General features: G+C 37.7%; 3 protein-coding genes across 9 annotated transcripts in view; all 3 read right to left on the bottom strand.

Moving 5' to 3' along the window:
- Nucleotides 1-5,811, bottom strand: part of LOC116422382 — a 7,402-nt gene extending 1,591 nt beyond the window's left edge. The window contains exons 1-2 of the mRNA XM_031959754.1: nucleotides 5,420-5,811; nucleotides 1-2,836 (exon numbers count right to left, since the gene is read on the bottom strand). The exon at nucleotides 1-2,836 is cut by the window's left edge and continues 1,591 nt beyond it. Coding sequence (XP_031815614.1) covers nucleotides 1-2,836; nucleotides 5,420-5,450 — 2,867 coding nt within the window. The 5' untranslated portion in view covers nucleotides 5,451-5,811. The remainder of the gene's footprint in view (nucleotides 2,837-5,419) is intronic.
- A 22,480-nt stretch (nucleotides 5,812-28,291) lies between these two features.
- LOC100920017 lies at nucleotides 28,292-41,047 on the bottom strand. Its single transcript, XM_023499096.2, has 4 exons — nucleotides 40,856-41,047; nucleotides 35,394-35,495; nucleotides 32,761-32,813; nucleotides 28,292-32,243 (listed from the first exon to the last, which is right to left on the bottom strand). The coding sequence occupies exons 3-4, from the start codon at nucleotides 32,792-32,794 to the stop codon at nucleotides 28,312-28,314; spliced, it is 3,966 nt and encodes a 1,321-aa protein (XP_023354864.1). The 5' UTR covers nucleotides 32,795-32,813; nucleotides 35,394-35,495; nucleotides 40,856-41,047; the 3' UTR covers nucleotides 28,292-28,311.
- Nucleotides 41,048-46,577: 5,530 nt separating this feature from the next.
- Nucleotides 46,578-57,180, bottom strand: LOC116422381. 7 transcript variants are annotated; one of them, XM_031959746.1, is made up of 5 exons: nucleotides 56,861-57,179; nucleotides 54,760-54,809; nucleotides 51,689-51,728; nucleotides 51,531-51,607; nucleotides 46,578-51,380 (listed from the first exon to the last, which is right to left on the bottom strand). In XM_031959746.1, the coding sequence occupies exons 4-5, from the start codon at nucleotides 51,547-51,549 to the stop codon at nucleotides 46,594-46,596; spliced, it is 4,806 nt and encodes a 1,601-aa protein (XP_031815606.1). In that variant the 5' UTR covers nucleotides 51,550-51,607; nucleotides 51,689-51,728; nucleotides 54,760-54,809; nucleotides 56,861-57,179; the 3' UTR covers nucleotides 46,578-46,593. The 7 variants fall into 7 exon arrangements, with proteins under 7 accessions (XP_031815606.1, XP_031815603.1, XP_031815605.1 ...); XM_031959743.1 differs by lacking the exon at nucleotides 51,689-51,728 and having other exon boundaries at nucleotides 56,846-57,179; XM_031959745.1 differs by lacking the exon at nucleotides 51,689-51,728.
- Nucleotides 57,181-64,684: the final 7,504 nt, after the last annotated feature.

Raw genomic sequence — 64,684 nt, 5'->3', positions numbered from 1 at the left:
AGGGGAATTGCCCTTTTATGCTGGCTTGTTTGAGTTGTAGCCTGATGAGTTCTTGGATGCCTCATTGCCCAGTGCTCTGGTTCAGTTGAAGTTGAGGAATGATTAAAAACAACTTGTGTATCTTTCTTCTGTTTGTTGGGACTAGATGGAAGTATGGCCTCAGGCATAGAGTCAAATGGGATTGAATACTGGGGTTCTAATGACAGGGTGGGTATTGATGGGTGATTCTGGACTTCTGAGTCTATGTCCTGCTGGGCTATCATTGTTTCTGGATGTTGCTGTTCAATTTGTAACAAGATATGGGCAATAGGATCAGCTGGATTTTCAGAGCTCATGGAAGATATGCTTTGGTAGTTGAGGTCAGATAAAATATTATCCTTCTGATCCAAGTCCGCTGGAGGTCTTGCATAACCTTGATTTGACAGTGTTTTGTCCTGGTCATCATTTTTAAATCGTGTAATTTCCCAGGATTCTTGTTCCACTTGAAGGGACACATAACTAATGGGATCTGATATATTCTCAGCCCAGTGCTCAAGGTTGGTGAAGACGGACAAAGGAGAAGTGGTTGCCCTATGATCAACATTTGACGATGTTATAGCTTTATGGTCACTTCCCTGTGGTAACGTTTCCCAACATTCTTCTGTTTGAGGAGCGGTGATAGTATTAGAATCTGATCTATTTGCAGTTTGATGGTCAGGATGGGGTGGAGGTATGTCCCAACAATTAGAGTCAATTAGGGTCTCTTGATTGCTTATGATGGGGGAAAGAGGTGATTCCCAGAAATCCCAATCAACTGGCTCCATAAGTTGCTGGTCTTTTACCTGTGATATTGTTTCCTGGGAGTTTATTTCCACTGGAAATAAAACATGAGCATTGTGCTCTAGTATGTTGTCCTCCTGGTGGTCAGGATTTGCTGGAGCTGAGGACTTGTTTTCAGGGCCAGAGGTAATGCTGTCTTGACTGTCTAAGCCCGCCACAGGTATCCCATTGTCCAAGACTGTCAAAATTGTATCTTGGCTATGTGGTTTTGGTGGCATTTTTCCCAGTTTTTCTTGGTCTGTTTTCTTGAACTGAATTGAGAAATGTACAGTGGAACCTGGTGTTTCCTGCTCAACCTTATGGTCCATTCTGAGGTGCAGGGTGTCCAGCAGGTCAGGGGCAGTTTGAATGTTGTCCTCCTGGTCTAAGCCCAGAGAAAATCTTGCTCCAGGTTCCTGGTTTGTTAAAATTATAGTCTGGTGGTCTGTTTTTGGTGACTTTGCTTCCTGGTCTGCTAAAATTATAGTCTGATGATCTATTTCAGGTGATTTTGCTTCCTGGTTTGTTAAAATTATGGTTTGCTGGTCTGTTTTTGGTGACTCTTTTTCCCAAGACTCTTGTTCTCTGAAGTCTTGTGTTTCCCCAGCTTGCTGGTCAGATCCAGGCAGTGATGTGGACACACAATCCAGACTACTGAGAGATTTTTCCTGCTGGTCTAATCTCAGTGGAGGTGTTGCCTTGTGATCCTGGCCTGTTACGGTCATATCCTGCTTGTCAGTTGTGTATGTCACTTTTTCATCATGGCTTAGTTCTGCTGGACATGTTTGGATGTTTACATTTGGAATATCCTCAGCTTCAGCTTGGTCCAGGCCAGTGATGAATGGAGGAGTCACGTGGTCATCAGAACCAGGTAGAATTGTTTTCTTGGTGTCTAAGTCCAGGGGAGTTAGGGCAGCTCCCTGATCTGGGTTTAATAAAACCATGGTCTGGTAGTCTGTTGATGTTGACATTATTTCCTCCTGTCTTTTTTCTGCTTGAATTGAGCCTTGGATATTGGACCTGTATCTCTTCTCAGATTGACTTGCAGTCTTGCATCTTGTTCTCTGATTTAGCTGGTATGAAGACATAGTCATGGAGGCTCTGGACTGGCGCTCAGGTAATCGAAGCAAGGACATCACTATTGTGGATCTAAGATGGGTCCGGGATTCCTTTGAGGCTTTGCCCACAGGGACTGATGATTTCAAAGCTGTGGCCCTTGAGAGATAGTCATCAGGAAAAGATGATGATGGTGCAGCTGTAGCCTTGGGCTCATGGTTGTATAATCTTGCCAGGGAACTTGAGGTCTTGACTTGGCGTTTGGACTTTGGTGAAGTTTTAGCTTGTTTACAGGGACTCATTGGCACAAATGTGGTAACTGCCTGAGAGCCAGGACATGTTTGGGATTCAGCATCAGCCTTGGACCTATGTGCATTACTTGGTGGAATTTTAACCTGAGGACTGGAGATTGATCGAGATGGAAGCTTCTGATGGAAATGTATTAGATCCTCCATTGAATGGTCAGTACTTGGAAAAATCTTGGGAAGGTGGTCAGGATTTAGGGGATCCCCTGGACTCAGTGGGTCAGGGTTCAAACGAGACTGTGGTTGATGTTTGGAGCTAGGTGGAAGTATAAGTCTGTGTTTGGTGGCTCTTAAGGATTTCTCAGTTTTCTTGGCCCTAACTTTAGGCCTAGGTAAGGTCATGACTGAGATCCCGGCACTCTTTTTAATGTGTAGTGTTGATTTAGCTCTGGCCTGTTGTTGAAGATAGGGCAATGGCACAGACAGTGCCATGTGGTTTGTGTGGGGGTGGTGTGGAGATCTGATTAGGTGTTTGATCCATGGTTCAGGTTTTGATTCAGTCCACTTGGAAGGATGAAATGATGACTGGGTGGTTCTAGCTTGGTGGCTAAAGTGGGATGTGTGATCTATAGACCTTTGGCCTTGTTTCCATTTCAGTGCAATCCGATGTTGGGGGCGTGATAAAATTATTGATGAGGTCCATGGATAGAGGCCTTTTCGAGGGCACAGGATCAATTCTGCTAATGAAGAAGACATTGCATGAGGTAATCAAATAAAAGTATCTATACTGTGTATGTAAAAGGCATCTGTGGAGTGGTAAGCAGTGGAAGGATGGCTAGAACTTAGTCATCCTGATATTTATTATAGAAAAAAATCTGACCATTATTATAGAAATTCGACAGTTCAGATTGGCCAGAATGACAGGGAAAGATAATGCGGAATGTTGGAGGGGATGTGGGAAAACTGGGACATTGATGGATTGTTGGTGGAGTTGTGAACGAATCCAACCATTCTGGAGAGCAATTTGGAACTATGATCAAAAAGTTATCAAACTGTGCATACCCTTTGAACCCAGTAGTGTTTCTACTGGGCTTATATCCCAAAGAGATCATAAAGAAGGGAAAGGGACCTGTATGTGCAAGAATGTTTGTGGCAGCCCTCTTTGTAGTGGCCAGAAACTGGAAACTGAGTGGATGCCCATCAATTGGAGAATGGCTGAATAAATTGTGGTATATGAATGTTATGGAATATTATTGTTCTGTAAGAAATGACCAACAGGATGATTGCAGAAAGGCCTGGAGAGGCTTAACATGAACTGATGCTGAATGAAATAAGCAGGACCACAAGATCATTACATACTTCAACAACAACACTATATGATGATCAATTCTGATGGACATGGCCCTCTTCAGCAATGAGATGAACCAAATCAGTTCCAATAGAGCAGTAATAAACTGAACCAGCTACATCTGTGAAAGAACTCTGGGAAATGACTATGAACCACTATGTAGAATTCCCAATCCCTCTATTTATGTCTGCCTGCATTTTTGATTTCCTTCACAGGCTAATTGTACACTATTTCAAACTCCGATTCTTTTTGCACAGCAAAATAACTGTTTGGACATGTATAATTATATTGTATTTAACTTATACTTTAACATATTTAACATGTATTGGTCAACCTACCATCTGAGGGAGGGGGGATAGGGGGAAGGAGGGGAAAAATTGGAACAAAAGGTTTGGCAATTGTCAGTGCTGTAAAATTACCCATGCATATAACTTGTAAATAAAAAGCTATAATAATAATTTAAAAAAAAAAATTTGACAGTTTTCAAAGCACTTTTACATATATATTGATACTTATTAGATCCATGCAGAAAGTTCATATTCTGGCACTTTAAGCAGATATCATTCTCCTCATTTGACAGGTGAGGAAAGAAAAATCATATTTAAAATATATTTGTATATATTAATATATGTATATGTATATATTTGTATGCATGAATATATATTTTTCCATCTCCCTTTTATTTCAGTATTAATTTTTGTATTATCATTATTCATCATCTTTTTTTTGGAGGCACTCTGAGTTAAGTAACTTGCCTAGGATCACACAACTAGTGTTTGAAATTAGATTTAAATCTTCCTGTCTTCAGAGCCAGTGTTCTCTCCACTTAGCCACCTATCTAACCCCATTCATCTGATTTAAAAACATTTATTATCTCTTCATCCCCATTCCCCTTTTTCAATTAAACAATAAAGCAGAAAAAGAAAATCTTTAGAATAGATAAGCATAATCCAGTGAAACAAATTTCCAGTCATGTCAAAAAAATGCGTTGTCTCATTCTGTATTTTAAATCCATCATTTTACTGGCAGGAAGTGGGTGCCAGCAGGAAATCACACTCATATAATGCTTTCTTGTCTCTTTCCAAAGCACTTTGTGTTCTTCCAAGAAACTTTGAGAGGCAAGACATGCAAACACTTTTATTGCCATTTCATAGATGGGGAAATGGTCAGAGAGAAAGATTCCTTAATCTTGCTTAGACTTGCTTTAAATAATATGGTTGATAAAATGGTCAAGGTTTTAAACTAAGGAACCAAAATTCAGGGCACTTGAGCAACTTGCCAAAGCCAAAGAGTTATTTAAATGTCAGAAGCAAGACTAAAAGTTATGTCTTCTGACTTTAAGATTACAGTTATCACTTCCGAACTGTGGATGTTAGAGTTGCAGTGCCCTAGTGATATATATTACTATATGGTGATAGTGAATTTTTGACCCTCCTTTCTCATCAGAGAAGTCTGAATTTTTTTTCTTTTTCTTTTATGGGGTATTTACAGTAGTTTATTATAAAATTTGGGTTAAATATTTGCTAATAGGTTATGTGTAGGTCAATGTTAAGTAAAAATACTAGCCTTTGTGTAGTGTCTGCTGGCCTTTGCATTCTTTCTGGCATTTAAAGATAAAATATGTTAATATTATCCAATACTATAGCTATATTTTATGCATTTCTGTGTCTCTTAACTTTTGAGTTTTCTATGCAATTTACTGGTCTTTGCATGTCATCTGTGGCTTCTGCAAAACTCCCACTAAATCACCATTTAATTTCTAGGCCAACCCACAATATATTGCAACTACAATGGGGAAAGTCACACTATAGAAGAGATAGAGATAGCTGTAAATAATTTTTCCACTATACCAAGTTTATTCTGGAACTTATAATAGGAATGGGATTAGCACCACCAAATAATGATTAAAGAAATTGGAAGGGGAGATCATTCAAGATGATTGCAAAAAACCCTCAAAAAACTAAGTACTCACCTTTGGGAAGTATTCTGGTTTTTTTCTCCATTCCTTTTTACAATTTTCAAGGTTTTCTTTGGGAAAAAGAAGCTTAAAAAAGGGATATGAAGAACTCTGATGAGAGTTCACCAGTTTTCTCACTAGTTAAGAAGTTAAAGAACAGGAAGATCAGATAGTCCAAAGGTCCTGGAGTCTTAGTTAGCCCTTTCCTGCTTTTGCTTCTTGGTAGCTGCAAGTGTCCTCCAAGAAAGGGAGGCTGAAGAGGTTGACAGTCCCCATTAAAAATAAAATAACTCAAAGTGAAATCAGTATTCTCAGAAAAATTGTATTGTACTCTCTCCTGAAAAGACTGAGTTTTAGGATGTTTGAGAAAACTGTATGTGCTTCCTCAGATATTTGCTCTAACAAGACTGAACCTTTGAGCATTTAAACCCAGGGAGGGGTATTGAGGTGGTCCTAACCATCATAAAGCATCAGTTGTCCTTTGTTCACTTGTAACCAGAGCTGGCACATCTCTAGGGGCACAGTCAGAGTTAATAGGGGCACTCAGAAAATGATATTTTGTTATTATTCAGTCATTTTAGTAACATCTGATTCTTTGTAACCCTACAAAGTTTTCTTGGCAGAGATACTAGAATGGTTTGCTATTTCATTCTTCAACTTATTTTACAGATGAGAAAACTGAGGGAAACAGGATCAAGTGACTTGCTCAGGGTCATACAGTAAATGTCTGAAGCCATATTTGAACTTGAGTCCTCCTGACTCCATTCTATCCATGATCCCATCTAGCTTTCTAGAGAGTAATAGTGATTCTTAATTTTTTTGTTGCTCAATATAAGCATTTCTTCCTTGGTGTTACATTAGGCACTCATTTGTTGTTGGTTCTCTCCCTCTCCTACTCTTGGATAGGTCCTTTGGACAGAAGACTCAATATTTCTTAGCAAGGCCAAAATAACTGAGCTTTTAATCATAGTCTCTGTCTTTAGTCTTAGAGAGGAAACATTTATATTCAGGTCATGGGTAGGTCAAGGGAATTTTATAGGCTGTTTCTTGGAGCTTTGGAATATGTGTGAGTTATAAAAGAAAAAGCTGATCTGAGGACAAGTGTGGTTTCTTCTCTTGGTAGGACATTGCATTATTACCATCCTTGTTCCTTATTTATTACTATCCATTTGGAACTAATGGAACAGACCCTGAAAATTTTCCTCCTCTCCACTCCTCTTTGTGGCAGCTAGGTGGTTCAGTGGATAGCATGGTAGGCCCTAGAGTCAGAAAAATTCATTTTACTGAGTTTAAATTTGGCTTCACATATTTACCAGTTAAATAACCCTAGGTGAGTTACTTTACTGTGTTTGCCTCGATTTCTGTAAACTGATCTGTAAAATGAGCTGAAGAAGAAAATGGCAAACTCCAGTATCTTTGCCAAGAAAACCCCAGATGGGGTCACAAAGAGTTGGACACAAGTAAAATGACTGAACAACGATAAAAAAAAAAATCGGTTCTCCATCACCTTCTCCTCCGCTCTCCCTCATAACTCTACCTTTTGTCTTCTTCCAAGATCCCTAAGCCTGACTTGCCCTAATTAGAAAATTATTTATCACTGCCTGAATCTCAGCCAACAGAAATTTAAATGCTAATCACAATTTCCTGAGAAGCATTAGAAAAAACACAATCTTTTATTGGGACCTTCCTTTGTATCCTGATGTTAGCAGATCTTATAGATGTCTGGACTTCTTGGTCCTAGAGTCACAGGCAAAGTAATACTTCCATTAATCATCACAAGATCTAGTTTACAATTAATGTTTGTTAATTCTGTATAATTCTGGCTTCTCTGGAAAGACCCGAAGGATTTCTTTAATCTTTCTTTCTGTTTTATTAACAGAGCTGGTCATTCCCCTATATTTTTTCAAGTTTTTCCTTTCTAATCATAATGTAACCTTGAAATACACCTTGCCTTATTATCAGTTTTTCATTCATGCTTTATTGCCTTTCCAATTTCCTCTATTATTAGTCCCCACTTCTAAATGATAGGTTATTTAATTGGCAGAAAAACCACCAGGTTTGATGGCAACTGATTAGGAACCTATACCTACAAATCTAGTGCTTACCCATTTAAGCACTTATTTTATGCCTGATGCCATGAATATAAATATAAATAATGAAATAATTACTACTCTCAAGGAGCTTAGATTCTTTTTTTTTTTAAAATTTTCTAGTATCTCCCCCCCAATTACCTGTAACAATAGTTTTTAACATTCATTTTTGTAAGATTTTGAACAGAAATTTTTCTCTCTTCCTCCCTCCCCTACTTCTTTCCCAAGACCACAAGCAATCTGACATAGATTATACATGTACAATCACATTATATATATTTCTACATTAGTTATGTTGTAAAAGAAGACAGAACGAAAAGGAAAATCACAAGAAAGAAAAACAACAACAAAAGTGAAAATAGTATTTTTTGACCTGAATTCAGACTTTATAGTTCTTTCTCTGGATGTGGTCAGCATTTTCTACCATGAGTCATTTGGAACTGTCTTGGATCATTGCATTGTTAAGAAAAGCTAAATGTACCATAGTTGATCATTGCACAACATTGCACAAAATCTCCTAATTCTACTTACTTCATTCAGCATCATGTGAGTCTCCAGGTTTTTCTGAAATCTGTGTGCTCATCGTTTCTTATAGAACAATAGTATTCCATTTCATTTATCTACACAACATGCTCAACCATTCTTGCCTTAATTATCAATTTTTTTGTCACTGCAAAAAGTCCTGCTATAAATATTTTTGTATATGTGGGTCGTTTCCCTTTTTTATGATTTGTTTGGGATACAGACCCAGTAAAGACATTGCTGGATCAAAGGGTATGCACAGTTTGTTAGCCCTTTGGGCATGAAATTTACATTCTAATGGAAAAGACAATCAATACATATACAGAAACATGCACAAAATAAACATAAAAATAATAAATGAAAATAAATGCAAGGTTTCTTGGGAGAGAGAGCATTAGTCATTAGGGGTACCAGGAAAGATGTCATATAGAAGGTGGAGTCCACACATGAACAATTTCTCCCCTTTCCCCCCCATCTCCTATTTCCTTTTCTCTTCCCTTCCTTGCCTTCTTGTCCTCTTCCCTCCCCCTCCTCTTCCCCTTCTCTTCCTGGAATCACAAGTGGGACAGCTGTGATTTTGTGAAACCAGAGGGGGGCCACTGGTAAGTCTGTACTGTGTCCAGTGCTTACCTCAAAAAAAGGAGAAGTGCTTAAGCTATTATCTTGTAACAACATTCTTTCAAAGAAAGGAGAGGAGAGAAGAGATAAGGAAAGAAAGGGGAAGAGATGAAAGGGGAGGGGAAGGAAGAAGAAGAGACATAAAGTGTGTACAGTGTAAATGTTTATTCTTTTCCCTTCACTTCTAACAGCCTTAGAATAAGCAGATGGTGAGTGAAAAAGCTTGGGATTGGCTTGAATCCATTGGCTCGGGATGAAGACCTCTTTTTTCTACTTCTTCATGAGTATTTCTGGGAATAATGCTCCTAAGTTATCTTATCAAATTTAAATATAACATTAAAAAATAAAATATTTAGTGAATTAGATCTATTTAAATTTTAAAATAAAGTATGGCGTTCCAATTCCAAATGCTAGTCATCATCACAAATTTCAGATGTTAAGTCAAGTCAAATCAATAAGTATTTATTCAGTGCTTACTAGATGTCAGGAACTGTGTTAAGCACTGGAAATACAAATACAAACCGTTTCTGCTCTCAAGGAGCTTGCATCCTAGTATGGAATATGACACATAAAATGACCCTAAATTGGAAATAGGTTAAATGTCCAATAAAGTGTTAGTCGATAACATTTGTGGAGTAAGGGGTGGAATCTGGAGAAGAACAAAAACATAGCTTATTAGGGTACTTTCTTAATGAGGAGTTTTTTCTAGTCAGTTAAAGAAAGGAACCATAGGATTTTACTTTTAGTGTGACCAATGATGGAGTGAATAGGCAGTAAGAGAAGTCTCTGGGGCATGGTAGAGAAAATCTGTTGAGTCTGAAATAGGAAGGTATCTTATCCTTCAATAATCCTCTCCCATCATTCACAGTTCTCTTTTATGAGCATCACTATTTTAGTAAGTCCTGGACAGAAATAGAGGGATATAGTAATCAAGTTCTAGATATCTTATTATTTATAACTGGGGAGAACCTTTTTCAAAGTAAAAAATATAGATTAACAAATGTTACAAGAGAGAGGTGTATGACATAGTAGATAAAGGAATGGCTTTGGAGTTAGATCTTTATTCAATTCTCATCTCTGACTGACTGTGTGACCTTTCAGTACTGAAAGTCAGTAATGTCAAACTCAAATAGAAGGGCATCCCTACCAGTTATAGCTTGACTTAGAAAACTCCAAATGAACATTATCTCTGTTGTATTGTAGTTTGGTTTAATTTATTAAACTTAATTTGAATGTAAATAGCAATCATTTCTGCTTTGACCAGAAACCCTGGATCCAGATGCCTCTGGAGGGGAAAGTGAGGCAGGTGACCTTGCACAGCCCTCTCTCACTTAAATTCAACTCACTTGCATGTCATGGCATCAACTCTCTGATGTCATGGTCTTCTTTGAGAATGAAGAACAAAAAAATAACCTTGAGAGTAAAGCTGGCCCACACAATTGCTCAATTCTTTCTTTCCTTCCTTCCTTCCATGTGGAAAAGGTGAAGAACTTACAGATTAAGCCCATATCGATTAGAGAGTGTTAGCTAAGTTGATTGAAACCTTAAGGCCTCAGATTTGGCCTCTGTGGAATCACATGATTTTAGATAAGGCTTGGACTTTATTCCATTGTCCAAAGAAGGGATTAAAAAAGTATGTGTGGTCAAGAAGCTGTACATCACCTTCTCTACTGCATTCCACTGACCAAATAGGGGAATAGAGACTTATGTGACCAATCACAACATATAGAGGGTTGGATTTTGGGGGTTCTTTGTCTGAAATGTATAAAAACTGTGAAAATTCAAGGGAGTGGCTCTCTTCTGTTGTGAAATTCGGCTCACAGACCAGGATGAAGTCAGCTTCTTGAGATTCTAAAAAATAATTCTGCTTTCTATGAGTGATCTGAGTAGTCAATTTGGGTAAGTCTCTTTTTGTCCCACACTCACTCCCTCCCTCTCTCCCTCTCTCCCTCTTTCCTTCCCTCCCTCCCTCCCTATCTTCCTTCCTTCCTTCCTTCCTTCCTTCCTTCCTTCCTTCCTTCCTTCCTTCCTTCCTTTCCTCCCTCCTTCTTTCCTCCTCCCTTTCCTTTCCCTGTCCACATAGAGTATCATACCCTTACCTACTGATACTCTTTAAAGCTTTTCTTTTCTTTTGTTTTGTACCTCTGAACACTCCCAAGATATTTTGGGGTTTACAGGCTAGATTTCTTTCTTAAGGACTATGCCTTAAGCCAAAACCAATTTGATTCTTTTTGGCCACTAATAGGCCTTAGGCCAAACCCCATTTGATCATTGTTTGGATTCTGATTGACTCAGATTGAATGTAAATAGCAGTAATTTCTGATTTGACCAGAAACCCCCGAGAGTCTTCCCCTTCCAGATTCATTTATTTAAATTTTTTTTTTTTGGACTAGTTGAAAGAGGAGATTCTTTGCCTCAATGAGTGTGGCCTCTGTCAAACTGAAACCTGTTTAAGACCTAAGCTTAAAAAGGCCAAGGTTTCCCACTGCATTCTGGGCCATCTGGTCATCTTGATCTGTATCTGGATGGCTCTGGAGGGGAAAGTGAGGCAGGGAACCTCTTTCACCTAAATCCAACTCATTTGCATGCTATGGCATGACATCATGGTTTTCTTTGGGAACAAAGGACAAACAATAACAACTTTGTTAAACACTCCCCCTACATTTGTATCTGGTTCTTGCTGCATTGGAAGTTTCACGCATTTGTTCTAAGCAACTCTTTCAGATTAAATTACAGATTTGTGGGATGGGGACTAGACCCCTTTCCCAAGCTGACTACTCAGAGGCACCTTCAAGTACAAACAGGAAGCATTTATTTGGTCCTTGCAAGGAGAGGCCCAAGCACACCTGAGCAGACCCATGGCCTCTCAGCCCCCATCTCCCAGCCCGGTGTCTGGTAATGAGCCAGAAAGAGTGAATTGGTTAAATAGCAAAAGACTTGGGTTCATTGGATGGACTGAAAAGTAATGCTATTTCCTGTGGGTCATGTGACTTCTTGAAACTTAGGCCTAAGGTCTGACCCACTCCATCTCATAGACTTTTTGAGAATCCTTCCCCTGGTCCCATTCAGTTCCTCCTCTTTTCCCATGTTTGAAGATTTCTCACAACAATCCTGGCACATTTCTTCCACTAAGACATCTCTGTGACCTGGGCCTTCAGCCTGTCCCTCGTCAGTATTGCCCAGAACCCTCCCTCTACCATTCAGAACCAACAGCTGCACATCAGTGGAAGCTTTCTTGAAGCTAGCTTTAGCTAAGAAATCTTGAACTACACTAATGATTACATGCATAAGCAAGCAGGTGATAGGACATTGCTGCTTAAAGCAACAAGCAGGGATCAGAGACCGACCCCTTCCACCAGCTCCCACCATTTGTCGTCACAGATCAACAGATTGCCATCTGGCAGTCATAGAACTACAGCACTGGGGAGGCCTCAGGGCCATTGTCACATCCTTCCCACCTCAATCAGTCTGGACCCAGACTCACTGGGACAGAGGGAGGAAGGTCTCATCTTCTGGGGCTGCTTCAGGCTGACAAGGGGCGCAGAGCAGGTCCTGCCCAGTGGGATACGGACTGAAGGGGGGAAATGAGTGACTTGTAGGTGGTGGCAGCAGTGTCCGGTGCTGAGGGTCAGAATCCAGTCACAGGTGATTTCAGGTTGGCCAACTGGTTGGAATTTCATGGCTTCGAATCTGGAAGAGAAAATTCTCACAAGTAGATTAAAAATGCAAGGACTAAATATAAGTAAAAAAGAAAAAGAATAAACAAAAGTAGAGTTATTTTGGGGGTTACTGAGAGTAACCAGGAACCCCACCAGAGGAAGATTGGGGGGGAAGATAAGGCTATCATGAATGTCTCTCATCCCAGCTTTTCCTGGGATAAATATCAAAAAATATATTTCCCCACATTCCTGCTTTTGTTTCCTCAAAGGAGATGGGGCAGTGGGTGCAACTGTGGCCTTAAGTAAGTATGATCTCCTTTAGCAAAACCCTTAGAGACTTTTCAATCTTACAAGGAAAGGCTTTTGCCCAATTAGTACAAGTGTTAACAAAAGCCCAAAGCAGTTTCAAGCCCCTGCCAGAGGGCATATGTGTAAACACCACCTGCCAGTTCTACCTTAAGTATGTACCCCTCCTCCAGAGGGATAGGCCTTTTTAACAATCCTTTCAGAATTTACTTGCCTGGGAGGTATGAGGGAATGCAGGAGTCTGGAGCTGAGCAATTAAAAGTGCCATGGTCAGGGGCAAGCAGGCAGCAGCATGGGCAGCTGAATTTGCAAACCTGTTTCCCTTGGCCTGAAGTAAATCTGCTTCTTTTATGAAACAACAGAAACCTTGCTAGGTCCATGGATAGCTTGTGGTAATTGTTTCCCTGTCTACCTAATGGGGGAATGTTTGGCTGTCAAAAATTTTCTTTCTTTCCATATAGCCCCCATGAGCATGCAAAATATGAAAGGCAAATTTGAAGTCAGTATAGATATTCACTCTCATTCCTTTCTCCAATTCTAAAGGTCTCCAATTGGAAGGACTGTGGAAACCACTGCTCTAAGGCCTTGGGAGGGTCACCCCAAGGACACCAAGTTTCTTTGAGAAGTAAACAAACAGTCTGGGATCAAGGAGTTGGCCCTGTCTTTCATCAAAGTCTTTACAGAATAAAAGTCTTTAGTTAGGGCTAAAGTGGAGGAGAGATCAGTTTAGCTTCCAAGGTCTTAAAAGTTTTGGTCTGATCAGGGAGTGATAGGATTACCTAATTCCTCTCCACAGTGAGCAAAAGGATGGTGGGAAGTGGCCCAAATACCTAACAGACTGATAGGCCAAGGAGGCCTTCAGACAAAGAAATTCTTAAGTCAGGAAGCAAAAAAGTTAAGGGTTTTATGGCAGCAGCCAGAAAAGCCTCCAGGGCTGGGTTACAGATCAAGATATCATCTCCATACTTGTATTGGACCACTTGCTCTGATTAAAGAAATTTGCTATAAGAGGAAAAAGAAGGGACATAATTATAATATATAATCAGTCAAAATTGATTCTTCAGGGCTTCAACCTGAGAGCACATACATGACAGAATAAAGCATCCTTAGCTCTGTTTGACAAGCAATCATCAGTAACCTTTCCACCTTATAGCCAGACTAAGGAATAATCAGGTAGAAAACAATGTAACTGAACTGGGAAACTGAGTCAGAAGGATCCCACCTTAAGCAGAGGCCAAAGTTGTCCACCCAGCACTTGCCTAGATAAGACATCTATCAACAGGAAGGCATCCTTTCGAGTAACTTATGGCATTCTTCCCAAATGGAGGATTATTGACTTAATGATCCATCAGGCAATCATATCTCTTCTAACTTCACTATGCTTCCCAACCTCAATTCTTCTACTTAGAGTTAACTTTTTTAGGCTGCCAAGTCCTTTTCAAGATGTAGTCTGCCAACTAAGGACACAACACCTTCATGAGGTGTTTATTTTCTCCTGGGAAATGGCAAGTTCCTTTCACTAAAGAACTTGCCATTTTTTCCATTCTGCACCTCTCTGTGCCCTCACATCTCCTCTCTGTCTCTGTTTGTCTGTCTCTCTCTCTTACACATATACATATACAAACAATCTATCAAATCAATAATCACAGTCTTAATCAATAATAACATCTTAACAGTTTTAGGTTTCAATATTATGGCAATAACTGCTACTTTAATTGGCAATAACTGCTACTTTAATTAGCAATTTTACAATTTTCATAAGTGATAGCCAAATGTCACAAAAATGTATTGTAATCTCATGTAATTTACAGTCTTTTCCAATTTTAACATATGCATCAATTAAAAAAGTTATTTTAAAAATCAGTACTTTGTGATGTTCTAACTAGATGTTCCATTCAAACTAACAATTGCTTTTCCAAATCTTTCTTGTCCCTTGTTTTTTAAAATCATCTCTTTTTTTCCTCTAAACTTTAAGATTCACAATATAGTTATATCTAAATAACTTTGGACCAAATTTCATAAAGTTTATACACATGTCCAGCAGAGCTGATAAAATTTTAAAGCATAGCTCATGATTTTTACACATTACCCAATACACATTTTAGAAAGTACTATACTTCATCTAATTAGGGTCACATGTTTATATGACCTCCTAAGGTAAGCTATCAGAACTTTGTTTTAATAACCTATTTTTAACTTCAAATCAAATACAGATTTAAATTTCCAGTAGTAATGTTTCAATATTTGGATACAAATTTCTAAGATCTTGTGCTTAAAGTAAACAAATTCACAATTCTAACACATACCATTTAATAGTGATCACTTCATATATTTGTAATAGTAAGAGATTCGTCATATAAAGTTTACAAATCATCTTGATATCTAAAGAGGTGACCTTAAGCTCAACATTCCTGATGTAAAAGTCAGTCATAAAAATCCTACTTAACAAAGTTGTAGATTATCAGTAAACTTATTCCTTTATTGGGACCTCCGTAACTCAAACAAATTATTTCTTAGGGATAATAACTTTATTTACAAGATAGTTTTAAGTATGTGCACGAATGTTTGTGGCAGCCCTCTTTGTAGTGCCTAGAAACTGGAAACTGAGTGGATGCCCATCATTTGGAGAATGGCTGAATAAATTGTGGTATATGAATATTATGGAATATTATTGTTCTGTAAGAAATGACCAACAGGATGATTTCAGAAAGGCCTGGAGAGATTTACATGAACTGATGCTGAGTGAAATGAGCAGGACCAGGAGATCATTATATACTTCAACAACAATACTATATGATGACTAGTTCTGATGGACCTGGCCATCCTCAGCAATGAGATCAACCAAATCATTTCCAATGGAGTAGTAATGAACTGAACCAGCTACGGCCAGAGAAAGAACTCTGGGAGATGACTAAAAACCATTACATTGAATTCCCAGTCCCCATATTTATGCCCACCTGCATTTTTGATTTCCTTCACAAGCTAATTGTACAATATTTCAGAGTCTGATTCTTTTTATACAGCAAAATAACAGTTTGGTCATATATACTTATTGTGTATCTAATTTATATATTAATATATTTAACATCTACTGGTCATCCTGCCATCTGGGGGAGGGGGTGGGGGTAAGAGGTGAAAAATTGGAACAAGAGGTTTGGCAATTGTTAATGCTATAAAGTTACCCATACATATAACCTGTAAATAAAAGGCTATTAAATAAAATAAAATGAAAAAAAAAAGAAAAAAAAATAACTGGGTTCATTTAAAAAAAACAAACAAAAAAACAAGATAGTTTTAAGAAGCTTAAAAATTTACAATTTAAAAGGAATTCCAGAAAAAGACTTCTTTTCACTTCCTTTCTACTTTTTTTATATCAGCTTTCTTTGTCCCTCTTTTAACAGCCCCTCCTCCCCATTCAGAGCTGTACTTTTATGTCTTCAGCTTTTAAAGTGCAAACCTGATCCAGATAAAGTTTTTTTTTTCTTCTGTGCATCATAAAAGGACTAGGTTGTTTGCTGTTGTTTTAAAGCAGGCGAGTGCTTTTCTGTTTTTCCCAAAGTTCCCAAACTCTTAAATTCTGTTAACAGTCAATGCAGAGATTACAATTTACATAAAACTGCTTTTACTACATATCTCAACTAACACATTTCACTGAACAGATTGAGCATATTTTTTCTCTTCCTCACATCTAAAAATCTATATAAAGTTATCAAATAGGAAGCAATAAAATCCAATAAAGTCAATGCTCATATATCATTTGTTTAATGCTAAGCATTTTTGCAATTTTGAAATGACCAGTCACCAAACTCACTAATTATTTGGCCCATTAAATTGTTTTGTTCATTGCATTTTTTCCCCTTTCACAAATTCTGTTTTTCAACAAATTGATATGTTTTTCATATCTATTTTGTAAGGAATTATATGCTTTTTTCCATTTCATCAAATATATTTTGTAGGGAGTTATATGCTTTTCCCATTTCATCAAATCTATTTTTAAGGAGTTATTTTTAGATAATTTCTGTTTTTCCTTTTGAAAAGATCTCATTTCCTTTCCCCATATTTCTTCTCTCTTTTAAGATCTTTTTTGAGAGCTTCCAAGAAAGCCTTGTGAAAGCTCATCTCTCCCTTTGGGGCTTCATCTGGAGTTGATTTGCCTTTAGGAGTCTCAGGGTGTGGTCTATTCTCTCTCTCCATAAAAAGTTTTTGCTTTTTTCATTTTCTAAGACTTGAGATCTGCTCTCAAGGCAAAGGGATGATAGTTGCTTTAGGTTGCCCTGGGGCCAGTGTTTCTGACTGACTTCTGGTGCTCAAAAATAGTGACTAGGTCCTGTGTTCTTCCATTCTTCCTGTCTTAATGGCTTTCAATTTGCTTTTTGTATTTGCTTTTGGGGGTTTTACATCAAACCACCTGGTTGCAACCAGGACAGAGTGGCCTTAGAGCCTCACAGAAAATTCTCTACACTACAATGCTCTGATTGCTGCCCCAGTTCCTTGCCCCAGTTCCCTACACTAAGATCTATGTTGGGCAGCCTCTCCCCCACCCCCAATTGAAATAGATTTTTTTCTGAAGTTCTTCCAAAGTATTTTCTTCTAGAAATGTGTTGTACTCTATGTGAAGCCACGATGGTGGAGAGGACACACGCGTCATTCTAAGGTCCCCTTCTACTCTTACTACTAATTACCAAATTCAACCTCAGAAATAGTGCTTGACTAGTAAAATCCATGAATATTGGGAGTACAACAAATTACCAGCCAAAGATAATCTGGAAGATCTCCAAAAAAGGTTTGTCCTGATCAGGCAGGAGGAGGCCAGCACAGGTAGGGAGGCAGAACACAAAAGCTAGCACACTGAGCAGATTGGGGGCAGGGGCAGTCTCCTCAGGCGGAGAATTTGCAGGGAGGACTGTACCATAGGTTGGCTGCTCTACTTTGGTTGCAAAGCAGTAGATCATCAGAGAAGTTACACAAACACCAAAGATAGAATATACCTCCAAACCCTGGAGTTTAACAAGACCTGGCTACACCCACCCAGCATCGGAAGTGACTCAGCATGGACCACAGCACAGCTGTGCAGCCACATTCTGCAGCTTAGGGCTTTTGCCCAGGGCAGCCACACTTCTGCACAGCAGGGGGGCTCTGCCAAGGGCAGCCATACTTCTGCACAGCAAGGGGGTTCTGCCAGGGGCAGTCATACTTCTGAGGGCTTTACCCACAGCAGTGGAACTTCTGCAGTGTAGCCGTACTTCCCAGGGCAGTGACATTTCTGTTGCAGGGCTGTTCCCAGGGCACTTCCGCAGCTCAGCCACTCTTTGCAGCCCATTTGCAGGACAGCTACTGTCCATCTATCCTTGTTCTGTAGAGGAAGCTGGTAACCATCTTGCCCTGAAGGCAGACCCTAAGGGCTTTAAAAAAAAATGAATAAAAAAGCCAAGTGAAGTCTAACTATTGATAGCTTTTATACGGAAAGAGAGAAGGTTTTCAACCCTGGGGAGATTAATACTAGAGTCTCTAGACAAAACCCCAAAGGGGGATGTCACCTGGTCCCCATCATACAAGGCTCTCCTAGAAGAAATTATAAAAGATCTTAAAAGAGAGATAGAACAAAAATGGAGAAAGGAAAAAGAAACTCCGCAAGAGAGTATGGAAAAGGCATATAACTCACTAAAAGAAAAATTTGATAAAGTGGAAAAAAAAAAACTTCCTGAAATGTGAACTGGAAAAAGTAAAGAACTCCTAGGGAAACAGAATTTTTAAATTGGAAAAAAAAAAAAAAGAATTCCTAGGAAAGTAGGATTTATGAATTGGAAAAAGAAAACTCAGTAAAAAAAAAATTAGTGAAATGGAAAAATATTCCATAGATCCAAAACAACTCATTTAAAAACTCAATTTGATAAATACAAAAAGAAGTTAAAAAAACTAATGAAAAAATAACTCATTAAAAATTAGAACTGAACAAATAGAAATGAATGATTGGTTGAGACATCAAGAATCAGTCAAGCAAAACCAAAAAAACTTAAAAGTAAGAAAAAATGTTAAATATATACTTGGAAAAACAATAGACCTGGAAAATAGATCTAGGAGAGATAATCTGAGGATTATTGGATTTCCTAAAAATTATGATGAAAAAAAAGAGCCTAGACACTATTTTACAGGAAATAATCAAAGAGAACTGCCCAGCTGTAATAGAATCAGAAGGTAAAATAGGCATTGAAAGAATTCTTTGAACACCTTCTGAAAGAGACCCTAAAATAAAAACTCCAAGGAATATTGTGGCTAAATTTCAGAATTATCAGACTAAGGAAAAAAATATTACAAGCAGCCAGAAAAAAAAATTCAAATACTGAGAGGCCACAATAAGGATCATTCAGGATCTAGTTGCTTCCACATTAAAGAATCAAAGGGCCTGGAATCTGATATTCCAAAAGACAAAAGAACTTGGAATGCAGCCAAGAATAAACTACCCAGCTAAGCTGAGCATTTTCTTCCAGGGAAGAAGATGGACATTTAATGAAACAAGTGAATTCCATTTATTTCTAATGAAAAAACCATAGCTAAACAAAAAATTTGACCTCCAACTATAGGACATAAGAGAACCAGTAAAAGGTAAAAATAACTCTTGAGAACTGTATTTCTGTCATGGATACATAAAGAGTGCATGTATAATTTGATTTTACTGATATAATATAAAAAAGGGAAGTAGAAGTGGAAAGGGAATAGTATCAGGAAAAAGGGAAAAGGGGAGATAAAAAGAGGGAAATTATATCCCATGAAGCAGCAAAGGAAATCTATCATATCTGAGGGGATTTATAGAGGAGGAGGAACTTTGTGTGAATCTTACTCTCATCAGATTTGGCTCAAAGAGAAAATAATAGATATATTTGATTTACAGAGAAACTTCTCTCAGCTCATTAAAAAGTGGGAGAGGAAAAGGGAAAAGGAAAAGAGTAATAATGGAAAATAAGTATAAGAAAAGGGAAGGGGCTCAAAAGGAGTGGGAGGGATTGGGGAGTGTTTCATACTGGGGAAGGAGAGAAAGAAAAAGAAAAGCATAATCTGGGGATAATAAGATGGCAGGAAATATAGAATTAGTAATTTTAATCATAAATGTGAATAGGATGAACTCTCCCATAAAGCAGAGGCGGATAGCAGATTAGATCAAAAGCCAGAATCCTACAATATGTTGTTTATAGGAAACACATTTGAAGCAGGGTGATACATACAGAGTAAAGATAAAAGGCTGGAGCAGAATCTATTATGCATCAGGTAAGGTCAAAAAAGCAGGGTAGCCATCCTTATCTCAGATCAAGCAAAAGCAAAAATTGATCTAATTAAAAGAGATAAGGAAGGAAACTATATCTTGCTAGCTAAAGGGTAGCACAGACAATGAAGCAATATCAATACTAAACATATATGCACCAAGTGGTATAACATCTAATTTCCTAAAGGATAAGTTAAGAGAGTTGCAAGAAGAAACAGAAAACAAAACTATAATAGTGGGAGATCTCAACCTAATCTCAGAATTAGATAAATCAAACCACAAAACAAATAAGAAAGAAGTTAAAGAGATAAATAGAATATTAGAGAAGTTAGGTATGATAGATCTTTGGAGAAAACTGAATGGAAACAGAAAGGAGTACACTTTCTTCTCAGCAGTTCATAGAACCTATACAAAAACTGACCATACATTAGGACATAAAGACCTCAAAATTAAATGTAGAAAGGCGGAAATAGTAAATGCATTCTTTTCAGATCACGATGCAATAAAAACTACATTCAACAAACCCTAGGAGTAAATAGACCAAAAAGTAATTGGAAACTAAATAATCTTATCCTAAAGAACAAATGGGTGAAACAGCAAATCATAGACACAATAATTTTACCCAAGAGAATGACAACAATGAGACAATATACCAAAATTTGTGGAATGCAGCCAAAGCAGTAATAAGGGGAAATTTTATATCTTTAGAGGCTTACTTGAATAAAATAGAGACAGAGAAGAGACAGAGAATTGGACTTGCAACTTAAAAAGTTAGAAAAAGAGCAAATTAAAAAACCCCAATCAAATACTAAACTTGGATTCTAAAATTAAAAGGAGAAATTGATAAAATTGAAAAGAAAAAAATTAATGAATTAATAAATAAACTTAAAGGTTTGGCAATTGTTAATGCTGTAAAATTACCCATGTATATATCATGTAAATAAAAGGCTATTAAATAAAATAAATAAATAAATTCTTTTTCCATTTAAAAAAAAATAAATAAACTTAAGAGTTGGTTTTATGAAAAAACCAACAAAATAGATAAACCTTTGGTAAATCTGATTAGAAAAAGGAAAGAGGAAAATCAAATTGTTAGTCTTAAAAATGAAAAGGGAGAACTTTCCACCAATAAAGAGGAAATTACAGCAATAATTAGGAGTTAATTTATGCCAATAAATTTGATAACTTAAGTGAAATGGATGACTACCTTCAAAAATATAGGATTCCCAGATTAACAGAGGAGGAAGTAAATAGCTTAAATAGTCCCATTTTAGAAAAAGAAATAGAACAAGCTATTAATCAACTCCCTAAGAAAAAAATCCCCAGGTTTACATGTGAATTCTACCAAACATTTAAAGAACAATTAACTCCAAGGTTATATAAACTATTTGAAAAAATAGAAAATGAAGGACTTCTATCAAATTCCTTTTATGACATAGACATGGTACCAGGTAGGTTGAAAACAGAGAAAGAAAATTATAGACCAATCTCCCTAATGAATATTGATGCAAAAATCTTAAACAAAACATTAGCAAAAAGATTACAGAAAATCATCCCTAGGATAATACACCATGACCAAGTAGGATTTATACCAGGAATGCAGGAATGGTTCAATATTATGAATACTATTAGCATAATTGACTATATCAATAATCAAATTAACAAAAACCATATGATCATCTCATTAGATGCAGAAAAAGCATTTGATAAAATCCAACATCCATTCCAAAAAACAGTTGAGAGTATAAGAATAAATGGACTTTTCCTTAAAATAGTCAATAGCATCTATTTAAAACCATCAGTAAGCATCATATGTAATGGGGATAAACTGGAACCATTCCCAATAAGATCAGGAATGAAGGTTGCCCACTATCACCATAACTATTCAATATTGTATTAGAAATGCTAACTTTGGCAATAAGAGTTGAGAAAGAGATGCAAGGAATTAGAATAGGTAATGAGGAAACCAAATTATCACTCTTTGCAGATGATATGATGGTATATTTAGAGAACACCAGAGATTCTACTAAAAAGCTATTAGCAATAATCCACAACTTTAGTTAAGTTGCAGGATACGAAATAAACCCACATAAATCATCAGCATTCTTATATGTCACTAACAACATCCAACAGTTAGTGATACAAAGAGAAATTCTATTTAAAGTAACTGCCGGTAGTATAAACTATTTGGGAATCTATCTGCCAAGGGAAAGTCAGGAACTATATGAGCAAAACCACAAAACACTTTCCACACAAATACAGAGCTAACCAATTGGAAAAATATTAAGTGCTCTTGGATAGGTTGAGCAAATAAAGATGACAGTACTACCTAACCTAATCTATTTATTTAGTGCTATACCAATCAGACTCCCAAAAAACTATTTTAATGACCTAGAAAAAATAACAACAAAATTCATCTGGAAGAACAAAAGGTCAAGACTTTCAAGGGAATTAATGAAAAAAAAAATCAAATGAAGGTGGCCTAGATGTACCAGATCTATAACTATATTATAAAGCAGTGGTTTCCAAAACCATTTAGTATTGGCTAAGAAATAGACTAGTTGATCAGTGGAACAGGTTAGGTTCACAGGACAAAATAGCCAATAACTTTAATAATCTAGTGTTTGACAAATCCAAAGACTCCAGCTTTTGGGACAAGAATTCAGTTTTGACAAAAACTGCTGGGAAAACTGGAAATTAGTATGGCAGAAACTAGGCATTGACCCACACTTAATAAAATAAGGTTAAAATGGGTTCGTGATCTAGGCATAAAGAATGAGATTATAAATAGATTAGAAGAACATAGGCTAGTTTACCTCTCAGACCTGTGAAGGAGGAAGGAATTTGTGACCAAAGAAGAACTAGAGATCATTATTGATCACAAAATAGAAAATTTTGATTATATCAAATTGAAAAGCTTTTGTACAAACAAAACCAATGCAGACAAAATTAGAAGGGAAACAATAAACTGTGAAAACATTTTTACAGTCAAAGGTTCTGATAAAGGCCTCATTTCCAAACTATATAGAGAATTAACTCTAACTTATAAGAAATCAAACCATTCTCCAATTGATAAATGATCAAAGGATATGAACTGACAATTTTCAAATGAAAAAATTGAAACTATTTCTAGCCATATGAAAAGATGCTCCAAGTCATTATTAATCAGAGAAATGCAAATTAAGACAACTCTGAGATACCACTACACACCTGTTAGATTGGCTAAGATGATAGGAAAAAATAATGACGAATGTTGGAGGGGATGCGGGAAAACTGGGACACTGATGCATTCTTGGTGGAATTGTGAACGAATCCAACCATTCTGGAGAGCAATCGGGAATTATGCCCAAAAAGTTATCAAACTGTGCATACCCTTTGATCAAGCAGTGCTACTACTGGGCTTATACCCCAAAGAGATACTAAAGAAGGGAAAGGGACCTCTATGTGCCAAAATGTTTGTGGCAGCCCTGTTTGTAGTGGTTAGAAACTGGAAAATGAATGGATGCCCATCAATTGGAGAATGATTGGGTAAATTGTGGTATATGAATGTTATGGAATATTATTGTTGTGTAAGAAATGACCAGCAGGAAGATTTCATAAAGGTCTGGAGAGACTTACATGAACTGAGTGAAATGAGCAGGACCAAGAGATCATTATATACTTCAACAACAATACCATATGATGTTCAATTCTGATGGATGTGACTCTCATCAACAATGAGATGAACCAAATCAATTCCATTTGTTCAATAATGAATAGAACCAGTTACACCCAGCGGAGGAACTCTGGGAAATGAGTGTGAACCCCTACATAGCATTTCCAATCTCTCTGTTTTTGTCTGCTTGCATTTTTGATTTCCTTCTCAGGTTAATTTTACTTTATTTCAAAGTCCAATTCTTCTTGTGCAGCAAAATAACTGTATGGATATATATACATATATTTTATTTAACATATTCTTTAACATATTTAACATGTATTGGTCTACCTGCCATCTTGGGGAGGAGGCAGGGGAAGGAAAGGAAAAGTTGGAACAGAAGGTTTTCCAAGGATCAATGCTAAAAAATTACTCATGCATATATCTTGTAAATAAAAAGGTACATATAAAAAAGAAATGTGTTGTACTCCAAATATTTATAGGTTCTGTGACTGCAAAGCCAGTTCAGAGGCTTAATCTGCTGTTGGTTTGAGAAAAGGTCAGAGGACATTACAGAAAACCATGTCGGCTCTCTGCCATTTTGGCTCTGCCCCTTCAAGTCCCCAATCATTGCTCTCAAAAATTAGCTAACTTCATTTCTATAGCCCCTAGCTCGGCCAGAGTTGGGGCCCACAGGAAAAAGTCAGAATTTTTTTTTCCTTCTAAAGTAGAAGTCAAGGGTGTTAAAAAATCTTTCCTAGTATTCTAACTGCACTATAAAAGTTTCTCTTCTTGATGGCTGCATTTCAAATCTTTCCAAGTAACAAAATTCAGCTGACAGAAAATACATGATACAGACATTCTGCACAAAGACATAAACACAGACAGACAAAAATGACATGGGAGAGAACCATCCCTTTCTTATACAAAACAGCAATATCTCATCAAGTGTACTCTTTAATGGTATTTTAGATTTTTGCTCTGAAGATTTGGATTTGTACTGCTCTTTTCCCTTTCCCTTCTGAGGAAAGAAGCTCCAATCTCATGGCTTGAGATCTTGAAATGTACTGAGCCTTTTGACTTGGATCCCCAAGCCTGGAGGGGTCATCCCCATCCAGTAGTCACCCAGAGTACCCCTACTCAGTGCCATTTATCAGGACTTCCTTCTGGCTTACTAGATACCATCCCCTTACCTCGGATTACCAAGCCTTTGATACCAAGGTTCCCTTTAGCCTAAGGACAGCCCAAGGACACAGACAGTGCTCTTCCCTCTGGATTATGTGCATTAAGTTACCTGACTGGCCACTTGCTCTCAGGCTTCTTCAGAGACGTGTGCTTCTGTTCGTTCGGGCCCATATTTCCCAGAGAGAGAGGCTGAGGGTCTGATCTCAAAGACAATCAGAGAAAACACAATCTGGCTCCTGCCTTCTTCAGGACCCCAGCCATCTCTCTGGGAAGTCACAGATCCCAGAGGAGCCCCCACAAACTGTGTGGAATGGGAGTTAGACCCCTTACCCAAAATGACTACTTAGAGGCACTTAAGATACAAAGAAGAAGCATTTATTTGGTCCTTGCAAGGAGAGGTCCAAGCACACCTGAGCAGCTCAGCATGGTGTGTGGCCCTGGGCTTGAAATGGTGAACTGATTAAATAGCAAAATACGAGTTCATTGGATGGACTGAAAAGGAAGTAACCATTGGCCAACGGGTTGGCAATGCTGTTTACTTCCTGTAGGTCATATGACTTTCTGAAGTTTAGATCTGAGGTCTGACTTTTTTTTGCCCTACAGTTCTCTGAGAATAGGGATCACATGACTTCCTGAAGCTTAGGCCTAATTCTGACCCACTCTATCTCATAGACTTTGAGAAATCATCTGGTCCCATTCAAAGAGAAGATTCCTACTTACATGGATAAGAGAATTTCCTCTCTCAATAGTTCCCTATGCAATTAAGTGATCATGTCTCATTTTATTGTACTTTGCAGATATTGTTCTGGTTTTGTTTGTCTATTTTTTTTTTTTGTTTTGTTTTGTTTTGTTTTGTTTTGTTTTTACAAATTGAAGGTTTGCAGCAACCTTGGGTCAAGCAAGTCTGTTTGGTGTCATTTTCCCAGCAGAATGTGCCTACATTGTGTCTCTGTATCACATTTTGGTAATTCTCACAATCTTTTTCATTATTATTATATCTCTTATGGTGATTTGTGACAATGATGTTGATATTATTGTAATTTGTTTTGGGGTGCTATGAACAGTGCCCCTATAAGACATGAACTTAATTGATAAATGCCGTGTGTGTTTGGACTGCTTCACCACTGGACATTTCCAATTTCTCTTCCCCTCTTCAAACCTCCCTATTTCCTGAAACATAGCAATATTTAAATTAAGCCAATTAACAACCCTACAATGGCTTCTATGTGTTCAGGTACGTGAACATGGACTCTGTAATGCTTGCATTAACCAATTAAATATGTTAGAGCTTCCCTTTTTCATAGGGAATAAGACAATGGAGCAGCACAACAATGAACCAATCAGGAGAACTTCTGAAGTCTGGAGCTGCTTGACATATCAATGACCCTTTACATTAACTGAATTCAAGAGATGCCTTCAACTGGTAAAATCAGTCTTGACTCACTCAGAGAAAAAAGCAGACAAATTTCTTTTTTTACTTATCTAAAGAGCAGCAATCCTCCTGCTTTCTGATTTATTGCATTTACAAATATCTTGTCCCTAGACCCCCCACTCACCTGCTTCCCAATGTATTGTTTTCCACTTGACATAGCCATAAAACTTCAAAAAGTCCTAAATGCTTCAAATATGTATAAATATATCACTCTTACCCCACTTTGAACAGTGTTTCACTTTTCCAGCTTGCAAGCTTTTTCTGTTCAGATAATAAAAGCAATTATAATCTTTGTAAACTGTGATTGGACTCTAGTACATTCTGAATCCTCCTTTTGGACCTGGGGTTTCTTCTGTTTTAGCAATTCACAGGGTTTTTGTTTGTTTTTAACAAGTGGAAGAAAGAGTCAATCACAGTGGTAAATTTCATTGTTGTCCTACTTTGAGAAATTGCCATAGCCACTCCAACCTTCAGTAATCATCACCCTGATTAGTCAAAACCCATCAACATCAAGATCTCCCATCAACATCAAGACCTTCCATCAAACAAAAAGATTGCAAGTCATTGAAGGCTTAGATGATTTGGGGCATTTATTTTTAGCAAGAAAATATTTTTAAATTAAGTTATATACATTGTATTTTTTTAGACAGAATCCTACTGCACACTTAGGATATAGTAGAATGTAAACACAACTTTTATGTGTTCTGGGAAACCAAATAATTCGCGTGACTCAATTTATTGTGCTAATTCACTTTATTATGGTGCTCTGAGATATGCCTGTAACACTATTTATCAGATACTGTGCTAGGCACAAAAATTATATTATATGGCATCTATTAACTTTACATGGAGTAACATAGTGGGCACATAGATGTTTTTGAAAAAGAAAATGAGAAAAAGAAAATTATTGATTGGGGGGAAGTAGAGAAGGATATTCCAAAAGGCCTCAAGTAGAGTTTGAGATTTAAACTGAGTTTTGAAGGGAGTTAAGAGATTCCCAGAGTTGGGAAAGAAGAACATTCCAGTTGTCTCCCACATTTGCAGAATCTTTCAGGCTAGAAGCTTCCAGGATACCAATCTGTGTAACTGATGTGATAATGACCTGAGTCCAAGGGATAGCCTAACATATGTCCATTGTAGACTCCTTTCTATTTATGCCATGGCTTGCAGACAATCAAGTCGAAGTCTTTGGTAGCATCACTAGAGATATCCCTTCCCTGTTCTTCCATGTCCCATTTCTTTGATGTCCCCTCTAGCTCTAAAATGAGAGTGGAGAAAGGATACTGCTCTAATCCCCTCTCCTTTGTTATCTCTGATCACTTCATTCTATCCTCCCAGCTTTGGTTATCTCCAGTTAAGCCACATAGCCTACTGTTGTGATCTAAAATATTCCAAATAAAAGCAGATTGCTTTCAACATTGGCAAGTTCATCTAATTTTTCTATAAAACTTCTATTTAGCTCTCAACAATGAAGTACCTCACCCTATTAGTGAAATCATGGGCTCATCATCAAAAGAGTAGGATGGTATGAGCCTCAGTAAAAGGTGAAGATGTCCATCTATCATTTCCTCAGGTTTGAACAGAGTTGTAAGGAAATCATTTGAAATGCTGAAATATTCTAGTATTGAATTTTAATTGTAATAGCATTTGAGGTAAGAGTGAGTGAGGAAATAGGTCAGAATAAAGGGGTTCTGGACAATATGGTGTTTTATCAAGCCTTATTGGGAGAACTTATTCATTCATTTTCTGTAAAATAGGGCATATAAAACAGGAGTGACTAGGTGGTGTGGTGGATAGAGCACCAGCTCTGAAGTCAGGAGGACTTGAGTTCAAATTTGGCCTCAGACACTTAATACTTCCTAGCTGTGTGACCCTGGGCAAGTCACTTAATCCCAATTGCCTCAGGAAAAAAAAAAAGGCATAATGGGAACTAATCTCCTTTATGGGGAGCCATTCAGAGAAAAAGTTTGCTTTCCAAGAAGCTAAAATATGAAATGAGAAAGAAAGTTTCAAAATTTTGTCTTTTCATTACACTATAAGCGTCTCTAACTGGCTCCCCCTGCCCGAACTGAAAAGGAAATACAAGAGTTTTGTCATCTGCCCATCATAGTATATAGACTAATAAAATGAGACATAAAATCAGAAACAAATTTCAAAGATATTCAAGGATGTCAATTCCTTTCTGAGAGAAAAGATAGCCATTTTAATTCCTTCTTTGTTTTTTTTGAAACATGTCTAGAATAGATCTGAGAAATGTCCTATGTTCCTTTGATGTTGCTTCCTCTCTTCTGTCATCCTTTTTTATGGATGTTTTCCCTATGTGAGGCCGTTGGATTATAGGTAGGGTCCTTTCTTCTGGCTGGAGCTTCTTGCCAGGTATAAAACCAAGCCATTTCCCCTTCACAGGCTTAGGAAGCTCCAGCTTCTTGGGAGAAGATACTGGAGAATTCAATGGATGGGTTAAAGGCCCCTGAAAATCATAATAGGAGTATGGGAGGGTAAAAATAGAGCACTTGGCTGCATGCTTTACTTGGAGGATAAATTTCACATTTATCTGCCCCTCAGAATTGGACAGAGGCATTGGTATGACTAGCAATTGTGCCTCACAGGGATATTTCATCCCCCAAACATGGGGGCATCCATTAGGGATCCAGGAAACACAAATTAGGCACACTGGATAATCCAGTGGGATGCACTGGTCGCTACAATGAGGGGTAGATGCCTTCTTTATCTTCTGCAAGATAATCTGTCTACAGATGTCATTTTTTATTTCATCCTGAGGGATGGAATTAATGATTTCATCAATAATTTTTTCAGAGACATCACCCCCTTCAACGGTGTATGGCTTGATGTAATTTAAATACCAGAAAGTTTGTCTTTTTTTCTTGGAAAAGGTCTGGTGTTGAAGCCTAAGCTGAACTTCATCTGGGTTCTCAGAGCTCAGTTCTGCCTCATAGTGGCAGTCATAAGCTGTCAGAGCCTCATTTGGGTATTTTGGGCCTGATAGGATTTGGGCCCTGTGCACTGGAGTTGGTGGAGTTGTTTTCTCCTCATCTAGACTTGGAACCATACTCTCTGTGTCAGAGACATCTAATTTAGCCTCATTCTGGTTTTCAATACTTAATGGAAAAACAAACGGGGGGTTGGAACTAGATGGTGGTGTGACCTGCTCTGGATCCACTAACATTTTTGCTGAGTGATATAGATTTGATGGAGTCATGATCTCCGTATCAGCCTCTGATTGATGGTTGGGGATGGATTGCAAGTTATCCTGAGAATTGAGACCAGAGAGAGTTACTTTGTGGAGTTCTACTATTAGTGAAGGTGTTGCCCCCTTATCTTGGCTGGGGACATAACTGTCCTGGTAGTCTTTTGGTGATATTGCCCCCTGTGAGTCTTGTTTCAGCTGAACCTTTGAGACCTCATCATTGGCATCTGGAACAGTGTCCTCTTGGTGGCCAGTTGTGAGGGGAGGAATGATCTGGAAGTCTGGGCTGAGTGGATGTATGGCCCTGTGGTCAGGGTCTGGGCCAAGGATAGATGTTAGTTCATGATCCCAGATTTCTATAGTAATGACACTGTTACCTGCTCCAATTGGAACTGCTTGCCAGAAGTCCTCTTGTGTCTGGATTGAGACTTGGAGATTGCTGTTCAGTGCATTTTCAGTTTGTTGGTCATTGTGCAATAGTCTTGGAATCGGAAGAATAACTTCTGGCTCAATTAGATCTTTATTATGGAAATCAAAGTCTGGTAGAAACACTGCTTTGTGTGATAAGTCTTCAGTAGTCATGACCTGGTGGTTACACTCTTGTTCTTTTTGAAACATGAACATAATTTGTTCTGTTTGAAGTATCTCATGAACATTAGCATCTAGTGTACCTTCAACTTGGTGATAAAGGTCATGTGGTATTAGGACCCTTGGACTGGCTGGAAATGTCTGGTATTCAGGATCAAAGGGCATCATCAGGTAGTTGGGATCTATTATTCTTTGTGGAGATGCTTCCCACTCTATCTGACCCATGGAAGCTGGCCCCTGGTCTATTTCTGGTGACATTTTCTGCTGTTCTGATTTTGCCTGGGTCAGCACATCTGGACCTGGTACAGCCATATCTTTGAAGTCATGAGTGGTTGAACATGTAATCTGGAGGTTAGGACAAGATGGATTTACATACTTTTGTTCTATGTCCAGTGGGAATACCTCCCAGTGAATCTGGTCTGTTTTATTTTGGGGTTTTATATCTATTGAAAATTTGTCCTTATGATCCTGGTCTGTAAGAACTATAGGCTGGTGGTCTCCTCCTGAAGGTTTTGTTTCCCTCTGGTCTAGTTTATCTTGAGGCGTGAACTGCTTGTGACAGTTTTGTACATTTTCAGTCTGGTGGTTCTCAGGACTAGGTGAGTATGTGGCTCTGCAGTCAGAGTTTGGTTGCTTTAATCTCTGGGCTGAGTTGGAGTCTACTTGAGATGTGTCTTGGTTGTCATCTTCTGTTGGTGGTGTGGTCTGGGGGTTATTTGGGGCTGATGCAGTAGGTTCACTCATGTGTTCATTTCTGCATAGATCTATGGCCTTGAGTTCACAGCTGAGTGGTAGTGTGGCTCTGTAGTCTGGCTTTGATTGTGATACTGACAAGTCCAGGTTAACTGGAGTTATGCCCACATGATTGGGACTCTGAGGAGCTGGTGCCCCTGGGTTACTGTCTTTTAGAACTTCATCCCAGGAGTCCTGACTTCCTATCACTTCTGAGTCCTGGTGATGTACTAAGGATTGTGCTCTCTGGATATCCAAGCCTGGACCGTACTGCAGAGGTGTAACTTGTACATCAGAGCCTGCCAAGGTACTCTTCTGGTGGGATGGGAATAACAGAGCTGTATCCTCATGCTGAGAGTCCTGGGCTTCCTTGATGTAGAGGCTTGAACAGATTGGAATTATGATCGGTGCAGCTTGGTGTTCAGAGAACAGGGATAACCCAGATGGGTCCTTGGTCTTGTAATCAGGGCCCAGTGGAGCCTCCCTGAAAAGGGAAGGAGATGTTTTAGCATGGAGATCTTCCAGGCATGAGGAAGGAACTTCTAATGGCTTGAAATCTTTTGATGGTGTAGGTGTTGTATTGGTCTGGTGTTTTGGAGCTGGTGATGGCAAAGCTGTGGCTATAGTCCAGTGTTGTGGGCAGGGTGGACATGCTGTTGTGGCCCTTGTTTTCCCATTCAGATCTGATAAAAGCCTAGATGGATCTTTGGAACGGTTGTCAATGCATCGTAACAGTGATACTGTCTCCCTTACATCATGACTAGGTTGAAAAACCTTGAAAGTTTTGGCGTGGACCCAGTAATCCAAGTCAGATGTCTTAAATGAGATAGTTTTGGACCAACGGTCAGGACAAAATGGTAAGGGTCCACCTGTGGGATGCTTCTTAGTGGTTAGAACTCTGTCTTGGAGTCTAGGTCTTGGAAAAACTTCAAGCGAGTGAGTTGATTTCACTGGTTTGTGAGCAGCCGTGGCTTGGTGCTTAGAAAATGTTTTATTTCTTTTTACTGCCTTGGTCCTATTGCCCGTGAATGAAAGCTCAGCTTGATGGTATTTTGAAGATGGGAATTGCTGGCTGAGGTGATCCTCATGTAGATGGTCAAAGTCAGCAAAAATCTTGGGAAGGTGGTTGGGGCTTGTAGCAGCTTCCATTTTATGGTTAGAGTCTAGTGGGGTCTCGTGTTGGTATTTGGAGTTAAGCAGAGGAGATATGAGATGATGTTTGGTAGATATCAGAGGGACAGTAGTTACTTTGGATTTGCAGTCGGGCTTAGGTTGATTGGCTGTGTGGTGTTTGCGAGGTAAGGATGTTTTATTCCCATCCTGGTGATTAAGATAAAGGAAGGGATCAGCCCTGGTATCCACGCAGGACATTGGTGAAGCTGTGCTTGGCTTTTTGGGACAGTGAGAAGGGACAGATTTGCTCTTGTGACATGGATGGAATAATGGTTGGGAATTTCTGGCCTCATGTTTGAAGTAGGGTATCTGCTCAGCTTTAGAATGGTATTCTTGTTCCCACAATGGTGAAATCCAGTGTGGGGGACAGGGTACTGGCACTGGTGTTTCCTCTTTAAAGAAGGCTTTCCGAGGGAAATGGACCAAATCTGCAGCTAAAAGAGAGATTATGTGAATGATAGCGAAGAGATATGACAATACAGTTAGTACAGGAAAGGCAGTTATGGATAAGGGAGCCAGAATATAATCCTAGTAAATAAATACCTTTATAATTTATGAAGTACTTTTCACATTTACTTCATTTGATCCACATTTGGCAAATGACATGTCAAAGTTGTAATAACAATTGCATTTCCCATATTTATTAAAAAAGACTTGCTTTTCTGAGAGCAAGGAGTACAAGTGCTATCATTCCCATTTTATAAAAAGAGAGTTACTGAGGTTCAGAGAGGTTCAAGGTCTTGCTGAAAAGCTAGCAAATAGCAGATAGAGAGCCAGGAGTGAAATTTAGGAAACTGGGATTAAGACATTTCTAAAGCTACACATTGAACAAGAATTGGTTCTGAGAGACAGAATATTAGGTGCACAAAAATGAGCACCACAAAGAGAGATGGTTCAAAAGGAGAGAAGTGATAGTTCCTATCTGAGGTTATCAAAAGCCAAAATTCTTACCATTAGGAAATAATCCATGCCGTTTTCTCCTCATCTGGGGTCTATAGGATTTCCTTGAAAAAAGAATTTTTTGTGTTCATTTGATTTAATCATGTCCAACTATTCATGACCCCACTTAGCATTTTATTGGCAAAGACACTAGAGTAGTTTGCTGTGTCCTTTTGCAGTTCATTTTATAGAGGAGGAAACTAAAGCAAAAACAGGGTTTAAGTGACTTGCCCAGGGTCACACAGCTAGGAAGTGTGTGGGGCTGGATTTAAACTTGGAAAGATAATGAACCTTCCTGACTTCATGCCTGGCACACTATGGACTGTGCTGCCAACTAAAGGCCTTTCTCTGGCAAGCTAGTTGTCATAATGGTCCTATAGCAGAGATTCAAAATGTCAGCTGGGGCCTCCCGCTTTTTTTCACTTTGATTCCCATCATTCTATATCTTTTTGAGTATCACTTTTAGGAAAGAAATGGAGAAATGGATTTTCATAAATATGCAAAAAATTGACTAGGCCTTCTTTAGGCATTTTAGTAGGATTTGAGACCTTCAACTAAAAGGTATATGAAACATCTACATAGTTCAGTGAATCTGGAGTTGGGAGGACCTGAGTTTAAATACTGCCTTATATACTTACTAATTCTATAATCTGGCAAGTCACTTGATTATCTGTGCCTCAGTTTCCTCATCTATAAAATAGGGATAATAATGGCATCTATCTTCATGGGGTTCTTGTAAGGATCAAACAAGATAATAACACACACAAGAGTGGAAATGATAGGGGGACCTGGAAGCTGTCTTCTGACTTTGGGGGGAACTCTTGAGAAACTCTTGCCTCTGAGAGAGATCCGCCCCAGGGAATCAAGATAAAGTGGTTTCATTATGTTTTCTGGGTGGGATTAGTTGAATCCAGGACCATTCTTACTTAGCCTGAGTTAAAGATAGAGATTTCTGTCCAACTCTATTAAGTTGGAGATTAGTCTAGGACTACTCATTCAATTGGAAAATTTCTATTCAATTTGAAGATCTCTGATTTCAATTCAAACTGCCCCCAGCCCCTAGCCAAAGTTTCAAATTCCTCATAAAAAAGGGCAACTTGGGGCACTTCCTTGCAGAGGGCCAAAAGCAGGAATCATACCAGGCCAAGGGATCTCTCCTTGGCATAGCTACCTACGAGGACCCCCTAACTACTGTGAAGAGACTCCCTCTTCTCAGTGTTTACACCCCTCTTTACATTTCTGCCAAGATTTTTTTGCTGGAAGATTTCTCTGCTAGAAACTTTCTCTGTCGGGACCTTACCACTAAGGAAGTTAATCTTCATAGCAAAGGCTGACTTTATTGCCAACAATAAACTTCTTTTTGCCAGTCTAACTTTTTGGATTCATAAATTCTTTTATGAAGGACCTGCGCCGATTAAAGGAGGTTCCCACAACTCTCTGCCCTGAACCTCATTTAGTTCCCTGACCAACTGGGAATCAAGGGGATCTGACCCTCATCATTAATATTATTAAAATTATGCATCATCTGAAAAAATATATCCATCATCTGGGATTTTCTAATATCACCCTATCCTTTCTTTCATGGAAGGTATTTTTCCCCAGTCTCCTTGAAAAACAAGTTCCCTAAGATAGTCTTTGATTTTTGCCAAATAAATAAATAAATACATGAATGAATTCATAATTTGTTGATTTTGTCATTTGTGATTTTTGCAATAGATTTTGTAAAATAATGCTACAAGTTCTCAGATTCAAACTCCAAGCACACATGCATGTGTATATGTATGTATACATATATGCATTCATATACACACATATACATATACACATACACAAATATATATATATGTATGTATATATGCATACACATATAAAGCAGAGAGTGCTAGGTGGTACCATAGTGCACAGAGCCCTGAGCTTGGAATGCGGAAGACTCATCTATCTTCCCGAGTTCGAATCTGGCCTTAGACACTTACTAACTGTATGATCCTGGGCAAGTCACTTAACCCTGTCTGCCTCAGTTCTTTATCTGTAAAAATGAGTTTGAAAAGGAATGTTAGACCATTACAGTAATTTCTGCCAAGAAAATCCCAAATGGGGTCATGAAGAGTCAGACAAGACTGAAATGGTTGAACAAGAACTGAATATCTAAAGCATACATGCATATATTCTTTAGTCCCTAGTAATAAAACTTATTTTGAAATCATGTAGACTTTTTTTTTCTGTGCCTGTCATGCACTTTTTTTTTTTTTATTAATTATAACTTTTTATTGACAGAACCCATGCCAGGGTAATTTTTTACAACATTATCCCTTGCACTCACTTCTGTTCTGACTTTTCCCTTCCCTCCCTCCACCCCCTCCCCCAGATGGCAAGCAGTCCTATACATGTTAAATATGTATCTAATCCTAGATACAATATATGTGTGCAGAACCAAACAATTTTCTTGTTGCACAGGAAGAATTGGATTCAGAAGGTAAAAATAACCCGGGAAGAAAAACAAAAATGCAAACAGTTTACATTCATTTCCCAGTGTTCTTTCTTGGGGTGTAGCTACTTCAAATTGATCAATTGAAATCATGTAGACTTTCATGATACTACATTAGGAAATTAGAAACAGACTGTATTAGTAAACTGAGAAGTATTACCTAGATCATCCTTAGACTTCTTCTCATCTTGCTTTTTTCTCCTTTTCTTTTCTTTCACAAAGATTCATCTTGGTGACATACTGCATTGCCTTGTTGAAGAATCTGACAAAAATGCAATCTAAGAATTTTCCTTGTATTTTTAGCAAATAGCAAAAGTAGACAAATTTCCACCTCTCATTATAACACAAGTTCCAAGAAGGGGTTTTTAAAATTTTAAATCAAATGAGAGTGGAGCTTGGGCCTGCCAGCAGGTTATCCCACAATATCTCTCACCAGGAAGAATTGTAAGATGACTAGGAACTTAAAAGTATTTCATATGTCCCAAAGTCAAGACACTGGAATGTAGAGGGCTGAAATTCTGAAAAGGTGTATTTGAATCTGAGACTGCAAGGTAATTAAGGCTAATTACCTATTTGATGTGAGATAATGATTCTATATACATATTTAGATGTGATGGCTCTCCTCATCATTGGTGCTTGCTGAATGTGTGGTGGTGAGATAATCATAGGCAAGGATTGGAGGACTGAGGGAGAGGGTTGGGGTTGCTCTGCCGAAAGATGAGGAGAGAGAATTCAAGCACTGGACTCCAGAATTTAGGATTCATCTTTGGCAAGCCGCGTGGCAGCTTGCCTGCCGCCTTCACTTCTCCCCCTAAAGACCACGGACTTTGACTGATCCTGAGGCCCTCCAGAGAGCTAGTCTGGACATTATATTGGAACAATACCAATTCCAAATGGCTTTTGTTCAAAGTTTTCCTAATCATTTGAAATGAAATGAATGTATCTCCAATGGAAACAAAATAAATGATAAAGTAAATTAGTTTCCATAGCTTCTTCTAAAAGGATTTTGCCCTGGAAGGTAGAAAAACCAATGGGCTCTCTCACACACATCGAACAAAACTGAATCCTATGAATTTCCCCCTACATCACAGAACAAGCTGGGAAATTGTTCTTTAAAGAGAGTGTTAAGAGAGTGTTAATCCTTTCCCTAAGGATTCTCCTGATAAAACATCAACAACCTGGGCTTTAACTACATTAAAAATGGAATTCCTTGAATCTTATGAAGGGACCTCTTGGAAACCAACTACTTTTTATTCTAAAAGTTAGAAAAATGAGATATAAAGATATGAAGTGATGTATTTAAGATTGTGCAGAAATAGTGGGAGCAGCTAAAGTCAAGGGTCTTGATTAATTCTCAAAAGCTGTTAAAATTTTTTAGTGAGAACATTTACATCTCAGAAATTGGCAAACACTATAGATCAGGACTTAATTGTTTTGTTGATTAACTTAAGAAAATGCTGGAGAAAAGAATAATGCATGCTTTTTTTTCTTGGATTAGTTTTAAACATTCACCTTTGACTATGTCCTCTGACTTCAAAGTCAATGCCTACTTGTTTTCTGTACGTCAGAGAACACCTGTTTGTCTCCTGATTTCTTTTCAAAACAGCACCCAGTATTCCTTTTGACAATCCTAAAACATAAATCCCTATTCCTCATGAGGTAATTTCTGCTGGATAGGGAGGATTGACAATGCCTCTTCTTTCATTATTGTTATGTTCTATATAACATTGTGCTTCAAAAGTAGGCACAAATTTAAGTATATTTCATATAGAGGAAATAATTTAATTGCAAGTTTTCTTTTTCTATGAGAAATAAACATCTTCATCTTTAATTCTGGTACCCTGAGGGAGTGAGTGACACAAAGGAAATTTTTTCTCTGGACTTTTCAAGATAATACATTTGTTTTTGCATTCAAAATCTACTAAAGTAAGGCCATTGGAGCTGATTATAAAAGTTCCTAATTAGAAATAATGAGGCCTGGATGGCCTGGTGGCCATTAGCAGAGAAAGTCTGAGGCAAGGGGGAAGGATCATTGATAGGATCATCTCAGTCTTAATGGTTCTTTTATTTTTAAGTAGGCCTTTGCTCAAGGGAACTTTACATTATAGTTAATATCCCTACCTTTCTGTATCCAGTCAGAAAGCCAAGTTATGATGTCAAACTACTAAGATTATATTTCCTCTAGAAAAGATCTGTTACTACTGTAGATTCTCCCTAAATTCCTTTTTAGGACTAGTTTTAGAAGTAAAAAATTATAAGACTTTGTTTTCACAGTTGAAAAGTTCCAGGGTCTCACAGCCTCTCTTCCATTGGCATGATAGAAAAGAATGATATAAATTTTAGGGTCAGTACATTTTGGTTGAACTGAATTAAAGAATGCTTTAAATCAACAGAAGTAATTGCAAGTGCTGGTTCAGTGCAAATGACCTGAGTTTATACCTTTGGTAAACTAACATATTAATTGAGCATGCTTAACATGGTCTTTTGTATATTAATTTTTCCTCCCTTAAGGAGAAGACATCCACTATTTTTGAACATATCATGATGTAGCAAGGGGAGGGGGAAACATAGAAGCATATCAAGGAATGCATGTAATGACAGTATTGTGAAATATTAGATTTTGGAAGGATCTCCTGCAATGGAAATTCTGAAGAGGGGATGAAGAGGCAAGTTGAGATTATGGAATATAATTACTGATTCTGGTCTTTGTAAACTGTATTTGAGTTCTATCAAAGGAGTATGGCACCCGCTTCTTGCAAAAAACATATAAAGCCTTCCTCCACTCACTGCAATTTGAGTTTGGAGTTTTCATTTTTAATAGTTGTTGCATTGTTCAGGGGATCTCGAACACTGAAAGAAGTAAGTAGTTCAGAGATTGGGGAAAGCACTCCCACTCCTTTTTGAGCAGCCCTGGATACCAATCAGAAGTTTTTCTCTCAGTTATAATGGAACCTGAGAGCCTAAAAGAGGAACTAGTTAACTAACACCGAGTAGAATTAGAATGGAGCTCTGAACCATGCAAGCTAATGCACTGGACAAGGTACAAAAAGGGTCAAAATTCAGGTTGGGGCCCAACATAATATTTTGTTGATTTGGATCCTAAACTAGAAGAGGATATCTAGTTAGGATGAGGAAAAAGAAACAGATGTTCTGAAGGGGTAAGGGAAGCCCCCTAATATTTTTCTAGTAATCCTGATATAGACTATGGTAGAAAATTGGGGAGACAATGGGTCAACCTAGGGAAAAGATAAGAGAAAAATGATAGAGTGTTGTTGTTATGAATGGCCAGAGAATTTTATTATAAGACCTTCAGGATTCTAGCCAAAGTTTGGGGCTGATGACGATTGTCTCTTTTAAGCTTTAGTATTTTTGTGAATGGAAAGAACTTTTTAGTTGGGAAGAGTTAGAAAATGCCTCCTGCTAAGGAGGGAAATTAATGGCTACCCAGATTTTTCTGGTATACCCTGAGGAAAAAAACAAAAGGAGGATTGGAATTGTTGAAAGCTTTTGCTCCCACCATCCATGCATCTTCTCCCTCAGCAGCACAGATAGACTTAGTAGTGGAGGAAGGAGATGATGAGGTGGGGAATGGGAGAAGCAACATCAGGATGAGCCCATAGTAGACTGAGGAAGGAACTCACTGCAAAAAGGAGCTTTTCTCCTACTGGAGATATGGGAGTAGGAAGAGTAGGAGATAGGGAGATAGGGTGGAATGGTCAGATCACCTGTTGTTATTGTGGACACTTCAGGAGGCAGTGTTTGGAATTAAAGAGGGAGGTCTTGTAAGGTTTTGTTTCTATAGTTGAAAATGGACATTTTAGAAGAAGGAGGAAAAGGTAGTGCCCCTCTTACCTTTTGAGGAAAATGAGAACTAGGGGCATCTGGGATTCTTTTTTCTAGATCTCACTGGGAACCCCTAGTAAATTTGAAGGATAGGAGCAAAAAGAAGATTTAGTTGATGATACTGGAGTGGAGAGATCCTTGCTCTGTAAATTAGTGCAGTTTCAGGAATTTTTAATGGATGGCAATAAAAGAACAAGATTTCCATGTACCCATTACAGAAGTCACTCCTTATGTGGGAAATAAAACATAGATGTCCAAATTTTATATATCCCAGAAGTGGAGAATACTTTGTTAGACAGAGATTTGATTATACAATTGGGATTGAAATTAAAGATATTGAATCAACATGTAGTGGTTAAAATACACTCTCTTCTAGCAAAACATGAATGGCAAAAATAGGGGAAGTTTAAAAATTCCCCCACTTAAAATCAATCTGAAAAATCCAGGGGAATGGTATATGTGTGAGACAAGTGCAATTAGTAATAAAGGGATTCTTATTACAATGAATTCCCAGTCCCTATATTTTTGCCTGCCTGCATTTTTTATTTCCTTCACAGGCTAATTGTACAATATTTCAGAGTCCGATGCTTTTTGTACAGCAAAATAACAGTTTGGACATGTATAATTATCTTGTATTTAATTTATACTTTAATATGTTTAACATGTATTGGTCATCCTGCCATCTAGGGGAGGGGGTGGGGGAAGGAGGGGAAAAATTGGAACAAAAGGTTTGGCAATTGTCAATGCTGTAAAATTACCCATGTATATAACTTGTAAATAAAAAGTGATTAATTTTTTTTAAAGTAATAAAGGGATTCTTGAGGGAAAGACTATTAGAATCTTGTATGTCTATTTTTAATATCTCTACTCTGCCCCTTAAGAAATCAGATGGGATTTGTAGATTATTAATACTTGGGGGCAGTAAACAGGATAGATACATGTTAGAGAGCATCAGAAGAGAATAACCCCTGAGGTAGTGGGGAACTGTTTAATTGATGAGAAAAATGTTTAAAGGAAGTGGTTTATAGAGAGAGGAGTGAAGAAGAAAGGACGTTTGTTCTCATCCACATTCTACAATAGAGACAGTTTCAATATTTTCTAAAGAGGAAGAGAAAAGGTTGGAAGAGATTGGAGCAATAAAACCCACTAAAGGATATTGGCAATTACCTGGTGGGAGGAGAATTTTAAATAAGACCATAGCTAGGGAAATTTTAATTGTATTGTATTAAGGAAGCCATTGAGATGTTTAAATAAAGTGTGATTTTTTTTTAAAGAAAATTTGGCTGTATAAGAATAATTGCAAAATAAATATCTTAAAGGTATGTGATATGTCTAAAGATAAATAAGAAGATATTGAGGAGACATGCCTCTGGAGGGAGGAAGCTTAGCTCCAGAGTATTCAAGTAGATTTTACTGAAATGACACCGTCATCTAGTTCTCTCTAGATCTTCCCAATACACAATCTCTTTGTTTTCCAGCTTTCTCCCATAATAGAGTCTGATTCATCTGCTCTTCTAATCCAGTTTTCCAAGGAAGCAGAAGAGAGTCAGTTTCAAGGAAATCCAACCTCAGGCCTGCTTCTGGGCCGACTTAAAGACTATTTTCACTATTGAGCATAGACTCTCAATGATATTTCATTTCTCCAGCTTTTAGACTCAAGAAAATATCTCTGTCACATTTGTCTCTAAAGACAATCCCCAATCCCAACCTCCATAGATGCCACAAAACTTCTCATCACTAAAAAATTCAAAAACAGAAAATAAGAAATAAATCACATACTCCGAAGATCAGCCGTCTCAGCCAGTTCAATTTTAGTTAGTGGAGCTTGGTGGTTAAAATTTCCCCAAAAGGAAAAGGCTATGAGGGACTAAGTCCCCAGTAAAAAAAAAAAAAGATAGTTTAGAGTAAAATTCACTAAGTTTAGAAAACAATTCTCATTCCTGCCAACTCAGACACCAGTGTCTAGACTGAGCCTTCAGGTCCCTTTATTCCAAGTTTGAGTTGTCCTTGACATCATAAAATACTATTTGTCCTTTGTCCACCAGCAGAGTTGCCCCACCCATTTCTGCACATCAGCTCCATCTACTAACTCCCCTTTTAACTTTGACCCTCTAAAAATCATTAGCTTGTCTCTTTCTAAAACTTACTTATAGAAGGTAATGGAGAAAGTTTCCTGAAAAAAGAAAAGCATATCTTGTTTTTCTTTATGGCATACTAAATTCAGTAGTCTTTATCGATCTCTGTTTTTTAATCCAAGGACCCGAAGCAAAGTAATATCCTATTAATTTTCATAGTAGCAGTCAATTTAAGTAGTTCAGTATAAATTTTCTTAATTATCCATGGTCTACAGAATTCTAGCAGAATTGTGTTATCTTTCCAGTTCTTGTCACTATCACTTCAAAATCTATTTTTCTTCATTATCAGTCTTTCATTCATGCTCTGTTGGGCTCACTTCATCCTTCTTTTGTTAATCGTTCTTATTTCTAAACAATAATGTTTTTGGTTGGGAAATAAAGTTCAAAGTAACTATTCTCTAAAGTTGCCTTACTTCTGAATCCTGGCACATTGGCAGGATAATGGAGCCTGGACCCATGGCACATGTTCAGATGTGACAAACCCCAAATGATTCATCCAGCATGCTTTTTGAAGCAAAAAAAAAAATTACTCTTGTGTACATGCATGTCCCAATGTCAGTCTATTAGTTGAACCCCACACCACAGATTAAATATTGGCTGCTCTGCAAGATAAAAAACCTTTACTTTATCCTAGTGAGATTCAATGAGCAAAAGGAGTCTACATACTGATTCTTTTTCATATACCTTCATTATTCTGAGAATTATAAATCAGATTTTATCACCTGCATTTTAAATTTTATTTGAATTGATATCTTTTATTTTTATATTACCTTCATTTTTCAAACATATTTCCTCCCAGAAAGTTATTCCATATAATAAAAAGGTTTTTTTTTAAGTTTTTAAAAAATTTCAGGAGAGTTAATCAACATATCAATAAAATATGACATCATCTACAGTGTTGCAAACCCATAGTCTTCCATTTCTGTAATGAAGGGAGGAAGAGGCATTCTTTTATCGCTTCTCCTGAAAAGTGACAGTAATAGTTGGTCAGTGAACTAACATTTTTTAATAGACACTTATATGATTCTACCAAAAGAATGTGATTCCTATCCTAGAGGACCTTAGACTTTGATCAGATAGCAAAGGTAAAACTTTAAAAAGTTTACAAAGTACTGAGTATAGAAACACAAAATAAGCTTATTGAGCTGAGGGAGAGAATATAGAAATGCTATCAAAGTCAGATGGAGGACATCAGAAAAGACCACCAAAAAAAAGTATATAAAAGTCCTGATAAGAGGATTGGAATTATTTTTCAAACAGACATATAGAGATGTTCCCCTAAGGCAATAATAGAATTGGGATTATTTACAGTATGCTATAATTTATAATTTTATGCTAGGCAACTCATTGGGAAAATTTTTTACATATGATAATATTGAACATGTGGAAATGCTTTTTGATTTTCATTTTTAATGTAAGTTTTCTTTTTTATCTGAAATAAATGAACCTGAATATTTTAAAGGGCAAAGACTAGAAAAGAGGGTTACATATGAAACAGTGAAATTCTGTTATTTTAAAAAATATATTACATTTACTATAGCAGTAACAAAACTCTCCCACTTGTGTCCCCTTCTGAATTTCTTTCTACTCTTTTCTATGTATTTTTAAAATTATTTTTATTTCTAAATCTAAAAATTCTAAAATCTCTCTCTCCTGCCATTCCTCTTCTTCACTCATTGAGAATATAAAAAAAGAAAAATATATGATGTCCATTATATATTTGAAATAACATGGAATCAATTAGTCATGTTTTCTATGCATTTTTAATATTTCGACACCTTTTTGTATCATTATGAATATACATTTTATCTCTTCCTTGAAAGTCTTCATTTGTAACAAAGAAATGTAATTAACCAAAAGAAGACAGACATTGGCTATATCTGAAAATGTCTTATTCTATACCTCTAATTAATTTTTTATTTGGCTTCTCTAAGCAAAATTTCACATCTGTCATTGTATTATGTTTACACATTAACTCTATAAGGTAGAGCTTGCATAATTTTGTCCCTATAACAGAAACTGAGAGACAATGTCAACAATAAAGAGGAACTAGATAAATAAAGGAGTCATGAACCAGAGAATGATGGTCTAGAGTATGCAACAAGAGAGGGTAAAAAGGGGTACAGAAAGTGAAATTTTAAAAATTAATAAACAAGTTAAAAGGGAAGAAAAAAAAAGATGTACGTATTTGACTAACTAGGAGGGAGGAAAAGAGGAAAAGAATTAAATAACCACCTAATAGTAAGAAAGAAAAGAAATAAGCAAAATTCCAGAAGGGAACAGGTAATAAACAAAAAGGTGTTTGGGGGCAAAGGAAAGAGAGTGGTGGGAATACAGCCATTTTTAAAAAAAATTAAGTTGAAGTGATTGAGGAGATATCATAATAGTATGTTTACAGAGGAAGAGGGAAAAATAATAATTTGGAAAAAAAAAAACTATGTTAGAGATAAATGGAGGAAAATATAAACCTAACTCTGTTAACTTTAAATATGAAGAACTGAACAAACCAGTAAAATGAAAAGATGAACATCAGATGTGTTTCTTGTTACTTACAAAATACACATTTATTATGCATCAAGTGAATATAGAAAATCAGGAGTTCCTGTCATTCTATCTGGAATCTTCCTGATTCCAAACCAAATGCTACATCCACTGTGTCACCCAGCACTTCAAAGTACAAATCATGTTACTTTCAATTAGTCTTAACTGAAGTATCAGCCTGACGAATAAAATGCATGCTGAGGACAGTGATCCCTTCAGAATAAGTGGGGTCCAGATGGGTATATTTCTTTTTATTTTTTTTAACTTAAAAAGAAAACAAGAAAAAAAAGATAAAAAGACAGAAAAAGAAAAAAAATCTAAAAATATTGCCATGTGCCCAGCAAAACTTTAGGAAGGATTCAAAATATGTAACAAAAAGTTTCCATTTCAAGAAAACACATAATAATAGAACACATTTTTCTTTGCTTCTTTATAAGTTTTTTGTGTGCTTTTTATCTCCAAACAGGCTATAATTAAGCATAATAATATTTATGTTTACATATATAGATTAAAATATAGATGGATAGGTTGTGTGTGTGCATATATACATACAGAGATATATTTATACACATTATCTCTTACTTCATATCCCTGCTAACTCTTCTATGACCTGCTTACTTGTCTTATTACTTAACATCCTGGCTCCTTTCAAGGATTCCTCCTGTATCCTCTCCCACCACCCTTTCCTTCCCTCTTTATCCCTTTCCTATTAACCCTTACACTTTATTTCACTCCTGTTAATCTACACACTCTTCTATATCCCACCTTATCCTACTTCCTCCTTTCATTTCTTTATAGATTGTGGAGAGTGTTATACTTTTCTCTCTTTTTCTCCCTCGTTTCCTTTTCTCCCTCTTTCCTTCCCTTCTTTTTTTCTATATGTATGTATATACATAACGTATTATGTATCTATATATTATTCCTTCTTTAACTCATTCCTGATTTGAGTAGGATTTCAGAATCAACAGCCCTCCTCCTCTAATTCCTCTGTGTTGGTTCTTGTTCATATAATGTAAATACTATTTTTACCTTTTTCTGCATGGTTTTTCTTTTTAAAATCACATCATATTCAGCTCTACCTCAATCTTTTTTTTTTGAAGTATCTAATTACTAACAACAATCTTAGACATAAGGTTTACATTTCCACATATAAAACAAAGTTTGTCTTTGTTGAGTCCCTTGAAATTGGATGTTGGCTTTTATATGTCAATTTTTTTTATATAGAGTTCATATTTACAGTAAAATCCTGAAAATCTGATAGCTCATTAAATGTCCATTTTCCCCTGTCTCCATGTTGCTGGATATAATATTTTTTGCCACAAAGATAGTTCTTTTGATATACAGTATTCCAAGATTTGTGATTTTATTGTAGCCATTGATAGGTCTTGTGTGATTCTTTTTTTGTTTTTGTTTTTGTTTTTTTTTTTTAATAAGAGCGTGTTAGGATAATCACTTCTAGACTTGGGGTGGGGAATGTGGTACCTCTGGCTTCTGATCTTCCTTCAGTCCTCTCCTCTGGCCTGGAACCCCAAGCCAAGATCTCCATCTTTCCTTAAGTGCCCACAGCCAACAGCTTTCCTGGCCATACTGCTTCTGCTCTCAGCAGGTGTGCTGCTTCCTTCTTGCCTGCTCCCACTCCCTGCACTCAACTGCACAACTAGGCCTGGCATTCCTTATCAGCAGAGATTGCTTCAGTATTCCCAGACTCGGTCTCAAGAGTGGTTTGCTTTTAGGGAGAAAACCTGAGCTAGGAGGATGTTTTATGTTCAAGGAGCCACTTATCTGTATAGATTCCATTGTTTTTCCTATATGGTAGGAAATACAATGTATTTCCTATAAAATGCTTTGGTGGGCAATGCTTCCAACAAAGTCCTACTCTGGTGTTACAACATCATAGTGTAGATATGATCAAGGATTTTTGAAAATTGTGCCAGATCTGACAAGCTTTATCAACCTGAAAAGATCTCAGGTGTTGATTCAGAATAGTTCTGTCACTTTAGGACTAGCTCATCTCTGATTGAGCTAGTAACAAAACAATGGATTTCCCCCCACCAAACACACCTAATTAGAAGGTAAGATGGTAATATAATTATTGGTTCAGCAAATGAACCAAAGAAATTATAGATTGTAGTACTGGCATATAAGGAATATGGAACTTCCTTTTAGGGGATAGGTCAGGAAGTAGGTCAGAGTGAAGATTTTATGGATAATATGAGCTGCAATGACAGGAAGTTAGGTAGCATAATGGATAGGGTGCTGGACCTACAAGTCAGGAAGGCCTGAGTTTGAATCTATAGGCAAGTCACTTAAATTCTCAGGGCTCTGGGAAACTCAAGAGATTATTATTTATAGAGGTGGTGACCATCAGCTAAGTCAGCCTCAGTTTACTCATCTGTAAGATGGGAATAGTACTAGTATATATATCCTGAGGATTCAATGAAATAAGCTATGTAAAGTACTTTGCAACTCTTAAAATACTATACAAATGCTAGTTATTAGACATTCATTAAATTCCTATTAAATAGTACAGGGCAGGCAAATAATGAAGTCATGGAAAGATTCATTTTAAGTACAGTCTGATTGGACGACAGATCAGAATTTAACATTTTTTTTTCATCATGAACCCCAAAAATCAAGTTTATGGATTCCAGGTAAAGAACTCTTGGGCTCTCAGACAATGGTATATAAGGGAAGGGAGAACTTTTTTTAAGAGTCCCTAATTGGCTTGAACTGGAAAAAAATGGCTCAGTATTTCTCACTACAGAAAATTACATGTGCAAGATATGAAATCAAGACATATTTCAAACATATAAATTCTTTCCAAATAGAATATATAGTAATTTAATCTCTCAGCCTCCACTGAAATCTTTCCAACAGAGATTTAAAAAATGTCCTCCCATCCCCAGTGTCCTCTTCTCTGAGGCTGTGCCTCTTCAAGGGCATTTCTCCTATGAATTCTGCTTCTTGGTTTCTCCCCTCTTGCTGATGAGCCTTGTCAAGAATGAAGTGTAGCCACTTTGGTCTGGAAGATCTAGAGAGCCCAGGATCAGAGTAGGATGATGTTGAAAAGATTTGTGGGCCATGAGGGTGCCTTTGCAGACCATGCCGGGAATAAGGAAACTCGAGAGGGGAGCTTTCTGTTGTCTGGGGCACTTGGAGCACAAATCTCACCCCGAGTTCTTCAAAACCAGGCATAGGCGTAGGTATGGCCAGTAACTGTGCTTCAAATGGGTATTTCATTCCCTCATGGGGACAGCCATTTGGAATCCAGGAGGCACAAAGCAAACAGATAGGATAGTAAGATGAACTGTATCCATTAGAACCATGAGGAGAAAATTTCCTCCTCTTTCGCAGGAGAATTTGTTTATAGACATCATTTTTTATTTTTTCCTGAGGGATAGAATCGATGATGAGCTGAACTATTCTGTTGGGGATGATTCCTCCCTCCACAGTGTATGGCTTGATATAATATAAACAAGAAGACTTTTTGTTTAGCACTGGTTGAGTCTGGTATTGTGGTCTTGAGTGAATCTGAACTTGGGGGTCAAATTTTTCAACCTGAGGGCCACGACCCCTTAGACGTTTAGTCAGCAGCCCGGGACCTGAGGGCAGCACAGTCTTGGGTTTAATGAAGCTTATTAAAGCTTTATCCTGATTACATAACTGTGTTGACATTGTGACCTGGGGTTTGACAGACTCAAATATAGCCTCAGCCTGGTTTGTTGAATTGGGCAGAAGGGTGACTTGGTGGTCAACACTGGATAGGGGTGAGACTTGGCGCTCTTGCCTCGGGGACCATTGTGCTAAGCACTCAGGATCTGGTGGAGGTATGTTCTGAAGATCAGGATCTGAGAAAGCTTCTGCAGGGCCAGAGGAAGGTGTGGTCTGGTAGGTAGAATCAAGCAGAATTGGGTCCTGGGGGTGTATCAGCAACGGAGGTGATGTCCTGAATCCCAAGTCCATTAGAATTGTGGTCTGCTGGTCTGTTTCCTGGGACACTACTGTGCATTGATTGGTTGGGGGCTGAAGTGAGAACAAGTCATTGGGAGAGGCTATATTCTTCTCCCGCTTGTCAAGGCTGCACGGAAGTGGGCTCTGGCATTTAGGACCACATTGAGCTGTGTCCTGGGATTCCAAGTCTGGGGGGCATGTGACTGCCTCCTGAGTCTGGCCTGTTACTGTCGTGGCCTGCTGATCTATTGCTATTGATGATACTTCTCTGGACTTCTGTTCTGTCTGAACCCATGTTGGGGCAATGGGATCTATTCTATCTGTAGCCTGATCATCAGGACCATAGACGGGGGGACATGGAGTTGTGTCTTGGAGATCTAAGTCTAATTTAGGTATATGCATGACACCCACTTCTAAAAGGATAGAATCCTGGGAACTGATTTCTTCTGACCTTTCCCACTCTTCCAGTTCTTTCTGAATTGGGTTGTGAGCTCCAGTGGTGGGAGGACAGGGGGCCTGACAGTCGGCTCCCACTATAGGTGGTGTTATCTGGTGATCACAGATGGTTGTACCTGTGGCCTGTGGATCTGTTTTCAGTGTTTCCCGGAGAACTTGTTCTGATGCGACAGGCCCTGATGCATCCACATCCGGCTCAGCTCTGGGTGCAAGGGAGCCATGGTTTTCAGGGTCAAGCAGAGTTTTATCCTGGGCGTCAGAGCCCAGGGGAGGTACCGTTGCCTCCAAATCGGGGGTTAGAAGAGTTGTGGCTTTGCATTCCCTTCCAAGTGGTGGTCTTTCCTTGTTTTCCTGTTCTGTTTTACCTGATTCCCTAGTGCCAGGGCTTGCTGAATCTATAGCCCTAAAGTCAGGACTAGGGTGGCCAGTGCCTGAGAGAATTGTTTCCTGGTTCTCTGTGCTCCTAATCAGAGTTTTTTCTGTGGAATCTTGGGCAGGAGGATTTGTGATCTGCTGATCTGTTCCAGGTTGTTCTTTTTGCCAGTGTTGTTCTGGTTGAATTGAATCCTGGTCTCTAGGGTCTTGTGTATCCTCAGTTTGACAGTCTGATTTAAGACGAGATGTGTCCTGGTGATCAAGCTCACAGTTAGTTTCTTGTTGATCTTTGTTCAAGGGAGCAAGTGTTGCTCCATGGTCTTTGCCAGTGGAATTCTTGGCTTCCTGCTCCATTGCTGACTGTATTGTTTCATTGTGTTCTAGCTTTTGTTGCCATGCATCCTGGTCATTAGGCTCTGGAACAGCCTCAGCCTGATAGGCAGGGCCAGGTGGTGATAGGATGCAATGGTCAGAGGCAGGAAAACACGCTACCTTCTCATCATTGTTCAGAGGAACTGTTGTCCCATGGACGTGATCAGGGGGATTTGGGGTCTGCTGGTGGGTTCCCACTGGTGGTATTTCACATCGTTTGAATTCTTGAAAGGAGACCTGGACCTTGGCATCCTTCATCATCTCCTTAGGCTGGTGAGGATTATTGACTACAAGCCTGGCTTGGTGTTCAGAGACACAAAGATTTGGGTTTTGGGTATCTAAGCCCAGTGAAGATACTAAATTAAGATCTGGGGTCTGGATCTTTATTTTTGGCATTGTTGGTCCCCTGTGCCCTTGTTCAGGCTGAAACAAGATTTGTGCAGCAGGATCTGGTATAGCCATAGCTGGCTGTTGCTTAGGCCCAGGATGAGCGCTGACCACCGTCTCCTGATAGTTAGGGCCAGGTGGAATTTTTTCCCAGCCACCTACACCTGGGGGATACATAATTGGTCCTTGATTTCGGCATGCTAGAAAGGCAGGCTGGTGGTCTACTCCTAGTTGCCTTCTTCCGTGATGCTTGGGTTCTGATTGAAGTGTAAACCGAACATTTGGGTCAGGTATAGTCTTAGTCTGAAATTCAGGTTGGAGAGGTGTGCCCCAGTGGTCCAAGTGAGGTGGAATCGTCTTATTTGTGTTCTGGGGTTGAGGGATTGCCCCGTAACCCCACACAAAGGGACTCATATCCTGGTGATACATTCCCTTTGTCATTGTTCCCCATACTTCTACATTTGGTTGGTATATCAGCTGGGCATTGGGATTTATGACTTTCCCAACCTGGTAGTCAGGGTTGAGGGAAGTTGTGAATTGGGGTACGGCGCCCAGCTGATTGATGTCGTGCTTGTAAGACACCATTGAAGGTACTGTTCTGAGATTCTGACTAGCACCTGTTATAGTTGTGGCCTGTGGCTGCATTCTGGGTGGCAGCGTTTTCAAGGTATAAGCAATGGAGCCTGGGATGTCCTCCGACTGATGGATAGGGCTGGGAGGTGGTGTGGCCTGGTACTGAGGGAGAAAAAGAATTGTTTTCTGGCCATCCATGCCCAGGAAAGGAGGGATGGTCCAGTGATCCTGTCCTGTGGGATTGGGAACCTGGTTATCCGGTCTCAATGGCATCGTCTTCCTATGATCTTGTTCCATTTGAAGTGGGACCTGGGCCATAGGTTGTAAAGGACCCACTGGATGGGGAGGAGGTACCACCTGGTGGTTAGGGACATGCAGAGTTTTGCCCTGGAAATGTAAGTCAATTGGAAGTTGTCTCAGCCCTGGATCCTGGCTGGCTCTCACTGAACTTGTTTCCCAGGGCTTTTTTTCCATTTGAAGTAATCCATGGGCCATAGGGCCAGCCATGTCCCCAGCCTGCTGTAGCTGAACAGGAGCAGGTGCAGTGGTAGCCCTGGTTTTCTGATTCAGATGTGATAACGGCTCCCCCATTGATTTTTGGGGGGACTCATTGCAGTACAGCAGTGATACTGTCTTCCAAGGGCAAAGGAGGTTGGGATGTGAAGATGAAGATCTTTTTGGTTGGGTCCAATTATCCAGACCCGAGGGTTTTGCAGTTGTCTCTCTGGACCAGTGGTTTGGACCAAGGGATATTGAGCTAGCAGAATGAAGCATAGGTTCTAGTTTTAAAAACCCTAAGAGCGCGTTTGTGGCCCTGATGCGACGCCTGGGCTTGGGCAAAGGCTGTGGGCCGGGATTCACGGGCACACTCGTGACCCTGATGGGGTGGTTAGGGCCCGCTTGGGGAACCGCTATGAACATGGTCCTGTGGACCTCTCGTGGTGGCACCTCAGCAGATGATGGCAGCGCCGACAGATGTTTGAGATGACTCGGATCCTCAGCCAGGGGGACAGAGCTTGGGATAATCTTGGGGAAGTGGTCAGGGTTAGGAGCAGCTTCTGTGTGTTGGTTTGCATCCAGTGGAATCACAGGCTGATGTATAGGGCGGAGCGGCGGGCACTGTTTGCTGAATGCTAAAGTCACGGCAGGCTTGGCAGAGGGGACGTCAGGCCTGCTCACAGGCAGGGCCGAGGTGACCACTTGGTGCTTGGGACTAGCGGGTGCCTTATTCACTGTACTTTGGTGGTGGAGATGGGGCAGCGGTATTGTGACCGTGCTGGGAGGAGGACAGGGTGGCCGGACGGCTATCATGGGGTGTTTGAAATGTGGCGAGGGCACTGGCTCGGTCCGAGGGCGGGGATGGGGCACCGGTTGGATGGTTCTCTCCTGATGCTTGAGGGATGCCTGCTCTGCCTTCACATAGGAGTCTTGTTCCAACAGGGGTGAAACGTGGTGTGGTGGACATGGTAACCATACCACCTTGGCCTTGTAACAAAGGCCTGGGCGAGGAGCTTCTGTAGATGAATAAGAGAAGTGAGTTATCTCCCCAGCATCTGGAAGTGAGATATGTCAACTCTATGTTAGGCAGAGAGAGTTTATAGGAAATGCAACCATGGAGGAGTAATAGTGGGGGCCCCGGGGCATAATCCAATCCTTGTCTATACCTGGAAGTTGGGACAGCATCTTAAAGCTTTCCAAACACTTTCATATCCATCACTTCATTGATTCCACACAGGAAACCCTAGTTAAGCAAGGGAAATATCATTCACACCATGTGACAGATGAGATAAGAGATCCCATGTAGAGAAAAATAATGACTTACTGTTTGCAACAAATTGGGGAAATGATGGACAGCTCTTGTGCTATAAGAGATGACGAGAGAGATACGTTCAGAGAAACCTGGGAAGACAGGCCTGCACTGATGCAGAGGGAAAGGAGCAGAACTAGGAGAACAATTGGTACCATCAGGATAACATTGCAAAGACAGACAACTTTGATATATTGAAGCACTAAGGTCAGTGCCACAACCAACCATGGTTCCAGAGGACTGATGACCACCCTATGCTACTACTTTCTTGCCAAAGAGTGAAGATGTGGGAGAGAGAGTTTTTTTGGGAGGAAGACATAGACAATGTGGGGATTTGTTTTGCTTGACTGCATATTCATTGCAAGGGATTTTTCTTTCTTCTTTCTTTTAGCCTGGGGGAAGGGGAAAGTATGAAAGAGAATAAATAAATGCTTATTAATTGAAAAATAAAATAAAATTAAAAAATTATGAACCACCATGTGTCATACTAGAGAAAGAATTTTGGAGTCAGGAAATTTGTTGTTGTGCCTGACTCTTCCTGACCCCATTGGGGGTTTTCTCGACGGGAATGCTGGAGTGGGCTGTCATTTCCTGCTTCAGCTCATTTTACATAAGGAAATTAAAACAAATAGGGTTAAGTGATTTACCTAGGGTCATACAGCCAGTAAGTGTCTGATGTCAGATTTGAACTCAGATAAATGAGTCCTCCTGATTCCAGACCTAGAATTCTATCCTCTGTGCCACCTACCTGCCCCTCTGAATACTTAGATTTGATTTTGCCTTTGACACTTACTGGCAATATGACCCTCGAGGGACTCAGAAAACTCTCTCAAGCCCTAATCCAATGGTTCTCAAACTTTTGTTCTCAGTATCTTCATGTTGTTAAAAAAAACCCATCGAGGATCTGTTCAAAGAGTTTTTGTTCACATGGGTTATATTTATAGCTATTTACTATATTAGAAATAAAAAATGATTTTGAATTTGTAGACCCTCTGAAAGGGTTTCAGAGACCCCAACAATTCTTTGGACTACACTTTGAGGACCACTGCCCTAATCTATCGATGTACCAATGCTAGTTTGAATTGGTAAAAAGTTTGCTTATTGAAAGTTCCCCACATCCATGAAATCAGTGGAAATATTTGGAGTCAGAAGGCCTGAGTTGGAACCCCAGATCCACTCCTTGTTTGACCTTGTGTAACCAATCACAAAGCCTTCACTAAGGAGTCACTTTGAGCTTTATGTGCTGTGCTAAATTTCAGGGACCCAAGTAAAAGGTCTTTCCTCAAGCATTTTATGTTACAACAGGGGAGACAAGATGTATACATTTAATTACATATGTAAAATATACAAAATTAATATAAGATGGTATATCTTTGTGTAGGAAGGGGTTGAGAGGTAAGTCTTGAAGCAAACCAGGGACTGACTGCTAGAGGCTGGTCTGAGAAGGGGGTATATTCCAGGCATGAGCAACAAAGAGAGCCAAGGTAAGACAGAAGAGATTAATTGTCTCCTAAGTGTAGGACAGTCTGCAGGCTAAGTGATGCAATAGATAAAACATTGCATCTGGAGTCAGAAGACTTGAGTTCAAATCCAACCTCAGCACACTAGATATATGATGCTGGGCAAGTCATTTAACCAATGCTTCCTTAATTTCCTCATCTGTAAAATGAAGATAATAATAGTCTTTGCATCCCAGGATAGTTGTGAAGATCAGATAATACAAGAGGCAGATAGATACATGGTACTCTGGATGAGATTGTGGGACCCAGAACCAGGAAAACCTGAGTTTGAATCTGGCCTCAGACATTTGGTAGCTGTGTGACCTTCTGCAAGTCACTTAATCCTATTTGCCTCAGTTTCCTCACCTGTAAAATGAGCTGGAGAAGGAAATGACAAACCAATGCAGTGTCTCTGCCAAGAAAACCCCAAATGGGGTCAGACACGAATGAACAACAAGTTTTTTCCAAGACAACATGGCTAAACCTACACTTTGGGAAAAGCACTTTGGCAGCTGAGTGAAGGATGGATTATCACAAAGGGTAGGCCATATTATTTGGCTTCTCGGGCCTTCATTTCCATCATCTGGAGAATAAAAGGATTTCCAGACCAGATGCTTTATAAGTACTCTTCCCAAAATTACATATCAAATCACAGATATTAGATGAACTGAAGCAAAGTGAAGTGAGAAGAACCAGGAGATCATCACGCACAATAACAGCAATGCTATGATGATGATCAACTGTGAAAGATTTGGCTACTATGATTAATACAACGATCCAAGAAAATTAAAAAAGGCTCATGGTGAAAAAATGTTCTCCATCTCCACAAAGAGAACTGATGAGCTCTGAGTTCAAACTGAATCAGTATAATGTTCTCACTTTTAAAATTTTTTTCTTTTTTTGTGATATGGCTAATATGGAAATGTTTTACATGATTTCACATGTATAATTAATGTCCCATTGCTGGATTTCTCAGTGAGTGGGGGAGAGGTGGGAAGGAGAAAGAGACTTTAGAACTCAAAACTTAAAAAATAAAAAGAATGTTAAGAAAAATATCACAGGTTTGAGATTTCTAAGAATGCCTATTTCCTATCCAACTTATAAAATCACAGCTTAAAAGTGGTTCTCAAACTTTTGTTTTCAGTATCTTTATCCTATTTGGATCTCTCCAAAGCGTTTTTGTTTATCTGGATTATATTTATAGATATTTACCATATTGGAAATAAAAACTATTTTTGAATTTGTAGACCCTCTAAAAGGGTTTCAGAGATCCCCAGGATTCTCTAGATCATACCAAAACACTTTCTAAGAATTTCTGTTCCCCCCCAACTTATAAAATCATAAATGTATTAAAACAACCAAAAACACTTTATAAGTGCATTTGTTTTTTCTTACTTAACAACTCTCAGGTTTAGAAGTGAAAGTCTTACTGTTCCCATTTTGTTGATTAGCATAAACTGAGTTTCAGAGAATTTAGGGGAAATAAATTATGGACAGACAGGATTCAAAGATGGGGTCTCTGGAGAGATGGGGGAAGGGAATGAGGAGGGAAGGAGAGGTGATTTGAATGAAAATGAAAATTCTCACCTTTGGAAAATATCTTTTGATTTTTCCCCATTCCACTACAGAAGAATTTCCTTGTAGGAGCAAGAGGGGCAAACAAAACAAAAGCAAAAGCAAAAACAAAGACAAAAATGTTAGCAAATAAGTATTTAGAAATTCTGATTTTAGTTATCCTTTCAACCAAAAGGCACACAATTCAACTGAAGAATAGTTGCCCTTTCTGTTACCTCCAGGATAAAGCCCTCCATTTGGCCTATAACACTAATTATATACTTGTTATCTCCCCTGTAGTTTTACTTTTGTCTATGTAACCTGCCTATATACTGTGCTAAGTACAGTAACAGGCAAATACTGTGTTTGTTGACTGACTCACTAATAGTTACACAGTTACTTTAGGGTCAGAGCCTCAACCCAGTTGGCAAAAATATATAAAGTGAATTATTGTTCTCTAGGGCCTTGAATATTCTCATTACTAATAGTATAAACAGTAGGACATTGGACAGCCCGATACCAAATACCTTCTGGCTTGAAGCTTCCAGTCCTTAGTAGATACAAATCAATCAGAAAATAAGTTTTTTTCAGAAAAAAATAGCTTCTCCTGAGAGGACTGTAATGTCCTGATCAGTCAAGGAAGATTAGAATCACTTCTTCCGACATCTAGACAGTAAGATTCTGTCCTATGACCTGACTCATCTGATGGAGATCTGAGGTCTCTGACATCACAAAGTAGCCTCGATGTGTCCATTGTCTGCTCAAATTATTTCATAGAAGAAGGGGTCTTAAGAGAACTTTTTTTCCTTTTGTTCTCATAGCCCAAATACTAAGAAACATTAGGAAATTCAATCTAGCAAAAAAAAAAAAACCCTTGTAAAAAAAAAAAAAAGAAGAATCTTTTAAAAAAAAAAAGTATTATTTCATGTCATAAACACTAAAAGTCTAGAAGCTTAGAATGAATAAAAGGAGAAGCCTTTGGGAAATTAAGCAACTCTGAGAACATGGAAATTAAACATGAATCCCTAAAGATAAAAATTATCTTTAAAGCTTTCAAGTTAGTAATCTCTTAACATTTATAGAATATGGGAGATAATCTTACCCTAAATTAAAATGGAGACACTAGTCTTTCTTTTTTTTTTAAATTTGGGGGCAAGGAGAAACTTGAATAGAGGGCAGGATCAAAGCCATTTTGGAATTTTACAATTAGGACTCAGATCTCTGATCCAGGATTCTACACCTCCTCTCTCAATCCTCTCTCAAAGCCTTCAAACTTCGAGCCTGAGTTCCTGTTGTCAATCCTCCTCTCACTAGAGATATCAATTCAGAAATTACTTTTGACACAGCAATCCCCACTACAAGGCATTATACCCAAAGGAAGCGAAAGATAGAAATAAAAGTCATCAATATATTTCCAAAATAATCAATGCAGTACTTCTGGGGGTGGCAAAGAACCAGAAGCAAAGTGAGTGCCACCATCTACTGGGGAGTGGATGAATAAACTTGTAGTATATTAATGTAATTTTTTGTTTGCTTGGATCCATGATAAGTAAGGTATTGAGGTGGCACAGTAAAAAGAGTTCTGGGCCTGGAGTCAGGAACATCTGAGTTCAAATCCAGTCTCAGACATTTACTAGCTTGGCAAGTCACTTAAGTTCTGTTTACCTCAGTTTCCTGAATTGAAACTGGATATAGTGATACTCCTAAGTCCTTTGTTGGGCAACTGCTGACTCAGATTCAATGTATTCTGAGTTCTTTCTGCCTTCCTCAGTTTCATTATTTATAAAATATAACTAAATAAAAATATATTAAATATTAAATAAAAATAACTGATAAAAATAAAACATTTTGAAATATAAATATAAATACATTTAAATATTAAAATATTTAAAACATGTTTATTTAAAAATAAACATAGATTGCCTTGATCTAGGTTTCTTTGGGAATCAGAAGGAAACTGGAGAAATAGAACCTGAGAGCTTAACCTGGGCCAATTTGAGTACTATATTCTTCTCACATGTAAGAGCAGACAAATCTCCCATTCTTAGCCCAAGAGCCTGCCTAACACATTTGGCCTAAAAATATGTCCTGCCCATGAAACCCCTTTAAAAATACTTACCACAGTATATCTTACCAGTAGAATGTCTAGAAGAACAGCAAACATATTTCAAAAGCTAGAAAGCTCATTCTCAGTCAGGGCAATTTTGCTCATGATTCTGGTGAGGGGAGGTCTAAGGACCGTGATCCAAAATAAAAATTAATAAGAAAATAGTAAAATAAAGTCTGTTCAGAAAAATAATACACTCTTTCTTATGAGAAGACTGGGTCCTGGGATGAAGAGAAAACTAGACTGGCATCTTCAAACACCTAGAATAGGACAGAACCTTTAATTCTTCAGTCCACATTCTTCAGAGCATCAAAGGAGAATCTGACATCATAAAGCAACCCAGCTGTCTTTGTCCACCTGAACTTAGAGCTTCCTCACAATTCTAGGAGATCCATCATTGGAGGTAGCTATATTCAGAGAACAATGATATCAGTTTATTGAGCAGTTTATTGACTGCTGCTACATGTCTTAAATAAGCAATGCTGACTTTAAAAAAAAATTCTTTTCTTTTTTAGGTTATATGTATACATTCATTTTTTACATATTTCCATATAAGTTATGTTGGGAGAGAAAAATCAGAACAAGAGGAAAAAGCCATGAGAAAAAAAATAGAGAAAGAAAAGGTGAAAATAGTGTGCATTGATCCACATTCAGTCTCCATAGGTCTCTCTCTACATCTCAATGGAATTATCCATCCAAAGTTAGTTGGGATTTCCTTGGATCACTGAATTCCTGAGAAGAACCAAATCTATTATAGTTGATTATTATGCAATCTTGTAGCAACCCAGACTTGGTGCTGTATTAAAACACTGAATTTTCTAGTCTCATCAGTTAGATCCCTGTCATCACCACCACTGCCATTCTATCTTATAAGTTCTTTCCACAAGATTCAGCATTGTTTTTTTTTTTTTTGTTTTTTTTTTTTTTTTTTTTTTGGCAAACACAACTTTATCCTCAGGTCGTTTGTAAAAAAGAGTTTTATAGATTGTTTCTTGGAGCTTTGGAATGTGTTAGAAAAGAGAAAGCTGATTTAATGTGGTATGTAGAATTTGAAATGATTGAGAAAAAACAAAGGTTTGAGCTTCTAAGCATATCAATTTAATTAAGAAATGCATGCCAATTGTATAACAAATTGGGATCAGGTTTCCTCAGTTTAGCACTGGATCTTGAATACAGCTAAAGAAAAGGAGAGGAGAGATTTTTATACATTAAAAGCAAACAATTAACCAGATATAAATCAATACACAAGATTAGATAATTTTATTTATAATTGCAGGAAAAATTATAGGCTTTCTAAGTTGGGAGGGGGAAAACAAATAGGTACAATTACTTAGATTCATTTAAAGAAATGTCTCCCTCCCTCCCCTTCCCCAAGTGTTTGTATTCAATTAAGGGAATAAGAAAACAGTAATTGATTAACCAGTTTGGGGCCAATTTTCAGATAAGAAATATCAGTCGCTTGATATTTTATAATTGTGAGAAAACTCCTTGCATCAATCTTTTATTCTGACTGGGTTTTCTGGTCAGTATAACTCATCTTAATTAAGGATGTCTTTAAGCAACAGGTAGAGGTAGATCAGCTTCCTAAGAATGAAGGGTTAAGTTCAAACAATGTAATAAAGTATTCTTACAATTTCTGCAATTGAATAACGTTTTCTCACAAGACAGAACTAGAACTATATACCTCTAATTGAATAGAAAGAGAACTGATCCAAAAGATCCAAAATTGAGTCACAAGATGAAGCCAATAAGGTTTCCTCAGTTCCCACAATTCCTTCAATTTCTACCCCTGATGCCATGAATCACTTAATCTGGAAAGGTTTTCATATATTCATGTTCAGAATTACATGAGTCAGTTTATAGGTCAAACTAGTAGAGGGCTCATAACAGACTAATGTGAAAGAGGATATCATGGAACAAAAAATCAAAGTTATGCAATAATGATCATTAGAATATTAACTAATATCAAATTGTGTATAGCCTAGTAATCCACTCCCAATGTCCATTTAATCATCACATTTTATCTTAAATGCTCAATGTCTTATGTAGTCATCTAGTCCTTGGAAATACCTTCTTTTGGACATTGTAAAATAGGCCTAATTCTCTGAACAACTCTAAAAGGGGCTCTGCTTCTTTGGTTCCAAATCACTTGTAGAGATTCCTAGATAATTCTGCTAAAATCTGCTAGTAGAAACACATTACAATTTAGTAAAACCTACTATATTTAGATTTTCAATAACTAGTTCATAAAACCAGTAAAAAACAGTTCAAACATTATGGAGCTAAACCCATTAGCAACAGAGCTATAAGAAGAACATCAAATTAGGAAGCCATAATCCAAATGAAAGTTTAGAGAGCTTTAGTTTCTATACACCACTTACTATTTTAATCTTTACCCAAACTCTATACTTGATATGAGTCATTAAAAAATTAATTCTAACTTGCAAAAATGAATTCTTCTTTTAAAATTATCAGACAGATACCTTAAAATGAGAAAAAAATCGCTTTCCTTACAATAAACAATACAATTTTATATGCAAAATATTTGATCCAATTTTGAAAATTTATTACCCAGAACATATTCAAAAGCTGAATTTCCATGCTAGATACATTTGGAAGTAAATCATATACTAGTCTAATCCTATTGCTTTTTCAAAATTTACCTTTCCATTTAACTAGAAAAATTTTACATTATATTTTTGTTTTATTACTTCGTGTAATTTCTCTGCTTACACATTTTAATTTTTTTTTTTTTTATTTTTTGCTGAGGCAATTGGGGTTAAGTGAGTTGCCCAGGGTCACACAGGTAGGACGTGTAAAGTGTCTGAGATCAGATCTGAACTCAGGTCCTCTTAACTTCAGGGCTGGTGCTCTATCCACTGTGCCACCTAGCTACCTCTGCTTACACATTTAAAAAAAATGAAATATAATTTATTTCCAGTCAGATGACATCAATTCAGTCTAATTTACAAATTACCTTACATTAAAAAATTCATTTTATAACCTTGGCATTTTGTGATAATTACATCTAAAATGCAGTATGAGGTTATCAAGTATGGAACAATTGCATCCAATTAAAGAAATAATAATAATACTAATAACAAAAATAGTGATAACTATAGTCAACATTTGTATACTGCTTCCAGGCACTGTGCACAATCATTATATCATTTGATCCTCACAATAATCCTGGCAGATAAGTGCCATTATTATTCTTCTTTTTACAGATCAGTAAACTGAGGTAAATGGAGAGAAGCTAATTTGCTTAAGATCCCACAGCTAATAAATTTCTGAGACTGGACTGTATCTTAGATTTCCCTATTTACAGCATTTTTTTTTCATTAGATGCCACAATTAATGGAAGTCATTTTTCCAAATCATAATCTAGTTACAGGATTAATCTCAACTAAATAAAGCCAAGATTTATAACCATAAAATCAATTTTTCAATTTTCCTGGGCTACTAATTACCTGTACTTTAGAATTTAGAACCCAGAATTAAGAATTAGTTAATTTTTCAAAGATTCAGTAGCACTTTCACCTTTCCATAAATTTTTTTTTTTTTTATTTAATAGCCTTTTATTTACAGGATATATACATGGGTAACTTTACCGCATTAACAATTGCCAAACCTCTTGTTCCAATTTTTCACCTCATACCCCCCCCTCAACCCCCTCCCCTAGATGGCAGGATGACCAGTAGATGTTAAATATATTAAAATATAAATTAGATACACAATAAGTATACATGACCAAAACGTTATTTTGCTGTAGAAAAAGAATCAGACTCTGAAATTTTGTACAATTAGCTTGTGAAGGAAATCAAAAATGCAGGTGTGCATAAATATAGGGATTGGGAATTCAATGTAATGGTTTTTAGTCATCTCCCAGAGTTCTTTTTCTGGGCGTAGCTGGTTCAGTTCATTACTGCTCCTTTGGAAATGATTTGGTTGATCTCGTTGCTGAGGAGGGCCTGATCCATCAGAACTGGTCATCATAAATTTGTTAAAAATTTATTTTCTCAAGCAGGACCAAGAGATCATTATATACTTCAACAACAATACTATATGATGACCAATTTTGATGGACTTGGCCATCCTCAGCAATGAGATCAACCAAATCATTTCCAATGGAGCAGTAATGAACTGAACCAGTTACGCCCAGTGAAAGAACTTTGGGAGATGACTAAAAACCATTACATTGAATTCCCAATCCCTATATTTATGCACACCTGCATTTTTGATTTCCTTCACAAGCTAATTGTACAATATTTCAGAGTCTGATTCTTTTTCTACAGCAAAATAACGTTTTGGTCATGTATACTTATTGTGTATCTAATTTATATTTTAATATATTTAACATCTACTGGTCATCCTGCCATCTAGGGGAGGGGGTGGGGGGAAAGAGGGGAAAAATTGAAACAAGAGGTTTGGCAATTGTCAATGCTGTAAAATTATCCATACATATAACCTGTAAATAAAAGGCTATTAAATTTTTTTTTTAAATTTATTTTCTAAATTTCAAGGAAGAAAAATTTTATCTCTTGTTTATAACATAGCTCCATCTTTTCTTTCTGAGGGTTTTCTATTTTAATCACAGATAAAAGATAAGAAGAGATTCTAGGTGATAGTATCTATAAAATGAACTGATCAAGGAAATGGCAGACCACTCCAATATCTTTGCCAAGAAAACCCCAAATGAGATCATGAAATATCAGACATGATTGAAAGGACTTAATAACAATAAACTTCACTTTCCCATTTCCTTGTGTTGGAACTCATGAGATTCTAAAGATTGAGGAATATTCCTTGCAATGGTTTTTCTGGTACAGAATATTTCGTTTCCTAATCATAACCCAAACTATCTAAATAACTAATCTTTATTTCATGGAATTTCTCCTTTCTAATGTAGCATGAATTTTCATACAATGTTGATTAATTGCAAAACTCTTTTTGGGTTCCTGATAGCTTAAAATGCATGGTTTCTAATTGCCTTTGGTTGGCTTTGGTGACCTTGCTTGTTAAAACAATTCCCACAATTCCCTCATCCTGGATGGATATGTGGATTCCTTTCTTGATAAGGCATTTAATCTTCATGTCCATCAGTGCATCTCTTTTTGGTACAAAAGAGAAATAAAAAAAACAATAATCAAAGGTCCTCAAGAGTAAGGAAGAGAAATTTCTTACCTCTACAATCCTTGAATTTCAAGACTTTTAGACAAAAGGGTCATAGGCAAAGTAATACTTGAATTAATTTTCACAATAACCAGCTTGCATGAATAATACTATCTATTTTTCTTATTGACTGTGAGGTAGCTATGTAGCATAGTGAATAGATTCCTAGACATTAAAGTCAGGAAAACCTGAGTTCAAATCCAGCCAAAGACATTTAATACCAATAAAACCTTGGATAAGTTAATTGATTTCTCTGTGTCAGATTCCTTATCTGTAAAATGAGAATAACAATATTCCTACCTCCCACTATTTCTGGGAAAGTGATATTTGTAAAGTACTTTGAAATCCTCAAAATGTATGCAATCTTGTTATAAACAGCAGCACTTGTCTTTGTCCATACACAAAGTTTGTTCTTCACATTTTTCTATTTCTTTTTAAAACATGGCTTTGCCCCTTTACTAGCCTTTCAATCATGTTCTTTTGGTCTCAACTTATCGTTTCTCCTTCCTCAGTTAGTTATACCCACTCCTAAACAGTAGATTCATTGGTTGGGAAACAACTTTGTTAGCTTCTTAGGAAGAGGTTTTCACATGGTACCAAGATAAATTCTCCAAAGTGCCAAACTAAATGATTTATTTCATCAAGGAAAAAAATCTGTGTAGCAACAACTTATTCTAACCTATTCTGTTAGTTGAGACTCACATCAAATACTTAATATTAATTTTTGCTTGAGAGACAAATCCTCAGGAGCCATCATTCTAAATTTACTTCCTCATATTCATGAAGTGCTTAAGATCAGATAATTAAAGAATTTATAGTTGTCAGACTCATTTGTTGTATCACAGATCTTCACAGGCAAATACCCAGGAAACCAGGTATTTTAAAAACTAATCTCTAAAAAAAGTTTCTAAAAATAGGAAGGTTTCCTGCAATAAAATATTTGACTAAAAAAGATCAGCTCTGAGCAATGGAAGCAGTCAAAATCACCAGAATCACCAGAGCCAATCCAGGAAAAAACTGAAATCAGCGAAGTTATTCTGTGGCCCCTCCTTAAAAAAAAATAATACCATTTCTCCCTTTTTTCACCTTTTTTTTTTTTCCTGAGGTAATTGGGCTTACGTGACTTGCCCAGGGTCACACAGCAAGAAAGTGTCTTGAGACCAGATTTGAACTCAGGTCCTCCTGAATTCAGGGCTGGTACTCTATACACTGTGCCACCTAGCTGTCCCTCCCCCTTTTTTTTTTTAACCTTTCCAGAATCTTCTTGGATATTCTGGGCTTAGGAAATGAGAAACACACACAAACATAATGATAAAGGTCAGGTGTAGAATTTATTAGTTTAAAAAGAAGGAAAAACAAAACATGGGTAATAATCATGATCTCAGACAAAGTTAAAACTAAAATTGATTTAATCAAGAGAGAAAAATAGGGAAACTTTATTATATGTAAGCCATATCAATCAATATTGTTTTAGACTAAAATAAGTAGTATAAGTATGAAATATTGCTGTGGTATAGGAAATGATGAGTTGGTAGATTTTTAAAAATATGGAAATACTTGTGCTTATGAAGAAAGAGATTATTCACCTTCAGAGAAACAGAGGACAAACAAGCATAGTATGATCTCACATAGATGTATATGAATGTATTTGCGTATATGTTTGTGTGTGTATGATTACAAATATCCACATATATGTGTGTATATGTATGTGAGTATATATATATATATATATATATATATATATACACACATACATATACATGAAAATATTTGTTCAGCCTTCCTGGGAAAAGGAGCATGGGAGGAAGGTAGAAAAAGAACAAAATAAAAAATGCACAGCAAAGAACAAAAGAAAACTTACAAGGAGGCAAAGAAAAGATGGACAGCTCAGAATACAATATGTAATATTTATTGAATAAATTTTCTTGAAATGGAGATTTAGTAATTTATAATCCGAATCTTCTCTTATCTTCCGCTATGCACATGTCAATTTTTTTTCTTTTTCTATTTAAATTTTAAACTAATTAAGAGGCTTCTCCAACACTGATGTTTTTGTGATGTCAAATAAGGTCATCTGTTGTCTCAACCCTAGTCAATGAGCAGGCATTTCCTCAGACATATTAAGATCTGGAAAATACCTTAATTTAGAAAAGTCAAGATCAAGATCAAGATACTGCATCCCGGGCCATTGCCAAACAATTTGACTTTTGTCTTGCCACTGGACTTTAATGATTTTGGAATAGAGTTTAATAACTGTGTGCAGTTCTGCCTCACTTAAATCCAACTTACTAGCAAGTCAAGACATCACCTTCATGATGCCATTGGTTCTCTTGGAGAATGAAGATATATATGTCACAAACAAAACTGTGCAAGAAGAGATAGTAAAAAAAAAAAAAAAAAAAAAAAAAATCCCACTTAAAATAACTCCAGACAGTATAAAATACCTGGGAATATACCTGCCAAAACAAACCCAGGAACTATATAAACAAAATTATTAAAAAATCTTTTTATGCAAATAAAATCAGATTTAAATAGAGAAATATTAATTGTTTATGGATAGACAGGGTCAATATAATAAAAATGACAATTTTGCCCAAACTAATTTATATATTTAGTGCCATCCAAATGAAATTGAAGTTAATATTATTGAATTAGAAAAAAATTAGCAAAATTCATTTG

The sequence above is a fragment of the Sarcophilus harrisii genome, chromosome 3 (assembly GCF_902635505.1).
Source record: "Sarcophilus harrisii chromosome 3, mSarHar1.11, whole genome shotgun sequence".
In the NCBI taxonomy this organism is placed as follows: Eukaryota; Metazoa; Chordata; class Mammalia; order Dasyuromorphia; family Dasyuridae; genus Sarcophilus; species Sarcophilus harrisii.
Note: the sequence above shows the minus strand (reverse complement) of the source record. Positions and strands in the feature narration are given on the sequence as shown.

What these genes read in the sequence shown, in the direction of transcription:
- LOC116422381 (XM_031959740.1), bottom strand. Translation starts at nt 54,790, where the DNA reads ATGGGGAAAAATCAAAAGATATTTTCCAAAG. An exon ending in TCAAAAGATATTTTCCAAAG is followed by an intron (nt 51,381 to 54,759) that starts GTGAGAATTTTC and finishes ATTCATCTACAG; the next exon opens with AAGCTCCTCGCCCAGGCCTT.
- LOC100920017 (XM_023499096.2), bottom strand. Translation starts at nt 32,794, where the DNA reads ATGAGGAGAAAACGGCATGGATTATTTCCTAATG. An exon ending in GCATGGATTATTTCCTAATG is followed by an intron (nt 32,244 to 32,760) that starts GTAAGAATTTTG and finishes TCTCTCTTTTAG; the next exon opens with CTGCAGATTTGGTCCATTTC.